The sequence below is a fragment of the Oncorhynchus kisutch genome, linkage group LG6 (assembly GCF_002021735.2).
Source record: "Oncorhynchus kisutch isolate 150728-3 linkage group LG6, Okis_V2, whole genome shotgun sequence".
Classification (NCBI taxonomy): domain Eukaryota; kingdom Metazoa; phylum Chordata; class Actinopteri; order Salmoniformes; family Salmonidae; genus Oncorhynchus; species Oncorhynchus kisutch.
In genome coordinates, this window is record NC_034179.2 from 68,261,201 (window position 1) to 68,333,289 (window position 72,089).

The 72,089-nt window shown below is 42.8% G+C and overlaps 2 protein-coding genes across 4 annotated transcripts; one reads left to right on the top strand and one right to left on the bottom strand.

The window, feature by feature from the left end:
- Positions 1 to 1,950: 1,950 nt before the first annotated feature.
- LOC109893278 (zinc finger protein 281) lies at positions 1,951 to 14,028 on the bottom strand. Of its 2 annotated transcripts, none has more exons than XM_020486428.2 (7): positions 13,809 to 14,028; positions 9,635 to 10,082; positions 6,959 to 7,054; positions 6,635 to 6,761; positions 6,116 to 6,199; positions 5,830 to 5,948; positions 1,951 to 5,556 (listed from the first exon to the last, which is right to left on the bottom strand). In XM_020486428.2, the coding sequence occupies exons 2-7, from the start codon at positions 10,031 to 10,033 to the stop codon at positions 3,955 to 3,957; spliced, it is 2,427 nt and encodes an 808-aa protein (XP_020342017.1). In that variant the 5' UTR covers positions 10,034 to 10,082; positions 13,809 to 14,028; the 3' UTR covers positions 1,951 to 3,954. The 2 variants fall into 2 exon arrangements, with proteins under 2 accessions (XP_020342017.1, XP_031683118.1); XM_031827258.1 differs by lacking the exon at positions 13,809 to 14,028 and adding an exon at positions 13,653 to 13,768.
- Positions 14,029 to 27,091: 13,063 nt separating this feature from the next.
- On the top strand, positions 27,092 to 56,692 carry LOC109893279 (G protein-activated inward rectifier potassium channel 1-like). 2 transcript variants are annotated; one of them, XM_020486429.2, is made up of 3 exons: positions 27,097 to 28,117; positions 42,685 to 42,901; positions 55,458 to 56,692. In XM_020486429.2, the coding sequence occupies exons 1-3, from the start codon at positions 27,449 to 27,451 to the stop codon at positions 56,102 to 56,104; spliced, it is 1,533 nt and encodes a 510-aa protein (XP_020342018.1). In that variant the 5' UTR covers positions 27,097 to 27,448; the 3' UTR covers positions 56,105 to 56,692. The 2 variants fall into 2 exon arrangements, with proteins under 2 accessions (XP_031683119.1, XP_020342018.1); XM_031827259.1 differs by lacking the exon at positions 42,685 to 42,901 and having other exon boundaries at positions 27,092 to 28,117.
- Positions 56,693 to 72,089: the final 15,397 nt, after the last annotated feature.

Genomic DNA, 72,089 nt, shown 5'->3' on the forward strand with positions numbered 1-72,089 from the left:
ATTTTGGGAGGCGCACAGTGATGCAGTACGAAGCTCAATTTGGCCTCTGCGTGCCTTGCATCTTGAGAATGCAAATGCACAATTAGTACCTTTACCCCCATCTTGACCAGTATCATAAAAGCTGATATTTCAACCACTTAAAATAAAGCCTAATTGAAATATCAGATATGTCGGGTCATTTTTCATAGCTCTCTATTTCCGTACAACTGGTCAAACTGATGTCATTTGGGGGAGCATTTTCTCCCCAGTGCCTAAATGTCTTTGCTTCATGGAAGAAGCAGAGATGTCATTGAGAACTTTACCGATGTCGATTAGGTTGAAGCATTCATTCTATCGATTTCTGAAATTCTGGTGAGCAAGGGTTTATTTAGTTTTCATGGGCAACTTAAAACAATATAAAACATTAAGCCTTTTCCACTGAAGGTGAAAGCCATGATCCCTTATTGATGTCACTTGTTAAATCCACTTCAAACCAGTGCAGATGAAGGGGAGACAGGTTGAAGGGAGACAAAAGATAAGTGCCTTTGAACAGGGTATGGTAGTAGGTACCAGGCGCACCGGTTTGTGTCGAGAACTGCAAAGCTTCTGGGTTCACGCTCAACAGTTTCCTGTGTGTATCAAGAGTGGTCCACCACCCAAAAGATCCAGCCAACTCGAAAGCATTGGAGACATGGGCCAGCTTCCGACACATTGTGAGTCCAATTCCCAAAGAATTGAGGCTGTTCTGAGGGCAACGGGGGGGGGGGGGGGGGGTTCAACTCAATATTAGGAAAGTGTCCTCAATGTTTTGTACACTCACTGTATAATGAGAGGCTGCATGTAATCTAATTATAGACAGTTGACTGAGAAATCGATAGATCCTTTTATTTCCCAAACTATCTTCAAACAGATGGATTATGAGAATTGGCTTTAAAGTTCCAACGCCTCATCGGTTTGAATGGCATCAGCAATTCTCTTGTATTCTTTTGAACTTAACATGAATTGGGGTATTGAGTACGATATAGGTAGAGACCATTGAACCGAACAAGGCTGTCAGCTCTTAACAAAAATGCAGATAGAACGTTATAGTCCCAAGATTTTTTAAATAGTCAACCAAAATGTCAGAAATAAGCAGAAACATCTACACTACGCAACAAAAATCCTGCACCCCCTATCAAAAACATTGTTCCACCGTCTGACTAGCCTACAATTCATTTTCTATATTTGCGGGTTAGAGTCGGGGAATCAGATTTTCCCTTTATCAGTGTGCGGTTGCAGATGGGTTATTAGCCATTGTGGGCAGGTGAACAAACAGCTGACCGGCGCACCACTACCACACAAAATGCATCTCTGACCCAGACCACATAGGCTTCTTTCTGTCCCATGACTGGGACTAAGGACAGTAGGCCCTAATGATAAAGACAACTATTCCCTTAAGTCAACACCTCATGGACGTGTATTCACCTATTAAGTGTAAAACACCATTAGAACAAACCACTTGTCTAAGTGTCACACCAAAGTCAACAAAATATCTCAATAACAGTATTTATTATTTTTCCCCTAATCAATTATGAATTCATTGGACAGGTACAGCCCTGCAAAGCATTGCAAGAATCTGGAACAAAATAAGAGGGAGGATAACGTCAGCTACAAATTTGGTGTGCAGACAACAACAAAAATATTTGAATAATATTGGGGGCAAGATTTAGACGTAGTGTTTTGTAAACAATAGGCATTCAATATAGGAAGTAACAAATGTTACCTTGGAGACAGAGTTGAACTGTAGACTGCACTGGTTGGCATGATTAGGCATTTACAGAACCCTAAAGCAATAACATACCCTGCTTAACAGGTGTTACTGACATTTATCGGACAAGGTTTAAAAATAGCCACATACAACAGACAGCATCTCTGCTCCATAGAGCCAACCTTTTGTCCCTGCTTGTGTGTTTACAGTGATAACGAGGTATATAAAAGGTCAATGTCTTTATTGTTCACCCCTCAGCCTCCTATCCAATAAAAACAGAGCATGGTTGTAGTGGTCAGTCATTGTTCCCTATGATATTGCAACATTGCAGTCATTAAGCAATGTTTCATGATTCTGTAAAACAAAAAAAGGGGCATCAGGAAAGAAAAGGATAAAAACATTTCTAGCTCAAAAGGCCAGTCGTGGCTATGGAAGAAAATGCAATAGTTTGATTTACAAAAAGTACATCAAATAAATTAGATTCATTGAAGGACTGCAAGAAATCACATAATCAAAGGATGCATTAGACACAGGCAGAGAAATGTACATTTCATTTAGACAATGTGCACGTCCACAATGGCACCCTATTCTTCTATGGGCCCTGGTCAAAAGTAGTGCACTTTATAGGGTGCCATTTGGGACGTACACAATTTATTTGTAGACAACATTTTGTAGGACTAGGCACCCCATTCCTCGTAAAATACCGTTGTGGTAGTGCCAGCACACCAGAAATGTCTAATGCTTTGGGTTTGTTATAGGTATATGGGTTGGATTTAGTCACATGATAATTTCCTTACATGTTTCCAGGCTCTCTCAGTAACAGGGGAAGAAATATTCAGCCACCAATACACTTAACTTCAAATTTAAATAGTAAAGCAAGATGCTAAACAGAGTGGTGAATTACTTTACACGTTTATTCCCAATTTAACTTAATACATTTCCATAAAACAATCCCTCCCTCCCCATGACCTACATGTGATAACATTCAGGAGATAATGCGAATAAAAAAACTCCAGGCTCAACTCCCCCCTCACATACCCTCCCAAAGGAGACCATGCCATCCCAACCAAAGCCCCCCCCCTCCCCTAACCACCCATTGCTCAAGATGCTTTCAACCCCACATCTGCATACGGTGGTAACCCCAACCCGATCAATACAAATCTTTAGAAAGCAAGTCAGTTTGTTTCAAATGTCTTCCATGATCTTATGGGGTAGTTTAGTTTATTCAATGAAATAAATGGCTCAAAGTGCTAATCGGATTCTTTTAAGGAAAGTAAAGAATTGAAGAGGAAGAGGGGAGAAAGATGAGGAAGGCAATTCCACAGCTGTCCAACAGCAACCTCTATTGGCCAAAGAATAGTGTCACTATGTCCTCCTAAAACTAACGAGGAAAACAACTTACCCCCAAACCCAGACCCCTCTCACTTCCTCTACCTCACCTGGCAGTTCCCCAGAATGATTATAGCTGTTATTATACATGTATATATATTGTTATAAATATATATGGCCCTTATTGAAAGAAAACACGAGTTTCACATTGACAAGAAAGTACCATAATCTCTATATAGCTAAGTGGAAAGTGTTCTCAGTGTAAGTGAGCTGGCAGCAGCCTCCATTATTTGTTGCACTCATCAACCAAGGTATAAAACACAAGAAATAACCACACAAAGCATCCTCTTTGTAGTTGCAAATGTACACCTGTAAAATGAGTGCTCACTGCACTACACAATTTCCTCCGTTTACACTTTTTTCCTGAGTAATACTTTTATCCTTGTAACAGACAATATCATTATTTATTTTTTTGCTATTTCAGTTCTGGGCTATTCCCTGCCCCCATCATTGTTATTCCCATTATTATGCTAGCTACAATTGTAAAGTTGATTGCTAAAACTCTTAAGCTCATGGGAGAAAAGTTCATTTGCTACTCTGTTTGCTTAAAAAAAAACGTTCATTCTAAAGATTAACGATCAGACCAAAAATGACACCAAAAAGATGAGGAAAACGGACTAAATACATAGATATTTACTTAAAAAATATATCTTAAAAAATTGCATTTGAATAGGCCTTGAAGACCAGTCCTGGGGAGAGGGGTGGGGCACAAACATAGCGGCAGGGTAATAATAATAATTAAAACTTCACTTAATAAAAATAATAAAATAGGCGCACAAAAAAATAAAATACTGGACAAAACATGAACCTCCAACAGAATGCTGTCCCCTCCCAGGCCCTTATCTGTAGCTTTGGCTTGTTGGGGTTTTGGAACCTGTACTTACTGCCTCATTGACGTCGGCTAACAAACTAGTATACCCTGAGAATTCGGAGACTGGCGTCCTTATCCTGTGGTCCACCTCCCCGCTAGAGTCAGCGCCGTACGACAAGGCGCTGCGGCTGGCCGACTTGAACTGGGATCCAAAGGCCTGGGCAAAGTTCTCAATCGTGTAGGAGCCCTTGGAGGGGTCCAGAGAAGCCAGGTTCTGCGAGTCCTTCTGGCTGCCCAGGTCAGACGGGCTGATCTGATAGGAGGAGGGGGAAGAGGAGTGTTGCTTCTCCATCTGGTCAGTGAGCTCCTGAGAAGGGGTAAGCTGCTGGTGGGTGGCAGGCTCCAGGCTGTTTAGGTGGAAGCCGTGCTGCGGAGAGGAGCCCGACAGCATCGCAAAGTGGGACTTTGGCACGGAGGAGGGCAGGGTGGGAGAGGCCACAGGCTGGCCGAAGCCACACTCCAGAGGGGACGTAGTGTATATGTGCTTGTCTGAAAAGAGCGGGTTGCGTTGGTGGGAGCTGGTGAAGGGCCCTGTAGCTGGAGGCCCGGGGCCCAGGGGGAAGCCTGTGTTGTGGCTGGTGCGCTCCAGGGCCTGCAGCAGGAAGCGGGAGTACTCGTGCATAATGACTGTCTTGTCTCCAGACGGGCTGGGGGAGTCTGCATCGTGGCTCAGGTCAGAGCCGTCTGCTGAGACAGGGTGCAGCGCCACGTGCTGGTCACTGAGGTCAAAGTGCACGTCGTGGTGCGAGCCGTCTGGTTTCTGGGTGTAGTGGTCCAGCAGGCTCTGCAGCACCTCGTCAGGGATCCCCGACCTGTCGTGCTTGTCCACGCCCGTGGGGGAGGAGTCTAGCAGACTGAGGGGCGAGTCACCGTCCATCACGCCTGATACCACCCCCTGGATAACCGACTGCTGGGACGACAGGTGACCAACGTTGACCTCATAATCGTTGGTGCTGCCCCCTGCCACCCCGGCCCCTGACGCTGCACTGCTGGCCGCGTTAAGGTAGCGCCTCTTCTTGAGGAACTGCATGGCGTCGTCATAGTTACTGGTGGTGGGACCCGATTTGGCCTCAGAGCCCTGCATGATGCCCATCCTGACCATCCCCACAGCCCCACCCTGCTCCATAGTGCCCTGCTTGGCCTGCCCCAAATCCCCCTGGTCCAGGGCCTTGCGGTTGGCCTTCTTGAAGGCCATCTTAGGGGCTCTGCCATGATGCTCGTGGTGCATACTGGGCCCTGGCGGAGTGGACGAGGACACAGTGTGATTCTCCACGCTGTAATCATGGAGACTGTAGCCTCCCGACGGCGCCCCATGGATGTGTGCTCCGCCCAGCCCTCCTGCTTCAGCTGGCCCTGCTGTTTTCTTCCTCTTGCGCTCTCCTCCCTCACCAGAGTTTTTGGACTTGCCCCTCTTCCGGCCCGAGGCCCCAGCATTTCCCTGAGTGATTCCGTAGCTGCCCTGCCCAATGTCCTCACAGCCCAGGTCCAACATCCCGGGCTCCAGATCCTTCTTTATGGCTTCTCCACAGGTTCGCTTGTGCTTGAGTAATCGGTCTGTCCTGGAAAAAAACTGCAGGGCAGAGAGACCACAAGTAGGGTACAGATTGTAAACAGCAGAATGGGATAGACACGAAGACATTTCCATCCCGAGAAATATAACTTGTCAGGTCATGCCACAATGGAAGTGGGCATATTAAGATGCATTGTCCCTGAGGGGATATTTGTCTTGACCATTCAAAAGTGCTGCTGCTTCCACAGGTTAAAAGCAGACATTCATCATAACCACTCCCCTCCCAACACACATCATCCTATTTCAGTAGATTTTCCATGTAGAGGTCACTACCTGTTGGCAGGTCTCACATCTGTATGGCTTTTCTCCACTGTGGGTCCTCTTGTGTCTCTCCATGTGGTATTTCTGAATGAAGCGCATGTTACACTGGTCACAGCAAAAAGGCTTCTCTCCTGTCAGGGGAAACATCACAGAAAATCTAAAGAAAAATAACCATCTACAAAACATAGCTGGATGACACAGTGAGCAAAACTATTGGTGCACAAAGGTAATTGATTGTTTGTCTCTCACATGTCGTTAGTGTGCTTGACGTGTGTGTGGGATTTGACATTCCACTCACCGCTGTGGATCTTCTCGTGCCGCTGTAGTAGGTATTTCTGGATGAAACTCATGTTACACTGGCTGCACCTGAACGGCCTCTCACCTAAGGCAACACCACAGCCACACAGTTATGGTTACTAAGTTAAATCCTCTGTGTCTGCCTACTCTATTCAAAACTAATACTGCACTGGTTTCATTTCAACGTTTCCTAGTGACTTTGTGAACAACCTAGTTTTTCTAACACACAAGATATATTCCAAACATTTCTGGGGTTCTTTTAGCTTTCATAATATAGTGAAAAACTAACCAAAACCACACAGAATGCTAGAAATGAACAGACATTTTGATCAGTGGCCTAGGTACCTGTGTGAATGAGGACCTCCCATAACAAACATATTGTCTATCTATTCAATTCAACACAAATACTGTTGTTCCTCAAGAGAGCACTTGTATTTTAAAACCAACAATTTTATTTAAATTAAAAATTAAAAAATACATTAAAAATGAGCAGTTGATCAGTCAGTAGAGGCCTGGGTACCTGTGTGGATGAGGACATGTCTGCGCAGGTGGTATGAGCTCCTGAAGGATGCGCCGCAGTGCTCACAGATGTGGAGCTTCCCGTTGGGCCACAGGCTGCCTCCATCTGCTTCCAGCATCATTGATTGCTGTTGGACAAAAGGAGGCCAATTCAACCACCAAATTCAATTTAACTCATTCAATGTATGATCGTTGAAGATAGAAACTAAGTTCTGGGGAAAAAAAATACTCATATGTAATAGATCCTCAACTACTGAAAAATGAAGACCAAATTTCAGTGAATGAATCATATCTAAATCAAAATAACTTAGGATGCATAACACACCTTAGGCTCTCCACGTTTCCTCCGGGGCTTGCCCTCCTCACCATTTGACCTTCGACCTCTCTTTCCTGAGGACTCCTTTCCTAACCGACTCGGCAGCTGGGAGGATGACAAAAGGGAGGCGCAGAGTGAGAAAGAAGACAGAAAATTTTTAAAAAATGAGCACTTGAGAGAATGGGAAGGGCCAAGTTCAGTCACACATTCACATAGCTTACATATTGCACATGTACACAAAACAAAAAACACAAACGGACTCATGCAGCATTTAGTGAATGCTCATTTGAGCCATTGCAGAGGGCTGCCTTGGGGAGGTGCCAGAAGGTAGAGTAATAAACCACATATTTATGGCTCCCTCTGTGCATCTCTCCAGACACAGTTAAGCCGTCATTCAAAATGGAGAGCTGCTCTTCATTTAGGATGCGTACCAAAATGGCCTATAAGGGAATAGGGTGTCATTTGAGACACACACTTAGAATCCCATAAAAAAGGCCTATGCTTATTAACTAGTGGCTCAAGTCTAAATACAGACCGATTAATATTCAGCATGTTGTTCACTCACTATGAAGAGCAATCTTCAAACAAAGGAGTCTGTGGTTTGGGAAAGGGGAGGGACACTGGGATTCATAGGGACATTGATCCCCCACCCACACTGCCATTTCAATTACACTTCCCAACACCATATGGATACTAAGAGCATGGCTGTCTGAAATGGCACCCCATTTCATATATAGTGCACTACTTTTGACCAGAGGCCTATATTGCACTATATAGGGAATAGGGTATAATTTCAGACACAGCCTGAGTGTGGATTAGTACATGTGAGAAAGACAAGGGCACTCTCAAATATCAACCAATCATTGTATTAGATCAGGGGTAAGGCTAGCCAAAACAAACCTGTCTCATTTCCTCAACCAAAAGAGCGCAGGCCCAGTGGCCTCAAAATGGCTGTAAGCTCACAAGCATGCCATTATCCTGAAATTAATAGCACCATTTGGGGTGCTCTGACTGCTCTCCAAATGAAACTACTCATAACTTTAGTAGGGAATCGCCTTTTTGAGGGGAGAAAAATGTGTGTCTTCCATTCTCCTCAGTAGTAATAACAGTTAAATAGAAATACACAAATAATGTCATAGTTCATGTAATATATTCTCTAAAATGTCCTTGGATAAACTTTTAAACCATATTTAGTGAGCAAGAAATGATACGTCTAGCTTTTCAATGAGCATGCAAGTGCTGCCTAGTAAACTCTGGAGCCTGGCTATTGTTAGGCAGAGAGAGAGCGTGTGTGTGTAGAAGACAATGTGTGAGTGCAAGCTCAAACAAGACGACCGTGTCCTTGCCAAGACGTTTCCATTCACACAAGAGGCCCAATCCAAATCATTTTGAGAGGGACATATTTTGCATTTGATGTCTTAGATTTAGGTCACCATTACTAAATCCTCCCTCTGCTGCCCCCCCCCCCACCCCCACATTCCCCTTTATCCACCAGTCTTTGGTGAGATTGGCTATTTTACAAGCCCCGCTCCCCAAAAGGCATGTGGACATCTGATCAACCAAACCTCTGGAGTAACATTTTTATTTTAATAATTGTAGTGCTGCTGTGAATTAGACATTTCAATAGAGAACATTTGCCTTGTTTACCCATGATTTAAAAAATCATACATAACAAAAGAGGAAGATTTGGTGTGGGTTAAGGCATTTACCTATCCATTTTGAGATTTGTTGATATTTTAGTCCATTAACATTAGTATTTTCCAAAAATCTATATAAAAATGTCAAACTAGATGAAAATGTATATTTTCTTTTGTTTCTCATACTAGTGATTAACATTTTTATTAATTTGAACCACTCATTTCAAAGCTCACTAGATTGAATTACACAATTTAAAAGCCCATTTCATAGAGAATGTGGACTATATAGTAACTTACATTGAAGAGATGATGATTGGTTCTAAATAAGCATTTGAAAGCCTAATTTCACTAGAGTACTGTACTTTTCTTTAACTGCAATTTACCAAGAATTGGACTCTTCCCACACACCAACTATTTTTCCTCAGCTTCAGAAGCATCTGCTTTCACCAAATGCTGTATGGTTATGATTAAATAGTCACCAGACTTGCCCAGAGGAAATTGTTGATATCTTGTCCATTTCTTAATCTAGGTGCAATCTTGTTGGGAAAAATTTGCCAAAAATGCATTTTACATACATCTATGTCTTCACAGATAGGAAGATGAAAAAAAAGTATTTACCCACAATCTGCTCTGGACAAGTCCGGTCCTGGAGTGTCTTAAAATGAAATCAAAATATTGAGGCTAACTTCATCCAGTGTCCAGAAAAATGGATTTGCTTGATATGCAATCATGTGCATATTTAATGATATATTGCCCAATTTGCATATTTAAATATGTCTGAAAATGTGTAATACCAAAAAGTTGAATGTAGACACAAATGACTGGAAAAAGTTGATTGTGATACAACTAAGATTGAAAAAAATCCCTATTATGGTGTGGTGCCTTGCCTTGAATTCTCTGGTCTAAAGAACAACATTACAGTCTGGATTCCCAGACACAGATTAAGTTCTGGACTAAAAAGCTCTTTCAATGGAGAATCTCTATTGAGAGATTCAATGTGTGTATGGGAAACCAGCCCTAAAAGTATCAATGTGTCAGAAGGCCTTACGTTGCCTTGGCTAAGGTCATGCACCAGCAAGTTCTGGTGGTTGCCCATGGACACCTCTAGGAGCTCTGTGCTCTTCCCCGGGCCTCCAGGGTACAGCGGCAGACGGTAGTCATGTTCTGTCATCTTCTCCTGCTTGATGTCCATGGCATGGACGTAGTCCCCCACCCCTCCATACCCCCCCAGGGCTCCCATGCTGCAGTCTGGAGAGTCCCGCTCCTTCTTCAGGATCATCTCGTGGGGGCCTGGCAGGTCCTGCATAACAGACTGGGCAGCCAGCCGGGTGAAGCTGGTCACAGGGGGCAGGTGACTGAACATGATCATGCCAGGGGAGAAGTTGGAGTCCATGCTCCCATTGGAGCGCAGGAAGTCATTACCTAGTTTGTCTTGAATGATGCTCATGATGAACTTGGTGGTGATGGGCAGATTCAACTACAGGGAGCCAACCATCCTGGGGAAGAAAGAGCAGGAGGTGAAGTACAATGCAATCCAACTTTATTGTCCATATGTTACAGCGAACGGAAATGTGTCTTCTGCTCTAAAAATTTGTATCTCCCCAGATAACTGTGTTTATGCAACGTATGCTGAGAGGTGAACAGGGTGAAGTCACAGCGCAGCACTCCTGGATGAGTGGAAAGGAAACATTAACTGGGTGGATTTTCCATCAGTGGTCTATGATGGTTTATTTTTGTTTACATGTGCTGCTGACACAAACTCACGTGAACTAAATGAACTGTTCAGACTAGAGGTCGACCGATTAATCAGAATGGCCGATTAATTAGGGCCGATTTCAAGTTTTCATAAATCTGCCTTTTTGGACACTTATATTGCACTCCATGAGGAGACTGCGTGACAGGCTGACTGTTACGCGAGTGCAGCAAAGATCCAAGGTAAGTTGCTAGCTAGCATTACATTTATCTTGTAAAAAACAATCTTAACAAATCACTACTTAACTACACATGGTTGATGATATTACTTGTTTATCTAGCTTCCCCTGTGTTAAATATAATCGATGCGGTGCCTGTTAATTTATCATCGAATCACAGCCTACTTTGCCAAACGGGTGATGATTTAACAAGCGCATTCGCAAAAATAGCACTGTCGTTGCATCAATGTGTACCTAACCATAAACATCAATGCTTTTCTTAAAATCAATACACAAGTATATATTTTTAAACCTGCGTATTTAGTTAATATTGCCTGCTAACATTAATTTCTTTTAACTTGGGAAATTGTGCCACTTCCCTTGCGTTCTGTGCAAGCAGAGTCAGGGTGTATGCAGCAGTTTGGCCTGCCTGGCTCGTTGCGAACTGTGTGAAGACCATTTTTTCCTAACAAAGACCGTAATTCATTTGCCAGAATTGTACATAATCATGACATTGAAGGTTGTTAAATGTAACAGGAATATTTAGACTTAGGAATGCCACCCGTTAGATAAAATACGGAATGGTTCCGAATTTCACTGAAAGAATAAACATTTTAGTTTTTTGCAATGATAGTTTCCGGATTTGACCATATTAATGACCTAAGGCTCGTATTTCTGTGTGTTATTATATTATAATTAAGTCTATGATTTAATATATCAGTCTGAATGAGCAGTAGTAGGCAGCAGCAGACTCGTAAGCATTCATTCAAACAGCACTTTCCTGCATCTGCCAGCAGCTCTTCACTTTGCTTCAAGCATTGCGCTGTTTATGACTTCAAGCCTATCAACTCCCGAGATTAGGCTGGCAATACTATAGTGCCTATAAGAACATCCAATAGTCAAAGGTATATGAAATACAAATGGTATAGAGAGAAATAGTCCTATAATAACTACAACCTAAAACATTTTAACTGGGAATATTGAAGACTCATGTTAAAAGGAACCACCAGCTTTCAGATGTTCTCATGTCCTGAGCAAGGAACTTAAACGGCAGCTTTTTTTTACGTGGCAAATACTGCACTTTTACCTTCAACACTTTGTTTTTGCTTTATTTAAACCAAATTGAACATGTTTCATTATTTATTTGAGGCTAAGTTGATTTTATTGATGTATTATATAATAATAATAAATAAGTGTTCATCAAGATTTGTTGTAATTGTCATTAATACACACATATATATATATATATATATATAGGCCGATTAATCGTATCGGCTTATTTTGATCCTCCAATAATCGGTATCGGCATTGAAAAATCATAATCGCTCTATCTCTAGCTCAGACACAGTGACTGAAAGAGCAGCATTGTTACAATGGGCTGTCCCTGAAGAATCAGTTTCATGCCCGGCTCTGATCTCCCCATCAAGTGCTTAGCCGGATTAATAATGAGGGTGTGTGGGTCAACAACAAAACAGCCAGGGTCTGGAGTCTGGCTTTGGTGAATTATGGTATCCTAAAAACATGGTGAAGTAGAAGGCTACTTTTAGAAAGTCTTCAGTCAATCTCAGATGCAGCTAAATTAACCTGGGTAAAAGGTATAGCCTATAATATGTTCAACCCTGACATCCTATGAGAGAGTGGAATGAACCTGAAGCTGCGTGTTAATCTGTCATCCTATTTGAGGACTAGGCTAATTAACTAAAAAGAGGTGAGAGCCCAGTTAGGTTCTACAGGTAGTGGGAAGGTCATTTTCTATATTTTATTCAGTGACTATGGGTTGTCATCATAGGAAACCCACCAAACAAGGGCTTTAAAGTTAACGAACCAAGCAAGAGTAGCCAGTACCAGCCACCAAAATACTCTTATCATTAAGCAATATAAAACTGATTCCATGGGTATAATGCAAAACGTTGGCACTGTAATATACTTGTGTATAGCTACAGGAAGATTAGGCTGATCAAAAGAAACAACTCTCATACTGTTTCAAATTAACACTTTACTAAGCTAGCTAGCTACCTTCATACCGTGAAATTTGAGATGACTGAGGTTAGTCATGTCTCTGCTGCTGTGCTATTTTACAATGCCACGAGGAATGAGAGGATTCCAAAAGGCAAATCAAAATGGAGTTTTTGGAATGAGGGGAACAGCATCCAAAAACCAGTACATCACCTTGAGGAAAACATCAGATGCTGATATAGCCTAACTCGGGGTTAAATAGCTAAACAAATATTTCAAGCAGCAATTTCATAATTGTAACATTGCCCACACTACCATTACCTAGTCAATTTATTGTATTCAGTTGAATGGCTTTTCAATAGTGGGTTTTCATTCACAAAACACAGTTCACTTGAATAGTTTCAGATTTATCACGAATAACTTAATCGTGTCTCTGAACTTCATTGTCTCCACCAGCATAGCTAGCTAGCCTAGCTCTATTGCAATTACATTGGATGCAACTTGCTAGCACGCTGATACCAAATAAAGCTAACAGCTAGCTAACAAATGCATATGTAACATGCTACAGCAAAATGGTATGTAATGTAAGTAAGCGTTTGTTGAAAATTAAAGTGTATTCAGTGTTAAAAAAATAATGGAGTACGCGACAAATCGGTTCCCAGCGCCAAGCTGTGATTTATTCATCTAGTGTCATTCACTGGAGCTAGAAATACCGATAGCTAGCTACTGCTAACGTCTGGCTAGCCATCAAACAATTAGCCACTTGGCTAACCAGCCTGCCAGGCCCTTTGTGATGCAGGATCATGCAATTATTAGCCAATATGGCTATCAGTATAACAGTTATACTCGGTAAAATAAATTAGACCATACACTGAATTTAACATTACACCAAACATGTGAGGATCTGACGTTCTCGTCTGACGTAGTCCTAAATCAATTCTAAGTTATGGAATTCATTCTAAAATAATTTTGATTGACAAACTTGCGAGAAGGCGTATGCACGCGATTTCACACAACACGATGTGTTGTCATTCGTCAACATATTTCGAGCGCTTCATTTTCATTTTTCGGTTATGAAATACATAATACCTGTCTAACTAATTAAAACAGTTGATACGGTTGATATAAACAAGTTGAACCTCTAATAGGTATTAGGTGAGGACTGAAAGAAACCATAACTGAGCATAATGTGCGACGTACCCATAACAAATGGCCCATGCAACTCAAGCGAACAATTGATGCTCGGCTCCAGCAACGGTATGCTATCTAGCGTTGCGCTTTGTTGTCTGTCCCATACTCTTGCCGGAGTTTCACATATTTAAACTCGCCCAAAATATATTTTTCCTTTTATCTTACCAGTGCATGACCACCAATAGCTCTTTCGGCTGGTATATTTCACCTTTGGTCGTCCGTTTCAATCTTTAGAGCCCAAACATTGTTCTCCCGCAGAGGCTGTATTCCTTCATTTTGTCTCAGCGCGGGGAATTATGGGTATAGCGGACGGGTCCTGCGAAGAGTCACAGACGGACGCTTTGATCTGGGACAGGGGAGCACTGGGCCGGGAACAAACACGCAGTGCGGGGACATGCATTATCATTTTGAACAACACTGTTGCCTACGTACGCCAAATTCGACAGACATATAAGTGTAATTTGGATTTCATTCATTTTATGTGTGTTAGCATAATTGATAGGCCTAATGCCTTTTGACTACCTGAATAAAACATTCCACATTTAGGGTAGACAATGCATCCCCAATATCTAATGAGTTATTTACTGAGACCTAGTTAAACAAATAAAATAAACAATTGACAGTGTGAATAATGGTTTCTTAAAACTATGTTCCAGCCTTGAGGATATTTCGCCTCCCTCATTGCATACACGTTTCAAAACTGTGACTGTCCCCCTGGGTCCCAATTACTGAAGAAATAGGACACATCATCTCTCAAAAGTCTACATTGATAGAGCTCTGCTATTCAATGATACTGTGCTGCATGGATATTGTGGCATATTTAGCACAAAATAAATACATTCCTGAAATAGCTTTGACTAATTAGTCACAGTGGTCTGGTCTCCTGTGAACAGAGTGACCCTTACTAAGAACAAGTAGTGGTCCTGAAAATAAGAAAATAAAATAAAAGAGAGAGGGAACAAGAACAGCTTACTAACAACAAACTTCAAACTAGCCAAGGGAGGAACAATCATTAGAGACATTCTCTGAAGTGAAGCGGCATCTCTGAATAAGAGCCCCATAGATCTACTGGCTGTGTGAATGAACGTATATATATCTAACCACCACTCATCAGACTCTATCCCCCTTTTCCTCTGGTCTCAGCTGCACTCCTAATTGCCTGTGTTAACAACCCAATTAATTCAGTGGAGAGCATCATTGAAATGGAGACGTATGAGTTAATGCAGAGGGTCAGAGGTTGTGCAGCGATCTATGGGATGATCAGAGATTAGATGGTGAGAATGTACATTTATGGGCATACATGAAACATTCCCCTCCATTAAACAGAAAGTTCATCAGGGCCACTGCTTGAAGATGTAGAGGAGACTGAGGTGATCAATGTGGGCGTTTGGTTGATTTTTATCATCCATATGCAGAGCAAGACATCTCTTTAACAGTACTACCATACACTTCTACCACATACTGAGAGACACACTCTGGGACCAACACCCTCACACACTCTTAGAAAAAAGGGTTCCAACAGGGTCCTTCGGATGTCCCAATATGGGAACCCTTTTTGGCTCCAGGTAGAACCCTCTGTGGAATTGGTTCTATGGAACCCAAAAGGGTTATCAGTGGTGTAAAGTACTTAAGTAAAAAATACTTTAAACTACTACTTATGAAGTTTGAGGTAAATGTACTTTACTTTAAAAAATATATTTATATTTTATATTGTACTTTTTACTGCATACATTTTCCTTGACACCCAAAAGTACTCGTTACAATTTGAATGCTTAGCAGGACAGGAATATGGTCCAATTCACACACTCAACAGAACATCCCTGGTCATTCCTACTGCCTCTGATCTGGTGGACTCACTTAACACACATATTTAGTTTGTAAATTATGTCTGAATGTTGGAGTGTGCCTCTGGCTATCCTTAAATTTAAAAAACAAGAAAATGTTGCCATCTGTTTTGCTTAGTTTTTTTTTCAAGTATCGGTCAATACTGAAGCCACTTTTTCAAAACTCTTCACACAGTCTGCATTACCAACATGCATCTTGGCCAAACAGTTCATCTCACTCCAAAACTCACCATAAAACTTAATGTCTCAAAATTAGCTCGTTCAGCCAGAACACTGGTAACAGTTCTCACTTCGAAAGCATATATTGTCACTCATAACACACTGACCTAAAAGTCACTAACAGGGAGCATTACATAAATTTACTTTTCTCTTTATAGTTTGAATGATTTTTCACATAAATCAGTATTTCATTAAAGAATAAGAATGTAATGAACACGAGGGCGACAAAGAGCTGGTTTCAAGCGCAGGGCGCAGCAGGTGTTTGATGTAAAGGACCACAGGAGGAGGCAGGTAGCTGGGTCCAGGGGCAGACAGCAGGTCATACACAGGGGTCCAAAAGGCAACAGTACAGGCAGGGAAAAGGCTAGTAATGTCATCCAGGAGATCAGGGAATAGGTGAATAACAGGAAATCTAATAGACTAAGGTACGGGCAGGGAATAGGCAAAGGGCGTCATTAGTGAGGCAGGCAAAAACTATCCTACCCGAGAAAACCAACGCTTCGAAGAGAAGTGTGTCAAAAACAAACAATATCTCACAAAGATTGGGTGCAAAGAACTGAACTAAATAGTGTGTGATAATGATATACAGGTGTGTGAACAGGTGATCAGAATCCGGGTGATTGGGATCTGGAGAGTGAGCTGCATTCAGGAGATCTATGTGTGAGAGTGTGAGCTGGAAAGTGATCTGCATTCAGAGTATCTACATGTATGGGAGTGTGAGTTGGAAGCAGACGTGACAAAGAATAGCACCTTTTCACTTTATTGACTGTACTAAAGTATATGTGACAATAATGAATCAGTAATGCAGCACTTTGCTTCAATAGCCTTTATTTTTTCTATATCTTTGCATATAGTAATTTACTTGTGAAAAATAAAAAGTTGAAATAAAATAAAAATCCTGAAATTCAGGGCTGCAATAATAATTACAAAAAACTCCATCAACAACATGTATAGTATAATCATTCATACTGTACAGTACTGTGACGGTTCTAGTTCTCCCTCTCTCCTGCATTTGGCCACAAGTTCTCATCAACATCACATCTTATGTCTTCTCTGGCAATGCGTCTTGGAAAGTATCTTCTGGAATGTCTAATCCAACCCTGGCAGTCTTCAGGAGAAGTGTCTCCACACCCTGGCAGTCTTCAGGAGAAGTGTCTCCACACCCTGTCAGTCTTCAGGAGAAGTGTCTCCACACCCTGGCAGTCTTCAGGAGAAGTGTCTCCACACATTCATGGCATCCAGTAAGGACATCTGGTCCTGTGAATGGTGGTCATAAACCTTCCACCTCCACGCAGAGAAAAACTCCTCTACGGGGTTTAGGAAGGGGGAGTATGGAGGCAGGAATAGTACGGACATCCTGGGATGTGTGGGAAACCAGTCTGTGACTGCAGCAGAGTGGTGGAATGACACATTATGCCACACAACAACGAAGGTAGGGGAGTTTCCTCCCTTCTCTCCTCCGCTGGCACAAGTCGATTATGCAGGTCATCCGGAAAAGAAATGAGCCTCTCTGTATTGTAAGACCCAATGAGTAGTTTGTCTAACAGCAAACAATCATTGGACAGTGCTGCACACATTGTGATGTTCGCTCCTCTGTGGCCTGGGACATCCACGGATGCTCTCTGTCCAATTACATTTCTTCCCCTGCGGCGTGTTTTTGCCAGGTTCCAGCTTCATCCACAAAGATGAATGTATCTGCAGTTTACCTGGCTTCCATCTTCATTACTCTCTAAAATAGAGTAAATCCACAGTTTTGCAGTACTTTACATTATACATAGCTGTGTATGTAACCTGTTTGGTTATTGAACAGACATCTTACCTGGACATATTGATACGGGAGTTCTTTCACACGTTCACCGTTTCCCTTAAAGGGTACAGTGTACAACTGCTTAATCCTTATTTTATGTTTCTCTAGGACTCTGGAAATTGTCGTTGTGCTGACCGTATTCACATTCCTAAAAGTGATATTGTCTGCCAGCACGCTGCACCGAATTTCCAGCGGTTTTATTGCATTGTTGCCAATTACCATGTAAAAAATGGCAATTTCCTGCGCATCTGATAATATTCTGCCTCTCCCTCCTGTGGGAGGCAACCGTTGGATCCTACTGAAAAACACAAAACAATCGATATATTTCAAAATGTCAGTACATGTAAAAATGTGAACATACTCTATTGTACTGTAATATGCAGTTCAATTATCATTGAAGGATGCATATCTCACCTGTTGTTTTGCCGGAAATGTTGTACTATTGATGCAACTGTTGAATGCTGCAGATTTGGTTGTACCCTTAAACATGGCCTCTCTCAAAGAGAGACCATGGTTTACAACATGGTCAATAATTGTGGCCCTTATCTCAACAGAGACCACCTCTCTTGGTCTTCCTCTCCTTTGTCCTCCATGCATTCTCCCTCTCCCTGCCACTCTTCTTTCCCCATCAACCTGTCTTCCTTCATCCATGTTTCTTAACTAAATCATTCCGAAGCCATTCTCTTTTGTCTGTTTGGTAAAGAGACTGAAAGATGGATACTTGGGTAGGCTTTAAACTGAAATTGCAATCAGCTGTGTTTGGAATGATTAAATATTCGGCTGAGATTTTCTATATGTTTCCATCTGGCTACTGCAGAAATGCACGACATTTGCCATCTTTCTGTATGAAATGTGTTTTGAATAGTTTTGGTAAAAGTGTGTAGCATTTGAAAACGTGCTGCAAATATATGGTTTTGCAGGTAGTGGAGTATGAATGAGAAAAGAGTTAATGGATTTCGGAGAATGTGGTCATTGAATGCATTTTGTGTGAAACCAATGAACAATGATTCACAGTTTGGTCCACATACACTTCTGTTTCGCTGACTGTGTGAAGAGTTTTGACAATGTGACTTCAGTTTAGACCAATGCATGTTAGCAATTGAAAAAAACTGTAATATAAGGAATTTCTAATTATTTATACTTTTACTTTTGATACTTAAGTATATTTGAAACCAAATACTTTTAGAATTTTACTCAAGTAGAATTTTGCTGGGTACCTTTTACGTATCTTTACTTTTACTCAAGTATGACAATTGGGTACTTTTTCCACCACTGAGGGTTATACCTGGAACCAAAAAGGGTTCTTCAAAGGGTTCTCCTGTGGGGACAGGTGAAGAACCCTTTCAGGTCCTGGATAGCACCATCTTTTCTAATAGTGCAGTTGCAGGTATTTTGTCATTGTATTGTCAGTTTGAGTGCAGATAAAGATCAGCTTTCCATCGCTGTCTCCTTCCAGCCCAGCGGTTAAGTTAAGGTTGCGGATGGGACAGGAAGGCGTCAGAGGCTTCACCACCACTGCACCCCCAGGTAAACCAATCCGCTCTCTGTGCAGAGGAGACTGAGGAGAGAGCTAGTCTCTACCTGCAAGCTGTCCTTGACTATCAATGATGAACATGTCTTTAGGGTGGCCTAGCTGCCCCAAGTGACTATTTACACTGTATTCAAGGATTTCCTTTGTGTTGTCTTAGGAATTCAGCCCTCTTTGTGTTGCTCTTGACATCCCCCATTCTGTCACAGGTCTATGAAGCAGAGGTTCAGTTGTCTTTACATTCTCTAGGTCTAATAGCTGATTGGAGGTTAACTTTACAGTAATACTATTGGTCAACAACTCAGATTGTGAATCCAAACAAGTCAGATGTTATAAAGGGGTCTTGGATTCGATGTCTCTTTTTCTTTGTTCCTGACCTGTCGCTGGTGAGATACACTTCTCTCTTTCCTCCCCAGGGACACTTGGGGGCATGGCCTTTCAAGCTATGACTTCTCTCTCTCTCTCTCCCGCTCTGATCTTGCCTAGAATAATGCCTTGTAATGGTTGTTAATGATTTGTAACTTAAGCTTTATGCATTGTATAATTTATTGTTCATTTTACAATGATATTAAATATATTTGCCCTTAGAATTCCATTCTCAGACCTTTCTTGACCTTTCTATTACTGTAACTCATCAATAGTCTCTTGTACATTGCTAAATCGTCTTTATGGAGTCAGATATTCAGTTTAATAGACTTTGTTAACATACAAATGGCATAGTTTTATCACAGGTCACTTGTGAGGTATATATATATATATAATATCATATGATAACTATTACCCCACTACAGGTCCGACTGAGACAGTAAGAAAACAAATCTCACATCATCTAAGTCCCAAATGACACCCTATTCCCTTAATAGTATATCACTTCTGACCAGAGCACTAGTGCACTGAATATGGAATAGGGTGCCACTTTGGGACTCAGACATCATTACCTCATCTGGTATTTAAGGCAACTTGCTGGGTCACGTGACAAACTGCTCATAGATGGCTATCAATTCTCTTTACTCATCTATAATTCAGTGCATTACATTACTATGTCTTTCCTCGGTCTCCCTTCCTCGGTTCCTTTGTCTCCCTTCCTCGGTTCCTTTGTCTCTCCTCCCCCCCCCAGATCCACCCAACACGAGAGACGATCTGCACAAAATAGAATCGCTGAATATCACATTACATTCTTTGTCTATTATTGGAAGCCAAGGAGAAAGGGATGATTGACAGGCCAGGCTGAGTGGCTGGCCTTGATTTGCAAAACTAAGCCCCTCATTGAGGAAAGCCCCTGCCAGTCAAACAACAGGATAGGAAATCTCAACATGGCTGTTAAGACATTTTGAAAGGCTTTGATATTTTTGTCTTGATATTTCAGAAAGTATGATTGCCATGACGATAAAAAAAAATCTGTTCAAGTATTTCATCATTAGCCATCTTAGTTGTGTGTCTACATTGCTGTGGTACTGCGGTAGTTCTGCTTCTACAATCTAATATTATATTGGGATTAAGCGCAGGGATCTAGTGGAGGATAACCACATGTAAATGCAGTTTACCCACTTTTTTTTTGCTCAACAGTTTACCCAACCTTCGCAGAAAAATGCATTGAAGTATCACCCACCTAACATTTTACCACTAAATCCCTGATGAGACTATGTTACTGGGACGCATATACACCATTTCAAATATCCCAAATGCTTCCACTAATTCCATCTCTGTGTTTGTGCATTTTGTTCTACTTGATTGGGTCTAATTAGATTGTATTGATTCTAGCCTCTCTCCCTCCAGACAGAAGATCTTGGCTGGCAGCCCGGTGGACTGTCTCCTGCTCTCTGGCTGACTACTTCTGGCTAATGTTTTTACAACTCTCTCTCTCTCAATTCAATTTCAATTTATGCCATAAAAAGGAACATAAAATTCGACATACCAATTAGGATCTGGCCAAAAAAATACTTGAATCAGTTATAGAACCTATTCATTGTTTGGTGTTTTACATTTGTACACTGAGGATATTTTTGCAGAATTCTGCATGCAGTCTCAATTTGGTGTTTGTCCCATTTTGTGAATTCTTGGTTGGTGAGTGGACCCCAGACCTCACAACCATAAAGGGCAATGGGTTCTAAAACCGATTCAAGTTTTTTTTAGCCAGATCCTAATTGGTATGTCGAATTTTATGTTCCTTTTGATGGCATTGAAGGCCCTTCTTGCCTTGTCTCACATCTCTCTCTCTCTCTCTCTCTCTCTCTCTCGCTCTCTTGCACTCTCTCTCTCTCTCTCTCTCTCTCTCTCTCTCTCTCTCTCTCTCTCTCTCTCTCTCTCTCTCTCTCTCTCTCTCTCTCTCTCTCTCAATTCAATTCAATTTTAAGGGGCTTAATTGGCTTGAGAAACATTTGTTTACATTGCCAAAGCAAGTGAAATAGATAATAAACAAAAGTGAAATTTTTAAATACATTTAATTAATTAAAAAATGAACAGTAAACATTACACTTACAAAAAATCCAAAATATTAAAGATGTTTCAAATGTTCTATTATGTCTATATACAGCGTTGTAATGATGTGCAAATAGTTCAGGTACAAAAAGGATATACATAAACATAAATATAGGTTGTATTTACAGTGGTGTTTGTTCTTCACCGGTTGCCTTTTAATCTTGCTATGATGGCACACAGTGGTATTTCACACAATAGATATGGGAGTTTATCAAAATTGGATTTGTTTTTGAATTCTTTGTGGGTCTGTGTAATCTGAGCGATATATGTGTCTCTACTATGGTCATACATTTGGCAGGAGGTTAGGAAGTCCACCTAATTTCCACCTAATTTTGTGGGCAGTCTGCACATAGCCTGTCTTCCCTTGAGAGCTAGGTCTGCCTTCAGCGGCCTTTCTCAATAGCAAGGCTATGCTCACTGAGTCTGTACATAGTCAACGAGTTCCTTAATTTTGGGTCAGTCACAGTGGTCAGGTATTCTGCCACTGTGTACTCTCTGTTTAGGGCTAAATAGCATTCTAGTCAGTTTTTTTGTAAATTCTTTCCAATGTGTCAAGTAATTATCTTTTTGTTTTCTCATGATTTGATTGGATCTAATTGTGTTGCTGTCCTGGGGCTCTGTGTGGGTCTGTTTGTGTTTGTGAACAGAGCCCCAGGACACACTTGCTTAGGGGACTCTTCCCCAGGTGCATCTCTCTGTAGGTGATGGCTTTGTTATGGAAGGTTTGGGAATTGCTTCTTTTTAGGTGGTTGTAGAATTTGTAGAATTTAACGTTTCTTTTCTGGATTTCGATAATTAGCGGGTATCGGCCCAATTTATGCCTTATTTGGTGTTTTACATTGTACACCCTGTCTCGCTATGTCTGCACATTGACCCTGGCTTCTCTGGCTCATGGTGGGCTTGTGTTTGGGTTTTATGTCCTAGTAGTTATCAGTAAAAAGGAGCAGTGGTTAAGATTAGCTATAGTAAAAAAAACTCAGTTGGCAAAGTGCCCCTGTAGGTCTACTCTAAGCCCTTAGATCGCATTATCTACTAAGCTAACATATGGAATTGTTTTAAGATGGTCATAAAATTGATCATTCAGGCATTTGATTTGGAATTTTAGGACCCCTGTAGGTATAAACAAATATATATTTTAAAAAATGATTTGATGAAACATTGAATTTTGCCTTTACTGCAGTACCCCATATAAACACATTGAATAACACATTCATAGAAGGCAAAATAGAAAGTTAAAAAAAAAAATAATAAGCCACAAGGTTTTGAAGTGTCTGTCCTATATCTGAAAGATAAGAAAATATTTAATGTTTTGTCACATTATTTTTGGCACATTTGACCCCCTATGCACTTTTTGTAATTTCTACAGCCCAGTACAGGGTTAAATTCAGATGACTCCCCTGAAGCTTGTGTGTGTAGTAGAGCAAAACAACTGACACCTTCGTGTTTGTGAGAGTCTCCTTTCGATTTTGGTGACATAGCTCCAACAGTTTGGTCTGGACAGTTTTGTGAGAAGACCTCTTTGAAATATTACTTTGTAGCTCACACAGTTTGGGTTCTACAGCTGATTTTGTGATGACTTTCTTATCCGGATCCTTTCATGTAAAAACAAAAGGCGGCTTTCACAAGCCCCATGTTATGGAATGGGCGCAAACTTTATATCTCGGCTGACAGTGGAAAGAGGGGATTGCGCTGTATCCACTACAAGACGGTCTCTAGCATAAACACACGGGTAGCTATACAATATTCAAAATGACATCACTCTAGGGGGCTATATTCATGACACACACACACACACTAAACACACACACACACACACACACTGTGGGAGCCGCTGGAAGCAATACTTCGCATTATATTAATCTGCCGTATAATTTCTGATGGATGCTTTTAATACAGTTTTCAACAGGCCTATCAATGAAAACCTGCAAAGAATCCATATAATTTCTTTATTTGATATCTCCCTCACTATAATTTAGAGCCAGAGGGAAAATTAAACCAGTCAGTCTTGCGATATTCTTTTCCAGAGGAAAGCAATAAACATTGAATATAATAAGGCCCAACTTGTTCATTTTAAACTGGCAGTTGCTGAAACAGCCCAGTTGCTGATACAGTATATTTGGCAATGACTCAATACTCTTATTTCAACATACAGTACCAGCCAAACGTTTGGACACACTGACTCATTCAAGGGTTTTTCTTTATTTGTACTATTTTCTTAGTGAAGACATCGAAACTATGAAATAGCACACATGGAATCATGTAGTAGCCAAGCAAGTGTTTTATATTTGAGATTCTTCAAAGTAGCCCCCCTTTGCCTTGATGACAGATTTGCACACTCTTGGCATTCTCTCAACCAGCTTCACGAGGTAGTCACCTAGAATGCATTTCAATAAACAGATGTGCCTTGTTAAAAGTTAATTTGTGGAATTTCTTTCATTCTTAATGTGTTTGAGCCAATCAGTTGTGTTGTGACAAGGCAGGGTTGTATACAGAAGACCAAGTCCATATTATGGAAAGAACAGCTCAAGTCAGCAAAGAGAAATGACAGTCCATCAGTTAATCCTGAAAATGTCAAGTGCAGTTACAAAAACCATCAAGCGCTATGGTGAAACTGGCTCCCATGAGGACCGCCACAGGAAAGGAAGACCCAGAGTTACTTCTGCTGCAGAGGATAAGCTCATTAGTTACCAGCCTCAGAAATTGCAGCCCAAGTAAATGCTTCACAGAGTTCAAGTAACAGACACATCTCAACATCAACTGTTCAGAGGAGACTGGGTGAATCAGGCCTTCATGGTCAAATTTCTGCAAAGAAACCACTACTAAAGGACACCAATAATAAGAAGAGACTTGCTTGGGCCAAGAAACACGAACAATGGACATTAGACCGGTGGAAATCTGTCCTTTGGACTGGTGAGTCCAAATTCACGATTTTTTGTTCAAACCGGCGTGTCTTTGTGAGATGCAGAGAAGGTGAATGGATTATCTCTGCATGTGTGGTTCCCACCGTGAAGCATGGAGGAGGAGGTGTGATGGTCTGGGGGTGCTTTGCTGGTGACACTGTCAGTGATTTATTTAGAATTCAAGGCACACTTAACCAGCATGTCTACCACACCATTGTGCAACGATACGCCATTCCATCTGGTTATTAGTGGGACTATCATTTGTTTTTCAACAGGACAATGACCAAAAACAGACATCCAGGCTGTGTAAGGGCTATTTGACTAAGAAGAAGGGTGATGGAGTGCAGCATCAGATGACTTGGCCTCCACAATCACATAACCTCAACCCAATTGAGATGATTTGGGATGATTTGGACCGCAGAGTGAACGCAAAGTAGCTAACAAGTGTTCAGCATATGCGGGAACTCCTTCAAGACTATTGGAAAAGCATTCCAGGTGAAGCTGGTTGAGAAAATGCCAAGAGTGTGCAAAGCTGTCATCAAGGCAAAGGATGGCTACTTTGAAGAATCAAAAATATATTTAGATTTGTTTAATACTTTTTTGGTTACTACATGGTTCCATATGTGTTATTTCAGTTTTGCTGTCTTCACTATTATTCTACAATGTAGAAAATAGTTTAAAAAAAGAATAACCCTTGAATGAGTAGGTTTGTCCAAACTTTGACAGGTACTATAGGTGGTTAAAAAAAAGTATTCCCGAAAAGATCTGTTGAGTGTCTAACCTCTGGGAACCCATTCTCATTCCATTTGAACACAACAGCAAACCCATTCATTGTCTATCGGTCCTTTAGATAACTGGGAATCTATCCATAAGTGACTAATCACAGTGAAACAGCTGGTTATCTCCTTGTGGGCCTGTTAATGGCAGTAACAGATGATTGTATTACTGCAACAGATAATGTATTTGATCCAACTGCTCTGCTGAACGGACCTATGCCATCAGCCACACTACTCTCTCTCTCTATAAACACAAGGTAAAGCCAGAATAAGTTGGGCCTATAAATAGCCTAGACCAATAGCCTAGACCAAACCATTACACAGCCCCATTGTGATACAGTATATCATTGTTTTGATATAAACTGATTGTACAAAACGTTAAGAACACCCCTCTTTGCCCCTCAGAACAGCCTTCATTTGTCGAGGCATGGACTCTACAGGGTGTCTAAAGCGTTCCACATGGATGCCGTCTCATGTTGACTTCAAAGCTTCCCACAGTTGTGTTAAATTGGCTGGATGTCCTTTGGGTGGTGGACCATCTTTGATTCACAGGGGAAATTGTTGAGTGTGAAAAACCCAGTAGCGTTGCAGTTCACACAAACTGGTGTGCCCGGCACCTATTATCATACTCAATTCAAAGGCGCTTACTGTCGATCCTTTGTCTTTCCCATTCACCCTCTGAATGGCACACATACGCAATACTTGTCTCAAGGCTTAAAAATCCTCCTTGAACCTGTCTCCTCCCCTTCATCTACAGTAATTGAAGTGGATTGAAGTGGTCATAGCTTTCACCTGGATTCACCTGGTCAGTCTATGTTCTGGATGATTTGTATACTCAGTGTAGATAAAATGACCTGGACATCAGTGACCATGTGGAATGAATGGACAGACAGACAGACAGACAGACAGACAGACAGACAGACAGACAGACAGACAGACAGACAGACAGACAGACAGACAGACAGACAGACAGACAGACAGACAGACAGACAGACACAGACAGACAGACACAGACACAGACAGACAGACAGACAGACAGACAGACAGACAGACAGACAGACAGACAGACAGACAGACAGACAGACAGACAGACAGACAGACAGACAGACAGACAGACAGACAGACAGACAGACAGACAGACAGACAGACAGACAGATCTAGGAGACATATAGATGGTTATGAAGTTCAATCAATGCAGAATCGGACTAACAGGAATTAACAATATAGCATAACTATGCACAGGATTCAGCCATCTTCTACAGTTACAATACATTCCTTTGTGCTGGGCTGATTAGCAGCAAGTGCCAAGGTCGAATCTGCCCACTGTTTTGAAGATGTCCTCTGGGACATGTCTGAAAAGGGCCTGTAGTATGTTTGAATCAATAACAGCCTCGCTACAGGAAACTAAAGAAGAGCAACTACATTAGCAAGGGGGTTGAATTTGGAGCTGTGTAGAAATAGAGTGCACATGAAAGTTGCTGCAAAGCAAATTGGAGTAAATTAATAAACACTGTTTTTACTTGACTGTTTTAATAGACGGACTCAAAGAAAAGTATAGGCCCACTAAATAAATCACTGACACCTGCGCTACGCTTATACGACTGTACGTGCGTTTTCTGTCCGCAAGGTGGCATTGCCTGACTTCAGAGCAGGTAGCGGGGAAACTGAATGGGGTCCAACCATCCCGAGTTTCATTAGGCTACCGTAGCCTAATCAAGTGGTTGTTGTTGGTAATGATCCTCTCCGCAGGCCTACCTCTCCCCAAGGAATACTGTTTTTGAATGACATATATATATTTAATTTGAATATTTAAAAACATCTGCTGATAAATTATATTGAATAACCCGCCTCTCTCTCTCTCTCTTGCACACACACACACACACACACACACACACCACACTGTCTCTCGCTAACTCTCAGTGTGGTCATGTCTGTTCAGGAGACAGTCTACTCCGAGGGCACTCTCACTTTAATCGAAAGCAGAGGGACAGCGAGTGAATAATCATCACCTCCTTATGGCACACCCAACCCATCATATCTTTTTGTGGAAAATGTTAAACTAAAGCCTGTGAGAGTAGGTTAAAAGCTTTTGTAAAGAGTGCACTGTTTAGAGGAGTATACCCAGATCCATGCGCAGCGCGTTATTGGCCATGGAGACCTTTACGCGCTACAGATAACAAGTCTTTGTGAAACAAAGACAACAAAGTAATGGATCAAAACCGCAAGTGATTTTTTTCATACTCTGATAAAGTTATGGCTGCGCTACGGAGGAAATTTGGGGAGGACTATCAGGTAGTGAATACAAACCGAGACACCACCGCTTTTACCGCACCTGTCAAAAAGAAACGCCAGCGGTTCGTGGAGAAGAACGGTCGTTGCAACGTGCAGCACGGGAACCTCGGCGGGGAGACCAGCCGATACATCTCCGACCTCTTCACCACCTTGGTGGACCTCAAGTGGCGATGGAACTTACTTATCTTTGTTCTGACCTATACAGTAGCATGGCTGGTCATGGCTTCTATGTGGTGGATCATCGCCTACATCAGAGGAGACATAAACCATGGTCACGACTCGTCCTACACCCCCTGCGTTGCCAACGTTTACAACTTCCCCTCTGCTTTCCTATTCTTCATAGAGACGGAGGCCACCATCGGCTACGGCTACCGCTACATAACGGAGAAATGTCCAGAGGGCATCATTCTCTTCTTGTTCCAGTCGCTGCTGGGGTCTATCGTGGACGCCTTTCTGATCGGCTGCATGTTCATTAAAATGTCCCAGCCTAAGAAGCGCGCAGAGACGCTTATGTTTAGCCAGGACTCAGTGATCTCGCAGCGCGACGGGAAACTGTGCCTCATGTTCCGCGTGGGCAACCTGCGAAACAGCCATATGGTGTCTGCGCAGATCAGGTGCAAACTCATAAAGGTAAAGTAAACAAGCATCACCGGGGTATTTAGGCAACTGATCATAAAATTACCCACGGTGATAATTCTCTCTAAAAGCCTTTAGCGGTAGGGGAAATTAAACTCCCAGGCATAAAATGCCAAGATGTTGTGTGCTAATGTCATATTTAATGTGCGTAACTAATTATCATGTATTATATTCGCATTCATTGTTTCACATAACCTATACAGTATGTGCTTCTCCATCACCCCGTCTGCATTTGGGGTCCTACAATGCTGTGACAAACAATCAATTCAACATGAAAGTGGCAAACATAAGAGCACAAGAAAATGTAATACATGGAATCACGTTGAATAGAGCAAACCTATAGGAGTCTCTCTGCACTATGATAGCAGTTGCATATCAGAGATATTCATTCATCTTCTTTTTCTAAGCTTAATTATAAGCAGGTCTTAGTCCACGGTTTGTGCCTCTTTAAACAACAAAATGGCTTAAGATTGAATTTCGGGTGAGCGATAGACATGTCCAAGACAGGGTCTGATAAGAGAGTGAGAGACAGAGAGGGGTTGAGAGAGAGAGAGAAAGAGAGGGGGCAGCTGAGAAAGAGAGAGAGGGAGAGAGAGAGAGGGAGAGAAAGAGAGAGGTTGAGAGAGAGAGAAAGAGAGGGGGCAGCTGAGAAGGAGAGAGGGAGAGAGAGAGAGGGAGAGGGAGAGAAATAAAGAGAGGGGGCAGCTGAGAAATAGAGAGAGAGAGAGAGAAAGAGAGAGAGGGGGGAGAGGAGAGAGAGAGAGAGAAAGAAAGAGAGGGGGCAGCTGAGAGAGAGAGAGAGAGAGAGAGAGAAAGAAAGAGAGAGAGATCTTCAGTGGCGCAGCTACAGCGTGTCCGACATCAGTCACCCTTCAGCCAGTGACATTTAGAAGAGCAGGTGGTTTAACTGCGGGACACGGTAGTGTATCAGTGAGCTGCTCTGACAGAGATCTGGGCTCTCAGGCTGGCGTTTGACAGTTAAAACTCCAGCCATGAAACACACAGAAACAAATCATCATCAGCCATACATGCTGCTCACCCCGATCAAGCATGATATCAGGTCAGAAGTGGCCCTGGACTTAAGACCCTGGAGTAAAGGAATAAATCATATTTATAGTGCATGTGGAAACACCTTTCATTTTCACCCTCATGCAGGGTAGCCTAGTGGTTAGAGCGGTGGACTAGTAACCGGAAGGTTGCAAGTTCAAACCCCCGAGCAGACAAGGTACAAATCTGTTGTTCTGCCCCTGAACAGGCAGTTAACCCACTGTTCCTAGGCTGTCATTGAAAATACTGACTTGCCTAGTTAGGTTAAAAAACACTTTTTTTTGTACAGTCTGGTTTGAATAGGACTTTGTAGAGACACTCTGATACGAAACCAAAGAGAGGCAATAACATTGGTTCTGGGAACACACACACACACACACTTTGAGCTTTGTGTTCCCCCACTGCGAACACATCAGCACATTGAACATACCGCGGGTCAACTTAATAATACATGCATCCAGTGTGGCTGAGAGAGAGAGATTCAGGGAGAACCCCACCACTCTACAGTCACAGCCAGGCAGTCCCCAAAGAGAACAGCCTCCTAAGGCACACAGTCAGAACAGACACAATAGATAGCCCCAAGAAGGGTGTTTCTCTGGGATGAACCTCAGCCTCCCAGGCAGACCATATACAGCAGCTGGAGGGGTGCACCACACCTGTGACAGGGTGTGCACGGTTCTCCAAATGGCTGGTAATTTACTGGAGGGCTAGTTTGTTGATTCGTTTAGACTGTGTAATAATTGAATAGGGCTCAAGCACAGACCCAGGCGCCTTCACAATATAAAGCTCCCCTATTAGGGTGGGTGTATTTTGAGAGGAAAAAGGAGGACGGGGCACAGACGTCCGTTCAACGTCCATTCAACGTCTGTGCCCAGTGGAATGACTTGGAAACAACTTTGATTCAACCAGCGTGTGCCCAGTGTTTGCCCAGCGGTTAGGCTATGAGAGGCAAACACAGAGATTGCGCCATGAAATATGTGAAGCGCAGGCAGGCACTTTGAGCACGAGTAAGAAACCCACACTCACTTTTTCTCTCTGACTACAAAGGGGGGAAAAAAATGAAAGAATAAAACATCATCCCCCCGCCTCCTCTCCTGCTCTCTCTTTGAGTTACCATCCATACAACCCACACTGTGCTCTGGGTTCTTTCGTATCGTTGCTCTGCTGTCAGGCTTCACAGCACAGCCCTGTGCTACTTTCACTTCAAAGACCCTTTATCCGGAACAAAAATGTACAAATAAGCCTCCTAGTTTTGGGAAAACATATCTGAAAACAAATGACTCGTAAATGAATCATATTAAAACAGTTGTAAAAGTTAACATGAATTATAGTCATGAAGAATAAAACATTTCTTCACAGGAATCATGCTAGTTTGTAAGTAAATAAATGTGTATATTTTGTCAGTGCAGTACTAGTAGAGGGATGATGGTGGTGCTGTTGAAACGTGCCCCTCTTCCACCTGTTTCCCAACTCACAAACTGTACAGGTTTTTAAATAGTCCTTTCCACCTTCCATTTAGGTATTGACTTGCCATATGTTCATAAATATACACTGTATATTTATATAGAGCACACATCGGTTGGAGAAAAGCAAAGTCCTGATGAACTCCTGTATTCATTCTTCAGTTAAGTCCCATCATTCATACATACATACATACATACATACTGTAGGACTGTGCAGAATGTGTGTACATAGGTGTGTGTGTGTGTGTGTGGCAATGACAGCTGCTCATTTAGAAGCTCATAAATGACAGAGGAGAAGATGGGCAGGCAGTATTGGCAGGACTACTGTTTGGGTTTACAACATGGTGTAGTTAAGGAATCTGGTCCTTGTGCCCACGTCTGTCAGTCACAGTCCACATCTCATTCCAGCCAGGACCGCTCACTTCAATCAAACCCACCAATCGCACAGCCAGCCACAGAACCCACATCCAAAAAGCAGCGGAGCCAATTCTGCAGGCAGTAACCGAGAATACAGGCCTACGCAAAGATTCATTTTATAAGACTTTTGCTGGATGATTTGACTGGCACTGTGAGCTGGCTGAGCCAAGCGACAGTCCAGTCTTAGACGAATGCCAGGCCTGATCATTGGTAGCTAGGCTACTTGTTTTTTGGGGGGGGGAAAGTGTTGTGTTGACTAGCGTGGTGTAGCCTCGCGTAATGCAGCGCTGCTGAAGTGGCGTGGCTGATTACTAGAGGAGAGCAGAGAGCAGAAGGGCGATGCTCCATCTCACAGGGCACAGAAACATACCAATCAGAGCTGTCACAGCCAACAGCCATCCAAACCCAGAGCTGGTGCTGGCAGGGCCAGGCAGACTCTGTAATCTTTCTAGTGCATCCTGCTGGAACGCTCCTCGCTCTCACACCAAAATATGAGAGAGGCACAGCTGAATGGAGAAAGAGAAGAGAAAAGGCTGTAATATAAAATACAGAGAGAGAGAGAGAGAAAAAGAGAGCTAGAAAGAGACAGAGAGAGAGAGAGGAAGAGAGAGAGAGAGACAGAGGAAGAGAGAGAGAGAAAGGAAGAGACAGAGAGAGAGGGAGCGAGCGAGAGAGAAAGAGAGCGAGAGGAAGAGGCAGAGAGAGAGAGGAAGAGAGAGGAAGAGACAGAGAGAGAGATTTGTGATTTCCACTTTGAAATTTCAGAATGTATTTTTCCTTACAAAGAAATGATCAACCCCCAGAATGTCCATGAATGTGGGCGATGTGGTATAGACTAGACAGGCAGGCAGCTACTAGCACTGGGAGATGCAGTTCTAAGTGTGGGCTGTGAAAAATTGTGAAATCTACAGAGGGCTTAAGGTTGGACTTGCAGACATTGATCCTCAGAGCCTAAATATGGGTGCATGCACACACACACACACACACACACACACACACACACACACACACACACACACACACACACACACACACACACACACACACACACACACACACACACACACACACACACACACACACACACACACACACACACACACACACACCACTACATCATCCCATCCAAGGCAGTGGAAGGGTTAACACTACCACCTGGCCTCTCATCCCACATTGTTATCCGAGGCAATAAAGGAAGCCACGCGTGAAGTGTGTGTTTGAGGTGTGTGGCAGAGTGTGTTTTATTCCTTATATCACTGCCAGAGACCATGTGACCCGTGAGTGATACAGAAGTGGAATGTGGAAGGCAGATGGACACAGTGTGTCGGTGGAGATAAAGCAAGAGCATTTGACTGTAAACCATGATGTTACTCAACAGCTGGAGGTTACAGTACAGTGTACTCACAGAGCCACATTAGGCTAGGCTCTTGTTACCGGTTCTCCAATGTGAATCCCTCTCAGGTTTTCAGTGAACTAGTGGGTGGGCTCTGGCAGCACTGTTACATTAAGCCCTATTTTCGCCATGGGAATTGTGACCGGAGTCCTATTCAACCGTTCCTGTCACAGTCTATGAGCATTACACTGCACATTAAAACACGGTTCAAGACAAGAGACACAGAGAGCTAACTAGCCTCCAGTTTAGCATTGCAGAACAGCCTATTTCAATTTCAGAGTGGATTCTTTTATTCCCAAGAAAACAGTAATTTCCGTTTTCCCTGCGTCTCCTCCTCGTGTGAAGCGCTTCCAAACAACCTCTTTCCTTTCCTCAGCAGCCAGTGAACCAGGGACCACTCCAGTACCTAATCAACACATGCACCGTCGCCTGCCCGCCGCTCGGCCTGCCCCCGATTAATGAGAGCTTTGGAGAGACCCGGGCATGGAGTGTGGAGATGACTCGGATGACCAGGCCTCTTTAGGCCTAATCCATTTCATTTAGCACCTGTCGTCACTGCGGAGATAAGACTCAGAAGATATGGCTCCAAAGAAGAAAATTCACTGGATGGACAAAAAAGGACTGAAAGGCGTTTTAAAATTTGTATAAATGGGTGGTTGTTTAGAGTAGTTACTGGAAACACGCACGCACACGCACGCACACACGCACACACACGCACGCACACACACACACACACACACGGTTGTTTTACCAAACAATTGATTCCCATTCAAAATCCTATTTTCCCTAACCTGTACGCTTACTCTTAACCTAACTCTAACTCCTAACCCTAATGCTAAACCTAACCTCTAACCCTAACTCCTAACCCTAATGCTAAACCTAACCTCTAACCCTAATCGTAACCTTAATTGTAACCCAAACCAGACAGCAAGTAAAAAGCAGTAGTGCCCAGAACCAATTTGGGCTAAACCACACACAGAAGAACAATGGCCAACACATGTCCAGTATTCACTGGGCTGTAAACACCTGACAGTAGACATGAACAATATCCCCTCTAAACGCAGAGAGAGATGAGTTTATCATCACACAAACCCCACCGTGCTGCTCATTGAGATTCAGTGTATAGTAAGACAGTGGTGATATTTCCTGGCATCCCAGAGGATGTTTACTGATGCATCATCCCCCTGTTTGGCACCTCAGAGGACTAGACCACAGGCCAATGTCATGGGAAGGTCAGTATCAGAACAGTCTTATCCAGAGCATCTTACAGGAGCAATTCAAGTTAAGTGCCTTGCTAAAGGACACATCAGATTTTTAAAAATCTAATCAGCTCTGAGATTAGATCGGTTACTGGTCCAACGCCCTTAATCACTAGGCTACCTTTACACAAAGGATTCCTATGCCTCCTCCAACCCTAAACCTAACCGCTAAGCCTAAAATAGCCTTTTTCCTCGTGGGGACCGGCGAAATGTTCCCACCTTTCTGAATATTCCTTTGTTTTACTATCCTTGGGAGGACTTCTGGTCCCCACAAGGATGGTCCCCACAAGTAAAACAAAAAACAGACACAAATAAGTAACATTCTTAGAATGTTCTCTGAATGTTACTAAAGTTTTCTTGTGGTTTTTATGGGAAGTTTTCTTACCGTTCTCGGGAACAATTTGAGAACATGACTTTAAATAGAACCGCGAGGAAACCTGTGGGAGACATTATACGGAAGTACTGCAATTCCCACAGAAGAACGTTGTTTCTTAACATTATCTGAACAATTTGAGAACATTTCCAATGTCAAACCAGTTGAACAACGTTGCCGTGACATTCCAAAATTGAAATGCAATGTAACCATGTTTGAACTTCTGGGAAACGCTCTATTTAAGTAATGAAATAGCAAGAAAATGATGTTTTTGGGTCAAGTTCTTTAAATGTGCTGAGAATGTTCCAAGCCGAACAACTATCGTGCACCATTCCCAGAAAGTTGTGTGCAAAATAACCATACACTGTAGGACAACCAGGCCCTCACCAAGCTCTAAGAAACATCTGGTTCTCAGAACGTTATGTATCAGACCAGCAGTTTGGTGCTGCTTTCTTCTCAAAAGCATCTAGAATTGATAAGTTAAAATGTCCTGTCTGTCTGGTTATGTCAGTGGGAAGGTTAGCGTGTTTGTTTGAACAGAGACAGAGATGTAGAGAGAAAGACTGTGCACCAACAGATATCTCTGATTCTTCCGCTTCACAAAGAGAGTGGAGGAGAGTGCCACAGGCACGGGAAGATTTGCTTGTCAGCGTTTGCGATACAGTCATCCGTCTTTTTAATCTTAACCGACACAGACATCAAGTAAAAAGCGGTAGTGCCCAGAACCAATTTGGTGCTAAACCACACACACAAGAACAATAGCGAACACATGTACAGTATTCACTGGGGCTGTAAACACCTGACAGTAGACATGAACAATATCCCCTCTAAACGCAGAGAGAGATGAGTTTATCATAACACAAACCCCACCGTGCTGTTCATTGAGATTCAGTGTATAGTAAGACAGTGGTGATATTTCCTGGCATCCCAGAGGATGTGTACGGATGCATCATCCCCCTGTTTGGCACCTCAGAGGACTAGACCACAGGCCAATGTCATGGGAAGGTCAGTATCAGAACAGTCTTACAGGGGCAATTCGAGTGAAGTGCCTTGCTAAAGTGCACATCAACAGATTTTAAAAAATCGAATCTGCTCTGGGTTTCAAACCAGCAACCTCTTGGTTACTGATCCAACACCCTTAATTGCTAGGCTACCTTTACACACAGGATTCATAAGCCTAATTTATGTGTTCTCTGTCACCCGGCACTGCATGGAAAATGGTCCAGGAACAAAAGGACAATGCCGAAGGACTAGTCAGCCCATCCCCCTCTGAGGGGCCAAAATGTTTCTCTCTGTTACAGTAACCAGAGGACTGACTATTGAATGTGATAGAATAATATTGTCTGGTATCTATCTAGCGTGTTCACTGAGGATAACTCTGATGCTACCTATATGGATGGATGATCGATGTGGATTCTTGAATCTGTACAGGGTGAACTCTGAATTACTCTTATGCAATTTCTTTTGTCTTCTCATGAATTCTGTCTTGTTTACGTTGGTCTCATCCTCCACACAAGGTATTAGATGTTGTGACACCCTGTAGAGATTAGGCCTTGGTGATCAGATTACATGGTTAACTTGATATCGTTTCATTGGCCATTGGGGGTTGGTTTTGAGTTGTGAAGGTTACATCAGATGTTAAAAATTAATTGCCTTTGTTCTCACTCTTATCCTGTATCCCATCCATGGAGGAAGGATTGTATGATCGATTCTTATTTCCTAGGTTTCTAGGCCTCTGGCCTAATGGACAATTCTTTGTTCATGCTTTGTCTTCTGAGCTAACTGTATGATCTACTGTACCAGTCAAAAGTTTGGACACACCTACTCATTCAAGGGTTTTACTTCATTCTTACTATTTTCATCATTGTAGAATATTAGTGAAGACATCAACACTATGAAATAACACATATGACATCATGTAGTAACCAAAAAAGTATAAAACAAATTGTGGATGTCAGGTCATCTGATGCAGCACTCCATCACTCTCCTTCTTGTCAAATAGCCCTTACACAGCCTGGAGGTGTGTTGGGTCATACTCCTGTAGAAAAACAAATGATAGTCCCACTAAGTGCAAACCAGATGGGATGGCATATCACTGCAGAATGCTGTGGTAGCCATGCTGGTTAATTGTGCCTTGAATTCTAAATAAATCACAGACAGTGTCACCTGCACAGCACCCCCACACCATCACACCTCCTCCTCCATGCTTCATGATGGGAACCATGCATGCAGAGATCATCCGTTTACCTACTCTGCATCTCACAAAGACATGGCGTTTGGAACCAAAAATCGTATATTTGGACTCATCAGACCAAAGGACAGATTTCCACCAGCCTAATGTCCATTGCTCGTGTTTCTTGGCATTGCTTTAGTAGAGGTTTCTTTGCAGCAATTTGACCATGAAGGCCTGATTCAAGCAGTCTCCTCCACGTGTCTGTTACTTGAACTCTGTGAAATATTTATTTGTGCTGTTGTTTCTGAGGTTGGTAGCTCTTATGAACTTATTCTCTGCAGCAGATGTAACTCAGAGTCTTCCTGTCCTGTGGCGGTCCTCATGAGAGACAGTTTCATCATAGCGCTTGATGGTTTTTGCAACTGTACTTGGAGAAACTTTCAAAGTTCTTGAAATTTTGGGGATTGACTGACCTTCATGTCTTAAAGTAATGATGGACTGTAATTTTTCTTGGATTATTTGAGCTGTTCTTGGACTTGGTATTTTACCAAATAGGGCTAACTTCTGTATACCACCCCTACCTTGTCACAACTGATTGTCTCAAACGCATTAAGAAAATCCACAAATTAACTTTTAACAAGGCACACTTGTTAATTGAAATGCATTCCAGGTGACTACCTCATGAATCTGGTTGAGAGAATGAGTAGAGTGTGCTAAGCTGTTGTCAAGGCAAAGGGTGGCTACCTTGAAGAATCTGAAATATATTTTGATTTGTTTATACTTTTTTGGTTACTACATGATTCCATATGTGTTATTTCATAGTTTCGATATCTTCACAATTAGTAATAGTAAAAAGTAAGAATAACCCTTGAATATTATATTTTTGTTCAGTATGGATAAGGTGCAAGCTATAGACCTTTTTGAGTTAAGCGAATCTTGTATTCATGAGCTGGTTCGAAAGCTGATCAAGAAAGATAAGAATGGTCATAATTATTTTCGGACAAAATAATTTAGAGTAAGAGCTGACACTTTTGAAGCCGCAATGTAAAGTGTTAAAAAAAGAGAGTCAAGACACTGGAGCATTCAGGCACTCGTAACGTTTCAGATACCGATAATGGTGTTGGCTTTACAGACAACTGTGGAGAGTCCAGCCACACTCCAAAACGCATGTTATGCTGTCCTCATATTCAAACTCCTAGCTGCTGTCGCACTCCTCATAGACTAGCGAGTCCATTTAGGGCAGCAGCTGCTCCTATTTCAGTCATTAGGACATTTACAAACAATGCAGAAGCAGTCTCATGTTGCGCAGGTTAACATGCAGTGAGACCATCTCTCACTTAAATGATATTGGACCATTCCCACCATGGTGAGAACGGGTGAAGACCCAGTACAATGCGTATATTCTTGAAATGCGAGATGTATGGCAATTACTTTTGCTTTCAACTCTAAGTGAAAAGCAAACTTGCTCGCTCTTTGGGGTCCATCTCATGCGGACTGGACTAGGTTCCTGGCTTGTAGGCAGGGCACAAGAGAACATTTTGAACAGTACGCAGAGAGGCTGTGGGGGGGGGGGGGGTCCTGTAGATAACACATTTCAAGGAATTATTACATGGGCCAGCACACTAAACAGTGAGTACTTGTACTCACTGCAAACGAACAGGACTTGTAGTGAAAACTTGTTGGGATCTGTGGAGGGTTCCCATCAAAGTATTGGAACCTTGAATTTGGGATTCCACCTTACTTTATGCGTCTTAAACTAGACATAGAGCAAATGTTTCAGACCTGGATAGCACTTGTCTGTACTAGGACTAGTAACCGGAAGGTTGCAAGTTCAAATCCCCGAGCTGACAAGGTACAAATCTGTCAATCTGCCCCTGAACAGGCAGTTAACCCACTGTTCCTAGGCCATCATTGAAAATAAGAATTTGTTCTTTACTGACTTGCCTAGTTAAATAAAGGTTAAAAAATAAATAATAATAATAATATAGTGATAATCAATCATTTTCTCTTTATTTAGCCATCTTACATATAATGCCTTATTTGTTCATCAAAAATTGTGACTAACTCACCACAGGTTAATGAGAAGGGTGTGCTTGAAAGGAAGCACATAACTCTGCAGTGTTGGGTTGTATTGGAGAGAGTCTCAGTCTTAAATAATTTTCCACACACAGTCTGTGCCTGTATTTAGTTTTCATGCTAGTGAGGGCCGAGAATCCACTCTCACATAGGTACGTGGTTGCAAAGGGCATCAGTGTCTTAACAGTGCGATTTGCCAAGGCAGGATACTCTGAGCGCAGCCCAATCCAGAAATCTGGCAGTGGCTTCTGATTAAATAACATTTTCACAGAACCGCTCGTTGCAATTTCGATGAGGCTCTCTTGTTCAGATATCGGTAAGTGGACTGGAGGCAGGGCATGAAAGCGGTAACACATCCAGTTGTTTGTGTTGTCCGTTTTGGGAATGTACAGTGGCTTGAAAAAGTATTCACCCCCTTGGCATTTTTCCTATTTTGTTGCCTTACAACCCTGGAATTAAAATATATTTTTTTGGGGGGTGGTTGTATAATTTAATTTACACAACATGCCTACCACTTTGAAGATGCAAAATATTTGTTATTGTGAAACAAACAAGAAATGTGATTGGATGTTAATGATTTGACTAAATGTATTTGACATTGTTTTGTTATTTCGGTTATGAGCCTCCTTAAAGGAGGGAGGTGTAGGAATCAGGAGCAGGAGAACAAGGAAGTCCCAGTGGCACAATCGTTTATTTAAGACGTCCCAACTCAGCAACAACATGGGGGAGAATACGCCCAAACGAGGTCGCCACCCACAGGGAAATAAATGTTACGCACGGAGGAGAAACCTCTACTCCTAAACACCAACCGGTACAAACTGCGGTACAAACTGTAAAAGAAAACCCCGTGGTGCAGACACGCACCCCTAACAAAGATACCACAGCAAACAATCCCGCACAAAGACTAGCAGGCAGCGGAGGTAAATAAACCCCCCGAAATCAACTAATAGGACCCAGGTGTAAACAATACAGACAGACACAAACGAAAAGGAAAAATGGATCGGTGGCAGCTAGTAGGCCGGCGACGACGACCACCGAGCACCGCCCGAACAGGGAGAGGAGCCACCTTCGGTGGAAGTCGTGACAATTACGATGAACACTAGATAGTTTAATTGCATTTTTGACAGTGAAACGAGGCTACTCATGCGTGACTAAAACCTCACCCAAATATATAGCCCCATTGGAAAATAGAAATTTACTGAAGAATTTCATTAAAAAAGAACATATATATATATATATATATATATACACTACCGTTAAAACATTTGGGGTCACTTAGAAATGTCCTTGTTTTTTAAAGAAAAGCACATTTTTTGTCCATTAAAATAACATAAAATTGATCAGAAATACAATGTAGACATTGTTCATGTTGTAAATGGCTAATGTAGCTGGAAACGGCTGATATTCTATGGAATATCTACATAGGCGTACAGAGGCCCATTATCAGCAACCATCACTACTGTGTTCCAATGGCACGTTGTGTTAGCTAATCCAAGTTTATCATTTTAAAAGGCAAATTTATCATTAGAAAACCCTTTTGCAATTATGTTAGCACAGCTGAAAACTGTTGTACTGATTTAAGAAGCAATACATCTGGCCTTCTTTAAACTAGTTGAGTATCTGGAGCATCAGCATTTGTGGGTTTCGATTACAGGCTCAAAATGGCCAGAAACAAATAGCTTTCTTCTGAAACTCATGTCTATTCTTGTTCTGAGAAATGAAGGCTATTCCATGCGAGAAATAGCCAAGAAACGGAAGATCTCGTACACGCTGTATACTACTCCCTTCGCAGAATAGAGAAAACTGGCTCTAGCTAGAATAGAAAGAGGAGTGGGAGGCCCAGGTGCACAACTGAGCAAGAGGACAAGTACATTAGAGTGTCTAGTTTGAGAAACAGACACGTCACAAGTCCTTAGTCCTTAACTGGCAGATTCATTAAATAGTACCAGCAAAACACCAGTCTCAATGTCAACAGTGAAGAGGTGACTCCGGGATGCTGGCCTTCTAGGCAGAGTTCCTCTGTCCAGTGTCTGTGTTCTTTTGCCCATCTTAATATTTTCTTTCTATTGGCCAGTCTAAGATATGGCTTTTTCTTTGCAACTCTGCCAAGAAGGCTAAATTGTACTTAGGGACATTGGCACGTCAAAAGCACATTGTCAATGCTCCCATGTAAGACGCTCTTGATGTCATGGGCCCAAGGACTAGAAGTGAGATATATATAATATACTGTACATACACATGTCAAATATTACTGCCCACTCACTATAGGTTCTATGGTTTGGTCTGGAAGTACTGGAAATGCTCTTGAGATTCATATAGCAGGTAGGAGGCAGGATAAGAGGATCCTAAAACAGCAACAGCAGTGTGTTGAGTGGAGGAGTGGGACTATGTGGGGGTGCAGTGTGCAGGGTGTGTGTGTGTGTGTGCGTGTGCGGTAGAGAAGTGTTAAAGGTGAGGTGTGTGTAGGTGGTGAGGCTGACACATCGTCCCAATTATCAGGAAGGTTGAGATAAGAAACAGAGATGAGAAAACTGCAGTAACAATCTTTCCCTCAGTTTTGGAGACTTACTGTACAGAGAGAGAAAGAATGTGAAAAAAACTGAAAAACATAAAAGAAAATTAAGATTGTGACCTTCAGTGTGAATAATAACAAACTGGAACAGTGGGAATAGAAACAATTCTGCAACTCTCCACACTCATTTGTCCTTCGATTTGAAACACAAAACCTACATTTCTGACAAACAGCATGTCTTAAATGGCCAATCAGCAGTTGCTACATCCATTTTTGGACATAAATTAATTATTTATTCCCCTTGAGTCTTGAAGAATATAACTGATTAGCTTAGTTTAACTATCGTACCCCATCAGAACCTAAAATATAAGATTGTTTTACTCCAACGTTTGTAAACTAAATAAATGTAAACAAACACTGTATAGCCCCCTTGGTTAAAACTATCATTTTAATATCATGGATGGTCAGTCCCTGCATCAATAGCTCTGCCTATGAATTTGAGAGTGAATCCAGCCCAATCCCTCAGTTTTTTACAGAAACAGTGGTGGGGAGATGGCTTTGTTATGGCTTTTGCTGATTGGCCCATTCATGTTCATTAACCCTCTTATTTTCCTCACGGAAAATCCCAGCAGCTGCATTGTGCACAGACTTACAGATAGAGAGAGATACAGAGAGGGGTATAAGGAAAAAAGAGAGGGGAGGTGGAGGGAGACACAGAGAGAGAGAGAGAACTATTAGAGAAGGCTTCAGAAAGAGGGAGAGAGAATGAAAGAGACAGAGAGAGTTAAAGAGAAGAGCCCAGCTCAGCTTAGCTCAGGCAGCTGAGAGCCCAGCGCTGTGCCCTGTCTTCATCTGGGCAATGAAATGCTTCTGCACCAGTTAGCACGCCGCAGGCTGGGTCTGTCCAAAAAGGGATTTCTCACCACCTCCTCATCTAATCCACTGCAAATTAATGTGAAGGGCCAGGCTTGCCACTGACCCGGGTTCTATCCCACAACCTGCCGTGACTGGGACTTCCATAGGGAGGTGCACAATTGGCCCAGCGTCGTCCGGGTTAGGGGAGGGTTTGGCCAGGCTGACTTCAGTTGTCAGTTGAACGCTGTTTCCTCCCACACATTGGTTAAGTGGGCGGGTGTTAAGAAGCAGAGTTTTGTGGGTCATGTTTCGGAGGACGCATGACTCGACCTTTGCCTCTCTCAACTTTCAGCCTTGAATATTTAGAGGAAGGAATGCCCTCTGTGGCTCCCACGTGGTACGGGGCAAAAGAGAGAGAAGGAGTGTGTGTATGTGTGCGTGTCTCACCTTGGAGAGTGGTGAAACTAGCAGAGTTTAGTGGCTTTTTCCTGGCACAGATGTGTGGTGGTTCCCTGGGTTGGAGATAAGGGGAGGGGGATGGGATGGTGTGCTGGGTGATAAGAGAAAAGAGTTACGTTGTGCTGGAGGCCAATGGCACCTAAAACATAAATGTTCTATCATATATCAATGTATGCACCCCCATGTCCTGAAATGTTCCTATATTACTTTTGGCTGCCTACTTTGTTCTGCTTTATGTGCTGTCCACTCACCCACCTCCTGAAGGGAAGAAAATAGGAAATGAACAACAAGACAAACAGCATGTGGTGGTGTAGAGAAGATTGATAGGCTCCAGGCTACTCTGCTCCAGTCACACTGTTATCTACAATCATCTTAATAGCACTGCAGAGTGACTCCAATAGAGGCCATGGTAGAGTGGAAAAATGCAAGTCTACAGTTTAAAGTCTATAAAAAAACTCTCTCTCTTTCACCCCCCCCCCCCCTATTTCTCCTTTCTCTTCTCCCCCTCCCTCTCTCTCCCACCCTCTCTCCCAGTCTCGTCAGACCCCGGAGGGAGAGTTCCTACCCCTGGACCAGTGTGAGCTGGATGTGGGTTTTGGGACGGGTGCGGACCAGCTCTTCCTAGTGTCACCTCTCACCATCTGCCATGAGATCAATCCTAAGAGCCCTTTCTTTGACCTGTCCCAGCGATCCCTCATGAACGAACAGTTTGAGATTGTTGTCATCCTGGAGGGCATTGTGGAGACCACAGGTGACAAACCGCTACCTTCTCTCCTCTCCTCTTGTTAACCCGGTACTCTCTTCTTCCTACCCTTCTCTCATCATTTTCTTTCACTACCCTTTATCCTCCTTTTAACCCCTTACTCTCTTCTTCCTAAAGAGGCTCCTCCTTTTCAAAGGCCCAATGTAGCCATTTTTATTTCAATTTCAAATCATTTCTGCGTAATAATGAAGTATCTTACTGTAATAGATTTACATTCAAAATAGCAACAAACAAAAATATTGGGCCAAAAACCTATTTCTCCAGCAAGTTTCACGATGGAAAGCCACAACTCCCGCCCATTCAAACCTGCTGATTGAAAGGTCATAACATTGGTAAAAAAAAAAAAAAGGCACGTATTTACAGTGGTAGTTTCATCAGCTGTTGTACAATATGATATAAAACACAGGGAGAAAATGAATTTTGAGTGCACTGGGCCTTTATTTGATTATCCTTCCACTCTTGAGTCCTTTCCCGATCCTTTTATTCTCCACCTCTTTCCATTCAGTGGGTTGCTCGTTCCCTATCTCCACCCTTTAGCTTGCTATGATGTTATCCCTCTCTCGCACCTCTATCCTCTGAACTCAAATTCAACTGTATTCTTATGTGCTTACCAGCCTTACCTCTTCATGTCAACCTGCCACATATCCCCGTGCAATATCTCCATCCAGATTCTGGAGATAGAGTCAGACTAACACATCTCTCTTAATCTCCAAAACCCTGTAAGAATGTAGCAGATATTAGGATGCGTTCAGTGGATGCGTTCAGTGGATGCGTTCAGTGGTAAACAGAGCGAGCAGTGGAGAGGTGGACTTTGGGTATTGAGGACAGCACCGGGGAATGGCTTCCTGACTGAATTATGAAGGACGTTTTATTACTGCGGGATGGTTTTCATCCCTACCCCATGTATAATAGACAGGGTCATAGATGCGATTGTCACTAAGATAAATAAGCTGGGGGTTCAGCTGAAGTTTTACTGTATTTCTCACTGGGCAGGATGCAGGGTTAATTCTGGGATAATTCTGTAACAGTAAGAGACGTTGAACACAACAGCTGTACTGATCTACAGGCAGGCTGCAGGTGTGCTGGGTCACCTACGGCAACACAAGTGCTTTTCTGTCTTCTACATCGAACAATACGATTCCTCATCCTAATTTTCATACCTAAATAACAAAGTCTTTGTCTTCTCTGGCATCATTTCTTTATTTCTCTGTTGCCTTCTCTTTTTCCTTTCATCTCTCCTCGGTTCTTCTCCCCTCCTCTCTTCTCATTGTCCTGGGCAGAAGAATGAATAGGCTTAGAGGAGGAGGGAGGGATGAGCAGGCAGGCAGGCAGGCAGGCAGGCAGGCAGGCAGGCAGGCAGGCAGGCAGGCAGGCAGGCAGGCAGGCAACATGGTCTGTGCTCTGTTGATAATGTCATTAAGGCAGGCTGCAGCCAAACGTTTAACCCCCTTTAGCCCCCCCCCCCTTTAGCCTCCCCCCTCTCTCTTTCTCTTTCTCTCTCAGCAGGACTGTGGTTCTCTGAGCTGAGGAGCAAAGCAGGGGGCAGATGAGGGGGTCTGCTCTGTATGAATGAGGTGGCCTTGGAGTCACCTGGGTGGTCCCTTGCACAATGTGACATCCCTTACTCCCCAGAGAAAGACATCCATATCATCCACTGAGAGACAGACAGAGCATTGTCCTGCCATTTGAGAAACCTTCTGTCACCAACTGATAGCCTTTGCAACTTTCTGGTTTCTGATTGGATGGTTATGGGGTCTCTCTACTACCACACTATGACTGTGCATCAGCTCCTGTTCAACTAGAGATGTGTGTTATGTAGGCCTAGTTGTCACAGCTTTCTGACAGGTGTGTGTGTGTGTGTGTGTGTGTGTGTGTGTGTGTGTGTGTGTGTGTGTGTGTGTGTGTGTGTGTGTGTGTGTGTGTGTGTGTGTGTGTGTGTGTGTGTGTGTGTGTGTGTGTGTGTGTGTTAGATGAAGAGAGCCAGTGGTAGGATTGAAAAGTCGCTCGGAGAAGAAGAGGCATTGTATTATGGAAATGGTCCATTTGATTAGTGCCAGTGGAGGCTTTACAAAAGGCTCTCTGCATGGACACGTCACTCTCTGTCCACCAGCTGTTTGCTCACTTGCTCAGCTGCTTTCATTTTCATTCAAGACCCACAAAACATAACATACTGTCAGTGTATCTCAGGATACCTGGATGATGATTGGGCGAACTGGCAGGAACACCGGGCCCTGAAGCCACATCACTTCCTGCTGCACCTGTATACCTTCCCAGTCATGTATCCACCATCAATAATAAATTATAGCAAATTATTCTATATGCAGAAATATAAAATAACTTTAATTCATTTCAGCTTTGGTTTGGTTTGATGATAGTCATGGGTTTGGGTATAACCTTAGGCTTAGGTTGTGATAACCCCTTGGTAGTGATATCACTGTGTCAGTCAAATGTCAGAGAAAGGATCAGTTTCTCTTTCTGCAGTCAGCCAGCTCTGTTTGGGTCAACAGGTTGGGCCAGTAACCGAAAGGTTGCTGGATTGAATCCCTGAGCTGACAAGGTAAAAAAAAGATGTTGTTCTTCCCCCGAACAAGGCAGTTAACCCACTGTTCCCTGGTAGGCCTTCATTATATATACGAATTTGTTATTAACTGACTTGCCTAGTTAAATAAAGGTTCATTTAAAAAATGAACAGAGCAATACAGGTCTCATAAGTGGCTATTTTACAAGAGATGAGGTCAAATAAAAACCTGGCTTGTCAAATCAAATAAAAAAATCAATATACAATTGTATGTCACATGCTTCGTAGATAACAGGTGTAGACTTACAGTGAAATGCTTACTTATGGGTCCTTTTCCAACAATGCAGAGTTAAAGATCAAAATAATATATGATGGATAACGATTTTTTTTTTAAACGAGTAGAAATAACATGGCTAAATACAGGAAGTACCAGTAACGAGTCGATATGCAGGGGTAAGAGATAATTGCGGTAGCTATGTACTGAACGCATAACTTGCCTTGGGAAAGTATTCAGACCCCTAGACTTTTTTCACATTTTGTTAGGTTACAGCCTTATTCTAAAAAAAATGTAATTGTTTTTTTTTCTCATCAATCTACACACAATACTCCATAATGCCAAAACAAAAACACATTTCTAGAAATGTATTAATATCACATTTACATAAGTATTCAGACCCTTTACTCAGTACTTTGTTGAAGCACATTTGGCAGCGAGTCTTCTGTATGACGCTACGAGGTTGGCACACTTGCATTTGGGGAGATTATCCCATTCTTCTCTGCAGATATTCTCAAACTCTGTCAGGCTGGATTGGGAGTGTCACTGCACAGCTATTTTAAGGTCTCTCCAGAGATTTTCGATCGGGTTCAAGACCGGGTTCTGGCTGGGACACTCAAGGACATTCAGAGACATTCAGTCCCAAAGCCACTCCTGCGTTGTCTTGGCTGTGTGTTGTTGTCTTGTTGGAAGGTGAACCTTCGCCCCAGTCTGAGGTCCTGAGCGCTCTGGGGCAGGTTTTCATCACGGATCTCTCTGTACTTAACATCTCCACAGCATGATGCTGCCACCACCATGCTTCACCGTAGGGATGGTGCCAGGTTTTTTCCAGACGTGAAGCTTGGAATTCAGGCAAAGAGTTGAATCTTGGTTTCATCAGACCAGAGAATCTTGTTTCTCATTGTCTGAGAGTCTTTAGGTGCCTTTTGGCAAACTCCAAGCGGGCTGTCATGTGCCTTTTACTGAAGAGTGGTTTCTGTCTGGTCACTCTACCATACAGGCCTGATTGGTGGAGTGCTGCAGAGATGGTTGTCCTTCTGGAAGGTTCTCCCATCTACACAGATGAACTCTAGAGCTCTGTCAGAGTGACCATCGGGTTCTTGGTTACCTCCCTGACGAAGACCCTTCTCCCCTGATTGCTCAGATTGGTTGGGAGGACAGCTCTAGGAAGAGTCTTGGTGGTTCCAAACTTCCATTTAAGAATGATGGTGGCCACTGTGTTCTGGGGGGACCTTCAATGCTGCAGACATTTTTTGGTAACCTTTCCTAGATCTGTGTCTCAACACAATCCTCACTCGGAGCTCTACGAACAATTCCTTCAACCTCATGGCTTGGTTTTTGCTCCTGAAAATAAAAGAGAGCACACTCTAGGAGCTCAGATGCAAAAATTTAATTACCAATGTTTCGACAGCCAAGCTGTCTTCATCAGGGTGTCATCACAAACACTGCGGGATGACTCGTTTATGTAGTGTCAAAAGACACAGGTGTCTGTAATCATGGCCAAGAGTGGCCAAGAGTTTTTGCTCTGACATGCACTGTCAACTGTGAGACCTTATAGAGACAGGTGTGTGCCTTTCCAAATCATGTCCAATCAATTGAATTTGCCACAGGTGGACTCCAATCAAGTTGTAGAAACAAGTCACGGGTTGTATGCAAAGGGTCTGAATACTAATGTAAATAATTATTTTTAATACATTTGAAAAAATGTCTAAAAACCTGTTTTTACTTTGTCATTATGAGGTATTGCTAACGATATTTTTATTTATTTAATCCATTTTAGTCTCAGGCTGTAATGTAACCAAATGTGGAAAAAGGGAAGGGGCCTGAATACTTTCCAAAGGCACTGTAATGGGCATTAACAGCAGCGTGTGTATGGCGTAAGTGTGCATATGTACTGTCACGAATTACTAAGGTGGGTGGAATCAGGCGCAGAGAGCAGGTTTCAGTTATTTGTCAGTTTATTCTCCGGCGCACAAACGACGGTCACGCCAACACACAGGGCGAATAAAATACCCAGCCCTAACACAGGACCAAAATAGTCCGGAGAATAAAACACACGAAAAACCACCATATAACAGGATAACAAAAACAATCCCGCACAAAACAAGGGCGGGACAAACTACTATATATAAGGACGCTAATTAAACTAAAATACACACAGGTGAAACTAATAAGACAAAACCAACAGACAAACGAAAAAGGGATCGGTAGCGGCAAGTAGGATGGTGACGACGACCGCCGAGCACCGCCCGAACAGGCAGGGGAGCCAACTTTGGCGGAAGTCGTGACATGTACAGTGGGGCAAAAAAGTATTTAGTCAGCCACCAATTGTGCAAGTTCTCCCACTTAAAAAGATGAGAGAGGCCTGTAATTTTCATCATAGGTACACTTCAACTATGACAGACAAAATTAGAAAAAAATCCAGAAAATCACATTGTAGGATTTTTAATGAATTTAATTTGCAAATTATGGTGGAAAATAAGTATTTGGTCACCTACAAACAAGCAAGATTTCTGGCTCTCACAGACCTGTAACTTCTTCTTTAAGAGGCTCCTCTGTCCTCCACTCGTTACCTGTATTAATGGCACCTGTTTGAACTTGTTATCAGTATAAAAGACACCTGTCCACAACCTCAAACAGTCACACTCCAAACTCCACTATGGCCAAGACCAAAGAGCTGTCAAAGGACACCAGAAACAAAATTGTAGACCTGCACCAGGCTGAGAAAACTGAATCTGAAATAGGTAAGCAGCTTGTTTTGAAGAAATCAACAGTGGGAGCAATTATTAGGAATTGGAAGACATACAAGACCACTGATAATCTCCCTCGATCTGGGGCTCCACACAAGATCTTACCCCGTGGTGTCAAAATTATCACAAGAACGGTGGGCAAAAATCCCAAAACCACATGGGGGGACCTAGTGAATGACCTGCAGAGAGCTGGGACCAAAGTAACAAAGCCTACCATCAGTAACACACTACGCCGCCAGGGACTCAAATCCTGCAGTGCCAGACGTGTCCCCCTGCTTAAGCCAGTACATGTCCAGGCCCGTCTGAAGTTTGCTAGAGAGCATTTGGATGATCCAGAAGAAGATTGGGAGAATGTCATATGGTCAGATGAGGACAAAGAATGCTGAGTTGCATCCAAAGAACACCATACCTACTGTGAAGCATGGGGGTGGAAACATCATGCTTTGGGGCTGTTTTTCTGCAAAGGGACCAGGACGACTGATCCGTGTAAAGGAAAAAATTAATGGGGCCATGTATCGTGAGATTTTGAGTGAAAACCTCCTTCCATCAGCAAGGGCATTGATGATAAAACGTGGCTGGGTCTTTCAGCATGACAATGATCCCAAACACACCACCCGGGCAACGAAGGAGTGGCTTCATAAGAAGCATTTCAAGGTCCTGGAGTGGCCTAGCCAGTCTCCAGATCTCAACCCCATAGAAAATCTTTGGAGGGAATTGAAAGTCCGTGTTGCCTAGTAACAGCCCCAAAACATCACTGCTCTAGAGGAGATCTGCATGGAGGAATGGGCCGAAATACCAGCAACAGTTTGTGAAAACCTTGTGAAGACTTACAGAAAACGTTGGACCTCTGTCATTGCCAACAAAGGGTATATAACAAAGTATTGAGATAAACTTTTGTTATTGACCAAATACTTATTTTCCACCATCATTTGCAAATAAATTCATTAAAAATCCTACAATGTGATTTTCTGGATTTTTTTTCTCCATTTGTCTGTCATAGTTTAAGTGTACCTATGATGAAAATTACAGGCCTCTCTCATATTTTTAAGTGGGAGAACTTGCACAATTGGTGGCTGACTAAATACTTTTTTGCCCTACTGTATGTCTGGGTGTGTGTGTGAGTGTGTGGGTATGTGCACTGTATGTGCATAGATTCAGTGCAAGAGAGTTAGTGCAAAAAAAGGACATTGCAGGTAGCCATTTGATTCATTATTTATCAGTCTTGTTTAGAAGTCTTATGACTTGGGGTTAAATTCTGTTCAGGGTTCTGTTGGTTTCAGACTTGGTGCACTGGTACTACTTGCCGTGCGTTAGCAGAGAGAACAGTCTATGACTTGGGTGGCTGGAGTCTTTGACAATTCTTTGGGCCTACCTCTGACACCACCTGGTATAGAGGTTGTGGATGGCAGGGAGCTTGGCCACAGTGATATACTGGGCCATATGCACTACCCTCTGTAATGCCTTGCGATCGGATGCCAAGCAGTTGCCATACCAAGCGGTGATGGAGCAAGTCAAGATGCTCTTGATGTTGCAGCTGTATAACTTTTTGAGGATCTGAGGGCCCATGCCATCTGAGGGTCCATCTTTTCAGCCTCTTGAGGGGGAAGAGGTATTGTCCTCTTAGTAGATCCTTTAGTGATGTGGACAAAGGAATTTGAAGCGCTCAACCTACTCCACTACAACCCCATCGATGTGAATGGGGGGCATGCTCAGCTCTCCGTTTCCTGTAGTCCAGAATCAGCTCCTTTGTCTTACTGATGTTGAGGGAGAGGTTGTTGTCCTGGCATCCTTTGTCCGCACCACACAGGGCATTTGAACTGATTCCAGAGGCCGATACAAAACAACACCGCCAGAGGAGAGGGAGTCGGACTTCGAAGACCCACCGCTTCCGAGTATATTACTTGCTAATGTCCAGTCCCTAGATAACAAAGTTGACAAAATCTGGGCACGGGTTGCTTTCCAGAGAGACATCAGGGATTGTAACATACTCTGTATCACTCTTTCGGGATATGCTGTTGGAGTCGGTACAGCCACCTGGATTCTCAGTGCATGGCAGCATTTGCACAAAACTGAAAGCGTGTACCACCGCATTTAACCATGGCAAGGTGACTGGGAATATGACAGAATAAAAACAGAGTAGTCATTCACTCACGCAAGGCAATAAAAAAAGCTAAATGTCAGTATAGAGACAAAGTCGAGTTGCAATTCAACGGCTCAGACACAAGACATATGTGGCAGGGTCTACAGACAATCACGGACTACAAAAGGAAAACCAGCCACGTCGCATACACCAACGTCTTGCTTCCAGACAAACTAAACACCTTCTCTGCCTTCACCTTCGAGGATAATACAGTGCCACCGACGCGGCCCGCTACCAAGGACTGTGGGCTCTCCTTCTCTGTGGCAGACATGAGTCTGATATTTAAACATGTTAACCCTCGCAAGGCTGCCGGCCTAGACAGCATCCCTAGCTGCGTCCTCAGAGCATGCACAGACCAGCTGGCTGGTGTGTTTACAGACATATTCAATCTCTCCCTATCCCAATCTGCTGTCCCCACATCCTTTAATAAGATGGCCATAATTGTTCCTGTACCCAAGAATGCAAAGGTAACTGAACTAAATTACTATTGCCCTGTGGCACTCACTTCTGCCATCATGAAGTGCTTTGAGAGACTAGTCAAGGATCATATCACCTCCACCTTATCTGTCACCCTAGACCCACTTCAATTTGCTTACCGCCCCAATAGGTCCACAAATGGTCCAATCGCCATCACACTGCACACTGCTCTATTCCATCTGGACCAGAGGAATACCTACAGTGGCTTGCGAAAGTATTCACCCCCTTTGGCATTTTCCCTATTTTGTTGCCTTACAACCTGGAATTAAAATAGATTTTTGGGGGTGTTTGTATCATTTGATTTACACAACATGCCTACCACTTTGAAGATGCAAAATATTTTTTATTGTGGAACAAAAAACTGAAAACTTGAGCGTGCATAACTTTTCAACTTTTTTAGATTTTCCCTGTATTTAGTGCCATTCCTTCAATTCTGACCAGTTACCCAGTCCCTGCTGATGAAAAACATTCCCACAGCATGATGCTGCCACCACCATGCTTCACTGTGGGGAGAGGGTTCTCAAAGTGATGAGAGTTGTTGGGTTTGCACCAGACATAGCATTTTCTTTGATGGCCAAAATGAAATACAAATTTAAAATACATTTGAATTACAGGTTGTAATGCAACAAAATAGGAAAAACGCCAAGGGGGATGAATCATTTTGTAAGGCACTGTATGTAAGAATGCAATTTATTGACTATAGCTCAGCATTCAACACCATAGTACCATCCAAGCTCATCATTAAGCTTGAGGCCCTGGGTCTCAACCCTGCCCTGCACAATTGGGTCCTGGACTTCCTGAAGGGCCACCCCCAGGTGGTGAAGGTAGGAAACAACATCTCCCCTTTGTTGATCCTCAACACTGGGGCCCCACAAGGGTGCGTGCTCATCGACCTCCTGTATTCCCTGTTCACCTTCAACTCAATCATCAAGTTTGCAGACAACACTAGTAGGCTTGATTACCAACAACGACGAGAGTCTACAGGGAGAAGGCTCAACATCAACCAAACAAAGGAGATGATCGTGGACTTCAGGAAACAGTGGAGGGAGCTCCCCCCTACCCACATCGACAGGACAGCAGTGGAGAAGGTGGAAAGTTTTAAGTTCCATGGCGTACAAATGAAAATGGTCCACCCACACAGACAGTGTGTTGAAGAAGGTGCAACAGTGCCTCTACAACCTCAGTAGGCTGAAGAAATTTGGCTTGTCACCTAAAACCCTCACAAACCTTTACAGATGCACAATTCAGAGGATCCTGTCGGCAGGGCTCTCCAGAGGGTGGTGCGGTCTGCACAACGCATCACTGGCGGCAAACTACCTACCCTCCAGGAAACTTACATTAACCGATGTCACAGGAAGGCCAACAATATAATCAAGGACAACAACCACCCGAGCCACTGCCTGTTCACCCCGCTACCATCCAAAAGGCGAGGTCAGTACAGGTGCATCAAAGCTGGGACCAAGAGACTGAAAAACAGCTTCTATCTCAAGGCCATCAGACTGTTAAACAGCTACCACTAGCACAGAGAGGCTGCTGCCTACATATAGACCTGAAATCATTGGCCACTTTAATAAATGGAACACGAATCACTTTAATAATGCCACTTTAATAATGTTGACATATCTCACATTACTCATCTCATACAGTTGAAGTTGGAAGTTTACATTCGCTGTGTTTTTGCTGGACACGGATGACATGGTATGCTGGTATGCTGGTGACCACCATCAAAGTGCTGAATTATTTAATACAGTACATAAAATACAGTTGAATTCGGAAGTTTACATACACCTCTGTCAAATACATTTAAACACAGTTTTTCACAAGTCCTGAAATTTAATCCTCGTAAAAATTATTTGTTTTAGGTCAATTAGGATCACCACTTTATTTTAAGAATGTGAAATGTCAGAATAATAGTAGAGAGAATGATTTATTTCAGCTTTTATTTCTTTCATCACATTCCCAGTGGGTCAGAAGTTTACATACACTCAATTAGAATTTGGTAGCATTGCCTTTAAATTGTTTAACTTCGGTCAAACGTTTCGGGTAGTCTTCCACAGGCTTCCCACAATAAGTTGGGTGAATTTTGGCCCCTTCCTCCTGACAGAGCTGGTGTAACTGAGGTTGTAGGCCTCCTTGCTCACACATGCTTTTTCAGTTCTGCCCACAAATTTCCATTGGATTGAGGTCAGGGCTTTGTGATGGCCACTCCAATACCTTGACTTTGTTGTCCTTAAGCCATTTTGCCACAACTTTGGAAGTATGATTGGGGTCATTGTCCATTTGGAAGACCAATTTGTGACCAAGCTTTAACTTCCTGACTGGTGTCTTGAGATATATCAATTTTCCTCCCTCATGATGCAGCAAAGCACCCCGACAACATGATGCTGCCACCCCCGTGAGACACTGTTGGAATGGTGTTCTTCGGCTTGCAATTTTTGGCTGATTTCTTTTGTTTTCCCCATGAGTTCAAGAAAAGAGGCACAGATTCTTATTCCATTCCTTACTTAGATTTATGTGTATTAGGTATTTGTTGTGGAATTTTTAAATATTACCTGTTAGATATTGCTGCACTGGAACTAGAAGCACAAGCATTTCGCTGCACTCACAATAACATCTGATAACCATGTGTATGTGACCAATAGAATTGGATTTGATTTGATTTGAGTGCTACAGGGTGATAGTCATTCATAAAGTTTACCTTTGCGTTCTTGGGCACAGGAACGATGGTTATTTGCTTGAAACATGTAGGTATTACAGACTGGGTGAGGGAGAGGTTGAAATCAGCGCATTCTCCTGGTAATCCATCTGTCCCTTTGGCCTTGTGAATGTTAACCTCTTTAAAGGTCTTACTCACATCAGCTAAGGAGAGTTTGATCACAGTCCTCTGGAACAGCTGGTTCTCTCACGCATGGTTCAGTGTTGCTTGCCTCGAAGTGAGCATAGAAGGTATTTAACTAGTCTGGTCAGCTCGTGTCACTGTAATCACTGCAATCTGTGATAGTTTGCAAGCCCTGTCACATCCGACGAGGGTCAGAGCTGATATAGTGGGCTTCGATCTTAGTCTTGTATTGACGATTTGCCTGTTGGATGGTTCATCGAAGGGCATAATGACATTTCTTATAAGAGTCCGGGTTAATGTCTCGCTCCTTGAAAGTGGAAGCTCTAGCCTTTAGCTCAGTGTGTATGTTGCCTCTAATCCATGGCTTCTGGTTGGGATATGTATGTACTGTCGCTGTTGGGACGACGTTGCCAATGCATTTATTAATGAGGCACCCAGAGAAGGCTGTGCTCAGGATGATGCTTCGGTCATTATCTGGCTGACTCTTAGAGACCTTTTTAAATAGGACTAGGATGTAATGTAACCAACCACCTTTTCATATAGGACTATAGAACATCACGCTGATAGCAATACCAGAATACCCTTTCCTTGGCTACAGGTGCTACATGTTTTCTTTTTATTGATGCATGGATGCTGCAATTTCTGCTACAATGTTACTGCTCTTTACTTAGGAGTATCATGTTTTGTTTATGGTAGACTAGATTCAACTTATTTATATGAGTAAGTCTATTAGTACTATTGATAGGAGAAATAAACAACTGGTAATTATGACTAAATGCATTACAACACTGATCAAAGGGATGTGTCACCTTAGGCCTCTAGTGATTGCCATGGATACAAAATAACAGCTGTAGAATCAGGTAGGATGTGGTTGAGACAGAGCTAGATATAGAAAAGAAAGGTATCGAGCTATGACTCCCAGCCTAGAACGACTTGCAGCCAATATCTCCTTTAGTCAGCTGTCTCCATCAAGCTCATTTGAGCCAATGGCCCCACACTCTGCAGAGGCAGAGGGAGGTAAACAGTGAGTGCAATATCTGTTTGTCTCAGGGTCAGCCTCAGCCATACCTATTAGTGGAAACTTTTCGATGAGTAACAGTGCCGTGGCCATTTTTATGAGCCATCAGAGGAACGGCAAACGTCTTCCAGCTAGATTTAAGGGTGCACCAGCATTTAAATCTCCCCTCTATGGCAAGAGTGAGGGAGGTCTGTGCCAAAGTAGGTCTGTGTCAGGGAAATTGCTTTTTCTCATGCTGTCAGACAACAATTCAAAGACTGAATTGTTTCCACACATGCTGAGAGTGGAAGAGAAAAAAAGAGAAGGGGGGTGGAGGGAGAGGATGAGATAAGCAGGAGGGGGTTGGTTGCTGCATCATTTTTCTCTTTCTTCCATGCCTTATTGTTTGATGTTAACTGAACTCTACAATATTTTCATCATATTTATAAAAAATGACAAGGCTATTTAACACCTGTGTTTGTGCTGCCTAGTCAATGCTGGAGACTGAGTTTCACTTTTTAATTCCCTCTCTTTCTCCCTCTCTCTCAGGTATGACGTGTCAGGCGCGGACATCGTACACGGAGGATGAGGTGTTGTGGGGCCACCGCTTCCTGCCTGTCATGTCTCTGGAGGAGGGATTCTTCAGGGTGGACTACTCCCAGTTCCACAGCACTTTCGAGGTCAACACCCCACCCTACAGCGTCAAGGATCACGACGAGAAATCCTCCCTGCCTTCACCCCTCTCCACCCCCACGCTGGGCGAGAGCCACGGGCACGCCCGACGTGCCCGGGTCTTCTCTGTGGACTGCATCAACACTACGGACAGGGAGGAGCGGGCAGGGCAGTCCAGGCTGCCCAGTAAGCTTCAGAGGATGAGCTCGTCTGGGAAGGAGGACCTACAGAGGAAGGTTCTGATGCTGAGCTCCCAGCACTCCGAGAAGGCCTGTAGTACTGGAGACCTGCCTCTCAAGTTGCAGCGTCTCAGCTCCTCCCCCGGTCCAGAGGCTGCAGCTCGGCTGCAGCTCAAGGCCTTGAAACTGGGCTTTGAACCCATGACCCAGTCCACTGGAGACCTGCAGCTGCCCCCCACCCCAGCCCCTGTCCCCGCCCGTATCCACACCCCTCTGCCCTCAGGAGGGGGCCGACCAGAGGACAACCTGCCGGCCAAATTACGCAGGATGAATGCTGACCGCTGAGGTCATCATGGCCAGACTTTGCATGCATCCCAAATGGAACCCTAGTCTCTATTTAGTGCACTACTTTAGAACAGGGCCCATAGGGGGCTCTGGTCAAAAGTAATGCACTATGTAGGGAATAGGGTGTTATTTGGGACACATCCCCAGAGTCTAACTTCTCTTTGACCACACATCAAACTATGGAGAGAGGGAAAATGGAACGTGACTGAAAAACAATGATATGGAAGGGAAAAATAACTGATGGACGGTGTGTCACTACTTCTGTTTTTTCAAACACAATCTTTACTGGAATTACTGTGATTTTTGGGTGTTTTACAGCAACAGTGTTCATACTGGTCAAACACACACACACACACACACACACACACACACACACACACACACACACACACACACACACACACACACACACACACACACACACACACACACACACACACACACACACACACACACACACACACACTAATCTTTCCATCATCACCCCCACACTCTAAAGAATTGTGCATGTATACAATCAATCCATCTGAATGCACTACATACCCCCTCTCTTAGTTTTAAACAAATAAAATATATTTAAGATGATAATATGTGGTGTACCTGCAACTTCCTTTGTCTATATTCTAGTTCCCATCAAACATCTACTTAGCTAAGAAATACAGTCAAAATGCAATCTACATCTTGTTGTTGTTATTATTCACAATTGGGGCAGTATGTTATCTGTAATCTGCTACTCATTAGTTTACATAACACCTTTGTTTTCACATTTAACAGGTTGTTGATGGCCTAATCTTATAGCTGCTGGCGCGAGACACTTTCTATAACAGTTCCATAACTCCTTTGAACAGAGTCCGACACAGTAGATAATGGACTTTGCTGATACCAGAGAGAAAACACAGTCTTCGTCCAAATGGCACCCTACAGAGGCTTGTCCTTGGTGGTGATTGGCTGGTGTTTGGGAGTGGAGGAAGCGGAGGATAGGGAGTGAAACAGTGGAGGAAGTGTCCACCCCCTTCAGACGGGCAGAGACAAGTAGCATGGCTAAATTGACTAAACAGACTTACAGACATACAGACACACACACTCTCTTTCAATTGACTTGTAGCCCGTTGTCGCTGAAAGGAATTATGATTATTATATAGAGTAGGATACACATTAGTCACAAGACTTCTCTCACAATGAAGTCTTTGTCACGCTGGTATAAATGATTCGGGAGGAATGCGTAATAGCGTTTTTTTTACTGTACCCAAATTACGGCGTGCCGTGTAAAGGCACGGGGATGAAGACCAAACAAACATGTAACAAAAACACAGGGTTGAAACCCAAACAAAAGAGCGAGGAGTACCTCGAATAAATACACACGCGCACAATGGTTAACGCACGGGACGAGACCCGTAATCATTTGCGCAATCCATAAGGGCATGAAAGCCCAAAACCCAGGTACTCACACGCACCAATGGACATTGTGACAATAATCAACCCCCAATGGAAACCAAAGGGCACATAAATACAAAATACTAATCAGTGGAAATAGAGGACAGGTGTGCGTGATGATAGTTCCGGAGGGATCCGTGACAGTCTTCATTATAAAGTCCAACGGCAGACTTTAAGGACAGAAGCTTTGAAATGAACACAACCTGTAACTCATCTGAACGAATGGAGAGGAAAAAGTGGAGAGGGAGAGAGCAAGGGAGGAGAACAGAGAGAAAAGAAAGAGTGGAGAGGGTCACCTGAGCTCAGGGACAGAAGTGCAGCGTAGGCTTTGGGAGGATTTGTCCATGTCTACGTCCCAAATGGCCCGTAGGGCTCTGTTTAAAAATATTGCACTATGAAGGGGAATGGGGTGCTATTTGGCATGCAGCCAACACAGGCCTCAGTGGGATTTAGCACTCCTGTGAGTAGAGGGTTCAGACAAACGGATGTATGATAGTTAGAGGCACCCACCCACCAAGCACTAATTTCTCCACCAACGCCACAAAGGGAGGAGATTCGACCAGGGGAATTCGATTTTCCCTACTTGAGGTGCACGCCTGAAGCGACCTGCGTGGAGGGATCTCTAGCCTCTGGTAATGAATTCCTCACTGCGTTCGCCCACTCAGAGTTTAGGCTAAAGCCTGACCTGATCCACACGATCCAACCTTTTCATTTAGCAGCATAAAGAGTCTGTAAGTGTGTGTGTGTGTGTGTGTGTGTATGTGTGTGTATCTATTTGCTCACACTCTTAAACACTACACATCTTCCACTGGCTCAGCAGAGGACAAGTCACCCAATCATACTACAACCATGAATAGCCTCATTACAATAAGAGGAAAGGAATGAGTGACCGGGACTGAGCTCAATCGACACCTCTTCAGAAGATGATTACAATACACTCTAATATCACGGTCACAGACCACATGCACTTAACAAAGATGACATACTGTATGAACGAATCGATGCACCACACAAGAGCGCATTACTCTCATATACAGATGTAGGCTCTTCATTTGATCACCCTGCTCCAGGAGAACTTTCCTGCGTTGAAGAAAATGTTTAACTTGTAGTGTATTTGAGATTTAAAAATCAGTCTAGAAGATACTATGCACATCACACATTCTTATTAGTCCTCAAAAGTCTGATTCAAAGGTCTTTCAGAACTCACTACATGCTAATAATAAGGATATTGAAGACCTTTCCTGTGCGCCATCATTTCCTGATCCTTATTGTGATGTCTTATTCAGGAGTGTCAGAGGTTATTTAGGTAAAGATCTGTCCCAGAGATAACACCTCCACTGGGTAAAAATACCAGGAGCATGAATCATTTGTTTGCGTCAAAAATCGCACCTTATTCCCTATTCAGTACACTACTTTTGACCATAGGGAATAGGGTGCCATTTGGGAAGCATATTTGGCATGGTGACGTACAGCACAGTGAGATTAAAGAACAGTCTCCCTTTAGATTGTCTTATCTGTTCTGCCCCCGGGTCTGTTTGTCTGGTTCACTGTCAATATCACTGCTTTCCTCCCACAGCTTCAGTCCTTGGCTTTGATCATGGAGCGAATACAGTGCCTAGTGAAAGTCTACAGACCCCTCGTAGTCTTCACATTTTGCTGCCTTAAAATGTCATCGAAAAAGAGATTGCATATGTTTTATTTCCGACTGATCTGCACAACCTACTCCACAATTTCAGTGAAAGAAAAAAAATATAGAAAATGTTCCAATTCACTAAGAAATATAAATTCAGGATGTATATCTTCACACCCCAGAAGTTAATACTTGGTGGAAGCACCTTTGCCAGCCATTACTGTGAATAATTACTGTGAATAATTTTGAATGAGATTCCTACCAACCTTGCAGAGCATTTTAAGGCAGCAAAATGAGAAGACTGTCAAAGGGATGTGTAGACTTACACTAGGCACTGTATGTACTTTAATCACAATAATTATATTTGAAAAATGTAGCTACATTGGAAATATAGTTAATTAGGCAAATTCTGAACACATCGATACACTGAATACACACACACACACACACACACACCCACGCACACACGCACACCCACACACACACACACACACACACACACACACACACACACACACACACACACACACACACACACACACACACACACACACACACAAACACACACACACACACACACACACACACACACACACACACACACACACACACACACACACACACAAACACACACACACACACACACACACACACACACACAAACACACACACACACACACACACACACACACACACACACACACACACACACACACACACACACACACACACACACACAAACATATATAAAAACACACTTACAAATTGTGCTTTAATGTCACCAAGTGGGAGGGAGTTTTTCCACTTCTCCCGTAGATTGACGTGTTGAGAGGGAGATTGAACGGCCATCACATTAGTTTGTCTACAAAGGGATGTGTGCCGGGCCGAGCAACCACATCCACAAAACCTCTACGTTTTGCAAATTTGTAACACATAATATGAATTTGAATTCATAACATATCATACATATCATATCATTAAATAAAGATAAAATAAATTTAAAAAAATACAAAATGGGTGATGGATATTCACAAATTAATACATACCATACTAAATAGAGTGTCCCGGAATTACGTACAAAATCATTTTAAATTCTCTGAAACCAGGTTGAGATAACTTGTTAACAGTCTAACCAGCTCTGCTACGGCAAGCAAAATGGTCAGAGTGAGACGTTCTCCCATTTGTGGCTGGAAGTAACTAGCAAGCATTCACGGGACAATATTTTCATGTTGCACACCTTTTCGTTTTCTCATTAAATGCTTTCAATATTTTTTATATAAACATTTTTACAATTGGTTTGAGGTTTTTAAGCCATTGAAATGTGGAACTTCTAAATGTAAGAATATTGTCCCGTATACAGTACCAGTTAAAAGTTTGGGCACACCTACTCATTCAAGGGTTTTTCTTTATTTGTAGGTGTGTCCAAACTTTTGACTAGTTCTGTATGTACATTGTGTAATGTATTGATGGTCACTAACTAGCCACATAGAGATATCCAACATCGAACTCATTTTACCATGGTCAGTGTGCGTCCCAAGAGAGAATTTATGAACTAACACCCACATGTTATTTGGAATTACTTGCAATCAAACCCAACCCTCAAATATGCCAAGAAAGGCAGAGACATCCTCAATCCTCTAAATCTCAGACATTCTAGCATTGTAACATACTGACTTTATGACCAAAGTTACCATATTTACACTTTTCAGTCAATTTGGGGACTAGAATAGATTACTACCAATGCCACATAGGCTGTTTTCAACCAAGTTTTTGGTTTTCCGGTTTAGTTACTTTTTAAATAACTGCTGGCTGAAGTGTACAATCTGTCAGTGTGAGTCTGAATGAATCACGAGTGTGAAGAAGGGGGAGGAAGGGAGAGATTTCACACATAAACATGCACTTCATACTAGTGGAGGCTCCTCAGAGGAGGAAGGGTAGGTCCCCTCCTCAGTGAAAAAAAATGATTAATCAAAAAAGTTTTTAAGATAAATCTTGACTAAGATAAAACTATACTAAATATATTCATGTCACCAAATAATTTATTAAAACACACATTTTTGCAATGAAGGTCTACAGTAGCCTCAGCAGCACTCTGTAGTGTAGCACCATGGTGTAACGGTGGAGAGCTTGCTTCAGTCCTCCTCTGGGTACATTGACTTCAATACAAAACCTAGGAGTCTCATGGTTCTCTCCCTTCCATAGACTTACACAGTAATTATGACAACATCCAGAGAACGTACTCCAACCGATCAGAGTTCTTGCAGCATGAACTGACATGTTGTCCACCCAATCAAACGATCAGAGAATGATTCTAGTAATGAAAGCATAAGCTACAGCTCTCTAGCACTGCAGTGTATACAATGTGGTTAGCAGTTGACTCAAACAGAGAAAGACAATAGTTGAAAACATTTTAACAAATGAATTTCTTCCAAAATTAAGGAGAAGCAGGAGAGAGACAGAGAGAGAGAGAGAGCTAGCTATAGGTGGTTGTATTTTTTTTTTAACTTTCACTTTCACTTAGCGAGTGAATGCAGCTAGTTAGTGTAGCCTACCCAAACACCCGGCTCAAACATAGAGGGATGCAATGTTAGCTAGCTGGCTATGGCTATTCAACATTGGAACTCATTCAAGTCAAGGTTTTATTAATTTATTGCCACCTGAGCCTGCCGGTGTAACTGCTAAACTGCTTGCTGACTGTTCGCTGTACTGTATTATTGTAGTGGGTTTACTAATATGATGTAGGCCGTGTGTAGCGGTTAGCGGTAATGATATGAAGGTTTGGCTTGAAAAGTGTTTTTCACCTGGTTACAGACAGCTGATGTGTTGTGCACTGAAGTCCACAAGCGTAGGGAAAATGTGAGGGGAAGAGAGCACGTAGAAAGTTGCAAGAAGCAATTATATATAAAATGAGCAAAGTGATCCAGCTGTTTTTATGTCACTGCTGTGAAATGGAACTGTGTTTGCGTGTCATCAGGGGATGCATTAATTCTGCCGATTCTGTTGAAAAACGTTTCTTAAACTGAAGCAAATGGAAAGAAATGGGGATAAACATATCTGAATTTGTCCAATAGAAACTCACATTTGCAACTGTTGGACTAATGATTACACCCTAGATCAACTAGATGCAGGCAAGACTATGCAGGTGATATTGAATGTATCACAGTCTGTCACCTTGATTGCTCAAAATTCTCTTGACCTGTTCACATACGTTGTGAACTTTCATTCATAGGCTAGGTTGTAGCAACCTCATGATGGGTACATGTTGTAGCCTAAACCTATCAATGTTACAGTGAGCCGGGGCAATGGAATATGAATGGCAGTCATACAAAATGCTGTAATAGAAATAAGATGTAGCATCTTCCGTCATAAAGGGCACCACTGCTTCACACACACCACCATATGGAGGAGGAAGGAAAAGATCTCTCTCCTTCTCTCTCTCTCTCTCTCTCTCACACACACACACACACACACACACACACACACACACACACACACACACACACACACACACACACACACACACACACACACACACACACACACACACACACACACACACACACACACACACACACACACACACACACACACACAGAGGGCCAATTATGTCAACCCTCACCACAACAATTCTAGCTGCAACATTCCTCAAGCGGAAACAAACGAAACGACAGCTTCCGTCCAACAACACGACAGTCACCATGGCAATCTGGGAGCCTGTCTGCCCTGCAGTGATGGAGGCTTATCCCTAATTTTGCGTTCAGTTTTCGAATGGGTGGCCAGCAATTAACTGGTCCTGAACATCTCAAAATCTAAGAGCATTGTATTTGGTACAAATCATTCCCTAAGTTCTAGACCTGAAGCTGAATCTGGTAACGAATGGTGCAGCTGTTGAGCAAGTTGAGGTGACTCAATTACTTGGTATTACCTTAGATTGTAAATTGTCATGGTCAAAACATATTGATTCAATGGTTGTAAAGATTTCTTTCTATTTGCTCTTCTAAATTGTAGCTTGAACTTGGCTGAACCTCCCATACTTCAGTTCTGATTAGGGCTAGATGTAAAACCTAAAGCTAAGCAAAACCTAATGGAAACAGCCAAGAAATGATTACAAAAACCCCACATAAACCAGATCAATGCAAATCTACTCTTACAGAGAAAGTAGTAGTGCATTACTGGTCTCATTGATTAAAACGTAACATAGTCAATGAAAATCTAGGAGACTGGTACGTTTGGTACATAAGACAGAAGGTTACTTAAGGCAAAAATGAAATTAGTGTGGTTGATCGAGGTGGATGAGTAGTTGTATAACGCTAACGTCTAGAAACCCAAAGGCTGGGTGTTTGAGCATTTGAACTAATTTTCACATTTGCAACCACTCTACTTATTCACTTTTAGCTACTTTGCAAGTACTTAGCATGTTAGCTAACCCTTCCCCTAACCCTAACCGTAGCCCTTTAACTCTTTAACCTAACTCCTAACCCTAACCTTAACCCCTAGCCTAGCCTAGACACTTAGCTAACATTAGTGTTTGCCACCTAGCCAACGTTAGCCACAACACATCGTAATTCGTAATATATCATACGAAATGGATGATGGACATCCACAAATTATTCAATAGATACGATACCAAACATGACACATACCACTAATTTCAGTGTCCTGGATTTGTACTATATGACGTCTACTCCTGAGTCCAGGCTGACATACTTGGTCAAAAGTAGATGCATTATATAGGGAATAGGGTGCCATTTGGGATGCAATCTGTTTGAATCACACAGGTCTCTGGGGATGTACAGATCCACTCAGCATAAACAGATCACAGATCGAACTGGCCAATCAATACCTGTCTTACTGATGCACCTCAAACTGGTACGAAACACCACCGGAGAAGGGTAATCCCTCTCCACTCTGCAGGCACCTCAGGGTTATGGAGGAGGAGGGATGTATGTGATTCTGGCGGAATTTTTCTGTGAGTGAGGTAGAGTTGACCATGGCCTCAGTTCACCTCACATCGATTGCAGGGCACACTGTTTTTGTTAATCACACACACACACACACACACACACACACACACACACACACACACACACACACACACACACACACACACACACACACACACACACACACACACACACACACACACACACACACACACACACACACACACACACACACAAATGCACAAATAAACACAACACATAAACACATCATAACACACTCCCCCCAGGATAAATGTTACATTTGAATAATGCCCTCAAGGTACCTGAGACAAACAGTAGCCATAAAAAGATAGTACTTTTTTACATCTAATTGACCTCTAGTCCCAATACGCTACAAATCAATCTCAAATTCACACAGACCAATAAAACCACTGTCTCAAAACACGGCAGCTTTATACCTGTTATCTACTGGAGAGATCTCTGGACATATTTGACTTTTTCTGAAGTACATAACATCCTGCAGAGCATCCTCGACCAATGGAGTGGACCGACTCCAATGAAATGACTGGAAATTCAACAAGCCTGCAGGTAGCACCACTCAAAATATCCACCTGAGAGAGAATAAAGTAGATGTCACGGGTCAAAATTTTGATTGATGACCCTATGTGAACCTATGTGAACTCTATGTGAACCCTATGTAGTGATGACGTGTGCATGTCTTCTGGTCAGGCAAGCCTGGTTAGGTGGGGGCTATGGGGTGAGTAAGGGTCCATTTGACAGGCCGTTAATGATTGATGACCCAAGCCTGATTTATGACCCTATGTAATGATTTATGACCCTATGTCATGTAGAAGGGTGCATGCCCTGGGTTGAGTAAGGGACCATGTGTCAGGTCAACCTGTTACTGTTTCTCACGGTTTGGGTTGGTTAAGGCCCCTTATAAAGCCGCTGAACAATACCTGTTTAAGACTGTACATGATAACCCCCCTGAATATTAAACAAAAATGACACCTATGCCAATTTTAGGGATGTTATGCTCGGCTTGTCATGAACCCAGTGACCAAAGCCTTGAAGAAGTTCTGTGTGAAGCTCCAGAATGTTTTAAAGGATTTTTGGGTACGAGTGAGGGCCACATGTCTTACATATTCCACCCGGAGGATTCTACGGTAAAGATATTCACAGACCGTGGACCCAAACCCCTTTATCCTGCAAAACCTGGGAGTTTTCCCCCGGCTCTGGGGATGAGAGAATGGCTAAACATCAGGCTGGCTCTTTGTAAAATTGAACAGGTCCTAAGTGTTACAAATGTGCCAGGATATGCGTTGGAAGAACAGGTCTGCGGCCGCAGTGATCTCAAGGCTCTAAGAATTGCTTCAATGGACTATAGCCCTGACAACAAAGTGACAATTTTAGCCTGTGACCTTTATGATAAGGCTAATGCTACAAAGTCTGTCAATTCTCCGGTAGCTTCCAGAGCACGCAAACATGTAAACTTTTTTATTCCTGTGTTTAGTTTTAAATGGGTGGATTATCCAATTTTCATAACACTTATGAATAAGCTGGACATTCTCTTCCAAAATGGGGAACAGTTAAAGCGCTGGGCGAGGCTTTCCTTGAGACAGAGTCAAGACCAAAAGGCCCGACGGAGGATCTACCCCTGGAGTGAAAACTTACCATGTGTTGATGGACATAGCAAGAGAGCCTTGCCTTTTGAGGGTGAACTCGACACGGACAATGGCGGTTGGTTGCATAAGCTCCCAGGATCTGTAAGAAAGGCATCGTAAAATACCTTAAGAATGTAACGATATAAAATGTATGTACTAAATATTTTGAATGAAATAAATGGTTTTAAAATCAGAATCTCACCACGTTATGAACTCTCGCGTTTGTTCACTCTTAGCGCAGTCTGTCCCTGAGAAAAATCTTGCGGAAAAAGCCATGTGCGCGCGCATGTGCGTGAGGGAGTTTTCTGTAGTGGCTGTGTGTGTGTGTGTGTGTGTGTGTGTTTCAAAAACAGAAAAAGGGGGGCGGGTTGTTTGTTAAAAAAATACCATTGCATGCCTGGTGGGTCGTTTGAAACCAAGGTTTACACTAGCCTGCAAAACAGATGCCTACCCCCCAACAATAATATTGTGTCTTACGACTCCTAATCTTAAAGGCCTTTCATAAAACTATTTTTTTAGGTGGGCTAAAAAAGTCATTCATCCCAGCGATGTCGAGAACAACACACCCCATGCATCTAGGTGCTAGCACCCCGGAGATTTTAGAAGCTCCAAAAGGATCCTAATGTTTAGACACACCCAATACCATGTGTTTGAAATGTGTCAAATATACCATGGGCGGGGGTATAGCCCGAAAAAAACGACAAACCCCAAATGCTATGTAAAAAAATCATTCAGGGGTTTTTCTCTAGGTCGTAGGGTACAAAAGCGCTAGAAACCATGGGCAATGTTAGCAGCGTTTTAGTTCCGATGCAAACAGCACCTCCAGAAACTCCAAGAATCGTTATCGGACTGAAGCGTTAAAAAAGATAATCGGGGAAAAAAGTCTAATGGATCTATCGCAAGGTGAGTTCTTGAAATAAATCTTTATTAGATTTGGTTGTTGTTGGGGAATTGTTTGAAAAGCGTGGGATGTTATAGAAATATTAAACAATCATTAGGATCAGTATGCTTACCGTATAACAAGGCAATATTAGCTAAAGTGATTATAGCTTTAATATTGTCGAATGTTTTATAGATTCTGAAGCATTCACGCAGATACTCCGAGGTATAACTGAGCTCGAACCATCCAATGGGGCTCCGAAACAAAGTGCCGACAAACAAACGCCTGCCCTGAATTGTCAACGTAAGTAAGCTCCAAGAATTCCATACATAAAAATATTTATACCTTAAAAACAAAAAGTGTGGGCATCTTATATTAAAAGTTATTTTATATGTTTACAGAGGACCTAAAGCCTAGAAGGTTAAACGATGCCCTATGGAGCCTGAACGGTTTCTGCGAAGCATATGACTACGAGACAATTCTGCCCTACTCCCAGGATGTATTTACACAAAAGCAGCGAACAGAGACTTTAAACGGCAGGTCAACTCCCCTTGGCCAGGACAACGTTGTCCCCCATATTTCTAAACACCAAAGGATAATTAGTGCTCAGATCCACAGTTCCGCTTCACCCGAACAATTCTACTTGGCCGATATTCACGAGACGTCGTTCCAAGGACTAGGTATGAATCAATTATATATTATTATTTATATATATTATTATTTTAATATTTATATATTTTTTTTATGCCGGAATATGTTAAAACAAGGCCTAATGCTGTTTTTTGTTTGTTTGTTTGTTTTTTTCAGGCTCACCATCTACCGGACCTGCAGATGCTGTAATACAGGTTGAACAAAGACATCAGCCCATGGTTTCAGAGCTTCTTCAGAACAGCCCTCGTCAAAAAAGCCGAGGTATTTAATTAATGTATTGTTAATATATAGGCTTATATCTGAAATGTATTTGGCATTTTTAACATATTTTAGGGTTAATAACCTATTTGTGTATGTATTATTTTTATTTCAGACTCCTCACCGGCTTATGAACACAACGCACAAACATCGGAGGATGCCCAGACAAGCATCCCCGAGGAGGCTCCAAAGACACCAGCGAAACCTGATGATGTCAAAGATTTAAATGACATTTCTGAGGTAGACGATTTGATGTTCTGTGAATGATGTTCTGTGAAGCTGCCAACCTTCTTGAATCGGCCAATTCTGTGGGGGAAACAGCAGATTCTGAAATAGACCAAGCGTTTTCAAAGCGTTTACCCTGGGTTTAAAATCACGAAAGGCTCTACTCCAGAGGCGCATGTGTATTCTACTCGAGCATCAATACAATCAGGATGTGTCATTCTGGCGTAGCGAGCTACCCCGTATGTTAAAAAACATTAGGGCTAAAACAAGCAAATACCGCCGTTAAAAAACACACATGTAAACACACACACACACACACACACATCCTTAATTAGACAGATGGCGCCCCCTATAGACCAAAGTGAGACAATTGAAACCCTCTTAGCCAGGATCCCTACAGAGCTCCAAGATATAGTTAACCATATGAATGATTCGGGGGTAATTGACATAATGACAATAGATGAAAATCTATTATCCCAGATTCCCTCCGAACTCATAGACATTATTACACGTATGAATGAGTCAGGGCCTTCCGAGGAAAACATGTTAACACAGATTCCCGAAACCATCATATCTCTAATTACCCAGCTTAACGCGAGCCCTAGGTTTAATTCGGCCCCACAGACACCTCTAAGACAGCCTTTAACAACATTGTCCGAAGAGTCTGAAAGTCAATATGATGTTTTTGAACAGTTGGACAAATGTCTAGCAAATCTGGAGGGGGGCGGTCTTGAGATCAGTGTACAGAACGAGAGCGCTAGGTTTAATTCGGCACCCCAGACACCTATAAATCAGCCTTTAACACCAATGTCCGAAGAGTCTGAAACCCAATACGATGTTTTTGAACAGTTGGACAATTGCCTAGCAAATCTGGAGGGGGGAGGTCTTGATCGAAGTGTACATGTTTTGCGTCGAAATAAATTCAACAATATTGAGGTTCGCCAGTTTTTCAATTTCGCATGGGGGGGTCAGATTCGGGAATATGCTGTGTTTTACGTAATGCTTATGGACACTTTGAATGAACTGTTAGCGAGGATTAGAGATTATAGCGAACCTAGGGATCTCTTACAGTTGGAAATTTGTGGAGACAGTCTACAGAGCAAGGTATCGCTTATTTTACAGAATGGTGAAGCAGAGCTTGAACAATTTGTTAAACTGCTAGAACGCCTTGTTCAGTCAAATTTAAACGTGCTAGCAGATAGGACCCTCGAACTTGTAGTACAATTAGTACGCCAACCACAAGGGGGCGGGGGTCAGAGACGAAAGCTCGAGAGTTTAATGCAGTCCGAAATCATAAGCAATAAAAGGGCCTATCTCATAAACGTTCACAATCCAGGTAATAAGCTATGTTTTGCCATAGGTTTGGCCCACTTACTCAGCCCAGGATGTACGGATCAAGCCGCGTTACATAAAGCTCGAGAGCTACAAACTGCGGTGGGTCTCGGTATACAGGATGCTGTGGCTTTCTCAGACATAGTCAAATTTGAAAACTTTCTGAACATCAAGATTGTGGTTTTGTACCACAGTAGGGCTAATGACGCTCTCCTCAAGTTCCAAAATATACCCGAACCACATCCTAAGACTATGTACTTTTATGTGCAAAATGAGCATTACTATGCCGTAACTAACATCACAGCCTTTTTAGGCGCGCCATATGTCTGTCCAGCCTGTCATACCGGCTACACACGCATGGGGGGGCACTCGTGCCGTTACAACTGTTCAGTATGTCTGGATAAACATTGCCCTATGCAGCCGCTAAACTTGACCCCCTGTGCGGATTGTCACCGCACATGTCGTTCGGCCTACTGTTACGAAAAACACAAAACTGAAACATGGCATCCCAAGGCATGTAAATCTGTAAGCAGTTGTGACATTAACAAGAAATGTCCAAAATGTCATTGCAATTACAACCTTAAAATAGATAGCCCTAAACCTCATGTTTGTGGAATTATACACTGCCCAATCTGTAAAGGTCCTTTGAAAAGCAGAGACGCGGAAGCGGTTCAAGAAGTAACACATGAGTGTTACATTCAGCCCTTGGCTGAAGATGAACATACAGAGAAATATGTGTTTTATGATTTTGAGACAACTCAGCAATCAGGGGTTCATTTGCCTATTTTTGTGTCAACCATGACTTTCAAGGGTGAAAAATGGTCGGCCGAGGGACCCGATTGTGCCCGACTCTTTCTAAAACATTTTAGAAAAGCCCAGTACAGAAACTTCACGTTTATAGCTCACAATGCTAGGGCCTATGACTCCTATCTGCTTCTGAACCCTTTGATACAGCAAGGCGTGGCACCCAGTGTCATAGCTCAAGGGAGTAAAATATTATGCTTTGTTGACCCCGCCTTCAAACAGAGATACATTGACAGCTTAAGCTTCTTACCCATGAGATTGGCTCAAATGCCAGAGGCCTTGGGTTTTGAAAACTCTGTCAAAGGCTATTTCCCTCATTTCTTCACATCTGAGGAGAATCTACATTATATAGGATCTTATCCAGCCCCCGAAATGTACGGGTGTGATCAAATGTCTCCCAAAGAGCGTGAGAGATTCATGACATGGTACGAGACCGTAAGACATGGCACTTTTGATTTCCATAAAGAGATGGAATCATACTGTGACAATGACGTTGTTATACTTCGTGAAGGATGCCTCAGATTCAGAGAAGAGGTAATCAAAGATGCGGGCATTGACCCCTGGAGCTGTACAACTATTGCATCAGCGTGCATGAAAACCTATCGTACACACTATCTAACTCCTGAATCTATAGCTATCCCATCGCCAGACAACTACCGACGCCAATTCAAGGCCTACTCTAGTGGTTCCATTCAATGGTTGGAGTACTTGGCCCAGGATAAAGATATTTTTATCCAACATGCTTTGAATCGGGGGGAGAAGGCTTTTGGGCCTTACCATGTAGATGGATACACACAGATTGACGGGGTTGAGACAGTGTATGAGTACAACGGTTGTTTCTTCCACGGTTGTAAATTATGCTTTGTCCCCCACACCTTGTGTGTCCTAACCCAAAAGACTTTTGGGGAAATGTACCAAGAGTTTCAAGACAAACTGAATTCTTTAAAGGCTACTTACGGGTTAAAAGTTGTGGTTTTGTGGGAGCACGAATGGACAGCCCTCAAAAAGGCAGATCCTAGTGTTAAGGCCTTCCTTACCCATTATGACCCTCCAGAGCCCCTGGAACCGCGACAGGCCTTGTTTGGAGGCCGGACCAATGCTTTGACATTGCGTTATGTAGCTCAACCCGACGAGACAATAGGCTATGTAGATTTTACATCCCTATATCCTCATGTAATGAGTTCCTCATTCTATCCTATAGGGCATCCTGAAATTATTCACAGCGACTTTGACGAACCCCAAAATTATTTTGGTTTAATCAAAGCGACTGTCTACCCTCCTAGGGGGCTGTTTATACCTGTGTTGCCTTACAAGGGTCCTAAAGGAAAACTTTTCTTTCCCCTTTGTCGCACATGCTGTGAAAACCACAACCAGGAAAACCCCTGTGATCACACAGATCAAGAAAGAGCCCTGACCGGTGTATGGGTCACTGTAGAATTCTCTAAGGCTTTAGAGAAGGGGTATCGTGTGGCCAAAATCTTTGAAGTGTGGAACTTTTCCAGGAAATCAGACACACTTTTTAAAGAGTACATCAAAACCTTCTTGAGATGCAAGCAGATGGCTTCAGGCTATCCTGCATCGGTCACAGATCAAGAAAGTAAAGACCAGTACATTCAAGACTACCATGACAGAGAAGGCATACTTCTTGACCCTGACAGAATAGAGGTCAACAAAACCAAAAGAAATGTGTCGAAATTGTACTTGAACTCCCTTTGGGGGAAATTAGCGCAGAGATGCAATATGCTAACAACTTCGATCATTAAAGACCCCGAAGAATTTTTGGAATTTGTTTTTTCGGACCAATACGAAATTTCACATTTTTCCTTCTTGAGTCAAGACATTGCCTTGGTGCAATGGAGGCGCCACCAAAAGTGGGTTCTACCCCCGGGTAATGTAAATGTGTTTCTTGCAGCATTTACCACAGCCTATGGCCGCCTTGAACTGTACACCCTCATGGAACAGCTTCAGAGGCGGGTTCTTTACCACGACACAGACTCTGTGGTCTATGTAAGCAAACCGGGGGATTGGACCCCCCCACTTAGCAACTATCTTGGGGGTTTAACGAGTGAACTCGAAGAGGGTGACCATATTACAGAATGGTCCTCATGTGGTCCAAAAAGCTATGCTTTTAGGACTAAAGCCAATCACGTGGTGTTGAAAGCCA

Coding starts and splice junctions, on each gene's coding strand:
- LOC109893279 (XM_020486429.2), top strand. CDS start 27,449: ATGGCTGCGCTACGGAGGAAATTTGGGGAGGACTATCAGGTAGTGAAT. Junction 28,118..42,684: donor TCAGGTGCAAACTCATAAAG/GTAAAGTAAACA, acceptor CCTCTCTCCCAG/TCTCGTCAGACCCCGGAGGG. Junction 42,902..55,457: donor GGGCATTGTGGAGACCACAG/GTGACAAACCGC, acceptor CCTCTCTCTCAG/GTATGACGTGTCAGGCGCGG.
- LOC109893278 (XM_020486428.2), bottom strand. CDS start 10,033: ATGAGCATCATTCAAGACAAACTAGGTAATGACTTCCTGCGCTCCAAT. Junction 7,055..9,634: donor ATGACCTTAGCCAAGGCAAC/GTAAGGCCTTCT, acceptor TCATCCTCCCAG/CTGCCGAGTCGGTTAGGAAA. Junction 6,762..6,958: donor GGAAACGTGGAGAGCCTAAG/GTGTGTTATGCA, acceptor TTTGTCCAACAG/CAATCAATGATGCTGGAAGC.